This window comes from Phalacrocorax aristotelis, chromosome Z, assembly GCF_949628215.1.
Source record: "Phalacrocorax aristotelis chromosome Z, bGulAri2.1, whole genome shotgun sequence".
Lineage (NCBI taxonomy): Eukaryota > Metazoa > Chordata > Aves > Suliformes > Phalacrocoracidae > Phalacrocorax > Phalacrocorax aristotelis.
The window spans coordinates 78,025,146-78,086,430 of NC_134311.1; the positions used below are offsets into that span (position 1 = coordinate 78,025,146).

The 61,285-nt window shown below is 41.6% G+C and overlaps 1 protein-coding gene across 1 annotated transcript; it reads right to left on the minus strand.

The window, feature by feature from the left end:
* Positions 1–2,885: 2,885 nt before the first annotated feature.
* Positions 2,886–60,541, minus strand: EPG5 (ectopic P-granules 5 autophagy tethering factor). The gene is made up of 44 exons (XM_075078224.1): positions 60,447–60,541; positions 56,069–56,989; positions 54,012–54,255; positions 53,009–53,145; positions 52,320–52,427; positions 51,194–51,267; positions 49,394–49,502; positions 48,175–48,289; positions 46,154–46,304; positions 45,071–45,226; positions 44,555–44,712; positions 40,569–40,723; positions 39,849–39,989; positions 39,472–39,636; positions 38,150–38,272; positions 36,305–36,564; positions 34,499–34,639; positions 33,620–33,764; positions 32,714–32,911; positions 32,073–32,183; positions 31,169–31,288; positions 29,344–29,510; positions 28,911–29,138; positions 27,251–27,374; positions 26,456–26,597; positions 25,260–25,431; positions 24,093–24,255; positions 23,365–23,507; positions 21,589–21,745; positions 20,410–20,604; positions 19,103–19,316; positions 18,163–18,323; positions 17,835–18,042; positions 17,077–17,152; positions 16,073–16,176; positions 14,996–15,171; positions 14,072–14,257; positions 11,533–11,742; positions 11,247–11,391; positions 8,769–9,011; positions 7,728–7,947; positions 6,032–6,247; positions 4,948–5,062; positions 2,886–3,651 (listed from the first exon to the last, which is right to left on the minus strand). Exons 1-44 carry the CDS (start codon positions 60,498–60,500, stop codon positions 3,469–3,471), a joined length of 7,734 nt encoding a protein of 2,577 aa, XP_074934325.1. The 5' UTR covers positions 60,501–60,541; the 3' UTR covers positions 2,886–3,468.
* Positions 60,542–61,285: the final 744 nt, after the last annotated feature.

Sequence of the window (61,285 nt, forward strand, 5' to 3'; positions counted from 1 at the left end):
GGACCTACCATAGTATTATTTCATTCTATTTCACATACAGCGAATGGTATTCCGTTTCACAGTGAGGGGGTGGTGGTCAATGGCCCTATGTCCAGATGGAGATTGGTGACACGTGGTGTCCCTCAGGGGTACGTACAGGCACCAGAGCTGTTTAATATCTTCATCAATGACAGACAGTGGGATCGAGTGCACCCTCAGCAAGTGTGCAGATGACTCCAAGCTGAGGGGTATAGGTGACACACCAGAAGGACGGGATGTCACCCAGAGGGACCTGGACAGGCTGGAGAGGCGGGCCTGTGAGAACCTCGTGACGTTCAACAAGGCCAAGGGCAGGGTCCCACACCTGGGTCAGGGCAGCCCCCGGTATCAGGACAGGCTGGGGGATGGAGGGATGGAGAGCAGCCCTGCAGAGAAGGGCTCCGGGGTGCTGGGGGGTGAAAAGCTGGACACGAGCCGGCAGCGTGCGCTTGCAGCCCAGACACCCAACCGTGCCCTGGGTGGCATCCCTAGCAGTGTGGGCAGCAGGGCGAGGGAGGGGGTCCTGCCCCTCTGCTCTGCGAGACCCCCCTGCAGCGCCGCCTCCAGCTCGGGGCTCCTCAGCACGGGACAGACACGGGGCTGTTGGAGCAGGGCCAGAGGGGGCACAGAAATGCTCCGAGGGCTGGAGCCCCTCTGCTGTGAGGAGAGGCTGGGAGAGCTGGGGTTGTTCAGCCTGGGGAAGGGAAGGCTGCGGGGGGACCTTATGGCGGCCTTTCAGTGCTTAAAGGGTGGCTGTAGGAAGGATGGGGGTGACCTCTTTAGCAAGGCCTGCTGTGACAGGACAAGGGGTGATGGTTTTAAACTAAAGGAGGGTAGATCTAGACTGGATATAAGGAAAACATTACACTGAGGGTGGTGAAACCCTGTCCCAGGTTGCCCCGAGAGGTGGTCGATGCCCCATCCCTGGACACACTCAAGGCCAGGCACGACGGGGCTCTGAGCAACCTGATCTAGTTGAAGATGTCCCTGCTCAGAGCTGGGGGGTTGGACTGGGTGGCCTTGAAGGCTGCTTTCCCACCCAAACCATTCTGTGATTCCATGATTATTCAGAGTACTTCAACCGTGATAAAACCACTCATTTTCATCACAATTATTAGATTGAGAAATGGGAAAAAAGTCAACAGCATCGTTTCTGTTACATTTTAAGCAGCAAGTTATTAAAGAAGCTGTTTCAATGGTTGAGGCACATGGACATGATGATGGTGTCAGTGGTGTTTGCTGACAGCAGTGATCCCAGCCTGGTCTGGCCCTCCCCACCAGCAAAGCCCTCAGTAAGAATGTTGTACCACCAGCACTGGAGGCACAGTTTTCCCCTACTTCCCTGCACACCACCAGCCTTCCTCTCATTTGGGATAAATACCAAATTCCACAGCCTGGGTCAGCTCTGAGTGCTGAAAGACCTGAACCAGTGCATCACCCTATGGTCACATTATCACAGAGGTTTGGGGAATTTTGCCAGGACAGAGAAATGTTATTCCTTCCATGACATACAGACGTTTTCTCCTGGGTTCTGGGCACAAAAACAGGCTGTTGTATCCTACACATGTCAAATCCAGGATGTCAAGGAGAAGAGTCTCCAAATCACCACTGAGAAACTGCATGGCATTCCCCCATCATACTTTCCTTTCCAAGAACAATTATGTATTACTTGATGTGGATTCTTCCAAGTTGAAAATATCACGGTATTTTTCACAAATCAGTTGATTTTTCATTTGCATGCTCTTTGCAGATATAACGTTATAAATACCACATTTGTAAAAACTCAACAGCTGAAACAATACCTCATTTTAAAGTGCATGTCAAACACTTATTTCTGACTTCTTCCATTTTTTATGCAACTGGTCAATAATATTTAATGTAATAAAACCAGTGCTTTTAAGCCTTCACAGGGAAAAAAAGCAGCAGAATGTAGTCTTCCAGACATTAATTTTCTAAAAGACCATTAAAATCATGCTGCATCAATATCTTGTTAATATACAGATGGACATGTGTGTATGTATATACACGCATACATACATATTTATAGGTTCGCAGATAAAGCAAAGAACTCTAAGACCTCAGTAAGATGAAGGGGATCTAACAACTCAGCTGGCATAGTTAATAGAATCTCTCAAGAAGAAAAAGGCCATTTGTTCTCCAGTTAAGAGCAAGATTTGAAGCGTTACTGACCAGACAGCAGGGAGCACACTTCTTTCCCCTAGTGACGACAATGAATGTTTTAACAAGTAACCATGTTCTAAATATAAAGGCACAATTAACAGAGGAAGAGAAGTCATCACTGTTCCTTTATAGAGGTGGACAGATTGGGGCTGCAGGGCCTTGGGCCACCTCAGTGATAAAAGGGTCAACATCAGAGAAGCAACTGGGGAAAACTCGCCGTCTGCCTTCCCTGAACAAAGGTGCATCTTATGATCAGGCAAGGCAAGAAAACCAGTGATCATTCAAGCTGAAACATCAGCCTTACAGGCTCACCGTTCATGCTTTGGCAACAGAATGTTAACATGTTTACTTAGAAACCAAACTTACTGCAAGATAAATACCTTTTCACAGTGCCATCTAAAATCCTGTTATGTCATGCCCAGCTAGGAAGGAAAGAACAAACATAAGTGGTGGGTGTCCTCTTGTTAAACCACTATCTCCTAAACAACTAGACTTTCAGAATTAAGGAATCCTACCTAACGTGAACATAACTCTCTGTTCCTGCCCCAGACAATGGGGATCCAGAAAATCTGTCTCTGGATTTAAATCACCTGACTTAAAAAGAACTTGGCTAGAAATTACTTGCATTTTATCAAGCAATACGGATGTAGATTCACTAACATTTAGAAAAAAAGGAAAAAACAAAGTTCTTTAGTTCAAATCTTAGTTTGTATTTACAGAAGTGGGAGAAGATTGTAGACATGCTTCTCAACTACAGATTTCTGTGGGAGAGCAATAAAAGGTCAAAATTTAAGTGAGTATCTTTCCAAATACAGTGATTTCACAAGTCTCCAAATGCACAAGATTTAGAGGTATCATGGTTAAGAAAGTCAAAACATCTTTTATATACAATCCTCCACTCACTTTCAACTGGCCTGAATGATGACACACTGGACATTAAAAAAGGCACATAGAAAAAGCTGAAGATGCTAAAGGAAAAGCATTGCTATATAACAATTTGTACATTTATCCCCAGGTATCCTCTCGTATGTGCACCACACAAAGGAAGATACTAATGCGTTTTCGGTCAACAAAAAGAAGCAATTCCACAGGCCTACAAATCAAGAGAAAGAAAACAAAGAGAAGAAAACTTGCCAGTGTGCAGTTCCCATTCACACTTCTGACTTAATTAAAGGGAACTCTGAAGGTAAGAATTACTTGTGCAATAACAGCATTACATGTAAACCAGAGTAACTGACATTGCACGATGGTTCTGAGAGCTCCGTGCCACTACCGTATGCTGTCCAAATAATGCACTTCTGGGTACAGGGTGTTAACAAGGAAAGCCAAGAGATTATTGACATCTCGAAGACAATGCTCTGGATGCTTGATGAACTGAGAAGCCTTGGAGAGCTGCTCTTGATAATCCATATATTGTTTGCTTGATGCCATAGATTCAAGAACAGTCAGTGCCTATAGATACAAGGGAAAAATTCTGTTAGGTGTGTGTACTTTGGTCCGTAACAAACCAGTTCATGAGCCACCATATTCAGAACTCCACTAGAAGATCCTTATTTACTTGAGATCCTGGAGTATTTAGAATAAAACATTTGTAAGATACCGTCACTTAATAGTGATTCAAGTCATCTCATACTTTTCAAGCTGTTCCTTCCCAGAGATCAACACAACAACTGCTCTACCAAGGCTTGCTAGGATTCTCTAATGCAAATATTGTCAAGACATTTACTTCGTGAGCTCAAGACATGGTTTCAAGGAAACTACACCAAACTACAAACCGCAACACACTTAACTATTTACTTCAGGTTTTTCTTATGAGCATCTTTGACTTCCAAAGAAGTATTATTTTGCTCCTATTAATAACATTACAAAGACAACATCAAGTTAGAAATTACACATAAAAGAAACTATGGTGGCAGTACCAGCCAGGGAAAATGGTGGAAATATGCCTGAACAAGTTTCAATAATTTCTTAGAGAAGAGAAACAAGTTATAACAACAACTAAGCCACTTTGCTGTTGTTTCTAATCAAGTTCTCCCTCCTCTTCTCGTGCACTTACTGAAACAATAACACTGTCAGTGCATGTGCTAAAGAAGGAACGTTTGTTTGTCATAGGGCTTTTAAGCCCTGATCTCACATCAACAAATGTTAGTGTGGATCTAGGCCTGCTTTATCATTGAAAAGCAGGACAATCACAACAGCATTGGTTTTTCCTGTTTGTTTTAAATTCCTTCTGCCTGCTACGCTCCGAAGTTTCTGAACTCAGGGTTTACAGACCTAAGTTCACCTTCACCTTTCCAGCGCATAAGATTAGAAACTGAAGCCTTCATATGAATACAGAATGCTGTATAAACAGTTTTACCTAGGATCACTTTAAGTTAGGGCTCAGACACACAGAGTTCTGCTGAACACAGAGTTCAGCAAACTCACATCATCACCTGGCCTATGCTGCACCTGGCCTTGTCCCTGGCAAATTCCAAGATGGTGTTTTGGTGTATAGCAAAACAGTGCACAAGTTTGTGAGAAGGTAAATGAGAGCAACAAGCTACTTCTGAAAATCAGAATTTAGAGCCAGGTGTAAAGCAGTAGCAAAATAAGATTGAGGGCATTCAGCACCAAATAAAATGAACAAGTTTAGAGTAGGATTTAGCTTGAAGCAATGCTTGTAGTGACTCGTATGAAGTTCAGCCCACAAACTGAGCAAGCATGCCAAGAGGGCATGTCAAGAAGGCAGCAATTGGCACAGTCTACCTGCTGGGCCTTCTGGGATAGCTTTGGCTCTGATCCTGCTTTCAGGTGGACTTGATTCTCTGTAGGAATCTGCACCAAGAGGAAGGCAGACAAACTGCGGGCCACAACCCGAAACCTGGCATAGGGAAAAGCACAGAGAGAAGGTGGTATCAAACTTGCAGTCCTCAACAGCAGATAAACTAGAAGTTCTATCCCATGAGATCTCTCGCATGAGGAACACAGTAAAGGCTTTACAGGACCTTTTTCAATGCATTTGAAAAAAAGAAGTCACTTTAATATATATGTAATAGTATATCATACATACTTGAGGATAATACCATACAGACAAAACGTTACATCTGTTCTAAGCTGAGCTGCAGCCTTGAGGCCAAGTATGAAATACTCCTCCATTTCACAGCCTCTGAAACATCCACATCAGCCAAATCAAGAGATGAGTTGAAAGAGACTAAGATTTCAGAACAATTTTAACAGGTTCATTCTCAGGTTGGCTTTATAAATGTACAGTTATGTTTAGGTACTGTGTTAAATTGGTGCTCCATAAACATTTATGTATTTCTTTCTGGCATTCTTTCCCCAGTAAACTTCATTTTATTACCTAACAACCAAACCTTGTGTCTCTCTTTAGAAAGTAAAGTGAATTAGCTAGCAAGCACATATTTCTTTGAGCTTCTTGTAACATTTTTAACACCTTGAGGTTAAGATGGAAAAGGCAACCTGCATGTGGTCATACAAAATTCTTGTGAGGTGAACTGGAACAGTCTTCTACAGACCAGGTAAAAGTATTTTCTTCTAACAAACAGTCTTCCTACAAACTTCCCTGGAGATGGACATTAAGTCAGAATCACAACTGCATTTCTCTCCTTTTCCACCACAGACCTTGCAGAAGTTCACATTCACTTCCTAAGCAGATTAAAATACTCGCTAAACTTTTTCTGTGACAGGCCCGAACAAATTTATTGCTCTGGGGACAGCGTCGATTCAGAACATCTTTTGACATTGCACTGTGCAGTCTGGATCCAGGCTGCAGCTTTTAACATGACAACTCATATTAAATCAACTGATTCACTGTACCTTCAACCCTTACCTGGGTGACAAAGGAGACCTCCTGCCTAGCCCAATAGCACCCAGTATTCCAGAATTCAGTCTCTCCTCAGCCAGCTGACTCTGCCTGCCCTGGATTGACAGCAGTGTCCGAATGACAGATTCAGTCAGAATGGGATTATCTTGGTGTATCTGGATCAAGGATAACTGCATGGCTTTATGCCACCAGAGAAACAGCTTTGCCTCCTCCTTTGCTGAGCTTTAGGTAAGGTTTGAAGAATAAAAATGAAACAAAATATAAACGGGGGAAAAAAGTCAGATGCATAGGTTAAGAAGTTTCTATCTCTCCCCATCAGGCCCATGAAGAATTCAGACTGTTAATTAACAACAGCTAATCTTACTCTATGAGCACAGCATAACTCTACCACCCCACCAGTTACTATACTGCTGTAACTACTATTGTTATGGATTTGGCGCAGACATCAGCTAGCAGGTTTTAAGGGCCTGTAAGAGGACACAGAACAATAGTTCCTTTTAAGCTTTACAACTGAGAATAAATGATATTGTAGCCGTAAGTGAATTTAAACTTGTCTAAGATGTGGTATAAAAGGCATGAAGCTGTATCTGTACTCTTTTTTTCCCCTTTACTTACCAATAAAACACTTTAGGAAGCACTAGCTGTTGTTTCCACAACAATTTAGACTTTTAATACGAACGTTGAAGTTTTTTGTTGAGCAAAGCACAAAGTGAAGTTCCCCCTATGATATTTTTAATCTTTCCCCAAACAGTTTGCAGTTTAAGTAAACAAGCTCAGATTTTCCACATAAAGCATCAGCACGAGTTTCCTGCATCAGACTATCCCCACATTTACTCCGCCCACTCACTTCCCATCCCAGGCACACTCAGCCTTGATGTTTAGAGTAAGGTTTAATTTACTGTGCATAGTGGCTTTGCTGTCTCCTTCCCACTTTGGCAATCAAACTACTACGGTACCTACAAAAGTCAAAGTATTCTTTGAATTTCAGGAAACAGTGGGAATGTACATTTTCCCAAAATGTTCTTTCACAGCAAATATGAACATTATCAACATTACTATGGAAAAATATTCACCACATTTGCTATACTTGCTCTAAATACAGCAGTTACATACTTCAAGTACAAAGTAGTATCATTTTAACCCAACGCTACCCCTCCTTTCCCACCAGAACCTCTTTATCTAATAAGTTGTTTTACAGCAATAGAGGCCACTAACTCTGGGCACCCCACCAGATCCACTGGGTTCAGATTTGGTTCAGAGCTGCTGACAGTCCCCACTGAGCAGCGTTGAACACCAGGTCTCTAAGGAATGTCAGTCTGAGTATTTAACACATAACTCACCCCACCTAGTGGACATTCTGGAAAGTGGAACCTACAGTGATTTAGGGTTTGCTTAAAGTAATTTTAACTGAGCACAAACCCAGGCTGCCATTGAAATCAAGCTTCTCCGACTGAAAACGGACCAAACTGCACCAGAAGTGTTCATATAAATAGAACTCATTCTTCTCTTTAACCACAACAACTATTACTGTTGGCACTGGGGTTGGGCAGAGTCAGTAAACAGTGGATATAGAAGGATCGGTCATGTCATCCAGCAGCCTGGTGAGATTAACCTAATCAACCTGGACACCTAATTATACCAGCTATACAACTATAGCCTTATTTAAAAGCCAAGGCATATTCAGAAACCTTGAGATTCGTACCTTGGGCACACTTGCTCCAGCCATTTGCTGATGGTTATCAGGATCTTCATATCATTGCTAACAGTTCGGTCAATGTTTAGACATTGCAGCAGGTAGACATACAGAGTCAAGTAGCTTCCTAAAGACAGGCACTCCTGCAGGAATTCTTCCATGGTTAGCTCAGGAACTTGGAGCGAGGCGAGTACAGGGCCCCAGCCTAAATCCCGGTGGTGAGGACAATCTATAAAGAAAGCAAGAGGGCAGAACAAAGAGTGTGTGAGAGAGCAGTGCTTAGTAAAACCTAAGAACTAGAAGTACCTCACTGTGTTCCTATAAGTTACAGAATTTGGGCTGGTTTAGTTGTTTTCCAGGTAATTGGTTTGTCATTCAACTCTGATGGAGAGGAAAGGAAACCTCTGCTATCATAGGGCACCTCCTTGAGGTAAAGGCGAGATATTTTCCCAGCATTTAATCAGGATTAAGTTTGCAAATTTTATCAATGGAATTCTAAATATTTCCTTCAGGTGTCCTGAAATCTGACCACACAGAATGTGGAAGAAACCAAAATGGAGTTCCACAAGGATTATGTACACAGAAAGAAAAAAAACAAACCCACACCATGGAATTTCAGAGTTGTACCAATCAAGAGGGGTTTTTTTCCTTAGATTAGCCTACAGAACACTAGAGGAAGGGACAAATATCTGTTTTGCTCTCTTGGTATGATTCTGTTTTTTTTTAAAAAAGTCGTCCTCTGTAGCTGGAAAAATGGCAACCATTACACAAAGCAAATTAGTTTTCACAGACAAAGGTACAGTTCTTAAGAAAATACATAATTAGAGCAGCTGAAAAGCCCAAACCACAATGGTCTCACTCTTCTACATCTAGTTACTACGACACACATATTTGTGACAGTTGGGGGCCATCACGTACAAAGAAAGGAGCTCTGATTATGGAAATCAGATTAAAACCCCGTTCCAGTACTGGGCAGCGTGATTCAAGACAATTTGTTTTTAATGGGCATCTAAGACTGATCAAAGTTTTTGAGAAAAACAGTGGTCCTACCGCCACTGAAGTAAGCAGTGATACAGGCTTCTGTTGTCTCTGCCATGTGTCGGACGGAGGCCAGGCTCTGACACGCTGCTGTGAGAAGGGGCATTGCTAGCAACCCATGCATTTTGCTGTCAATCCACTTCTGTAAGCTCCCCTGTAGCAACTCAGCTGCTGTAACACTAGAATTGTTCATCATCATCAGAATTTCTGTAAAGAGACTGCTGAGGGCCATATGACGTGTTTGCAGGTCCATATCTGAAAGTCAGAAATAAGAAAACCATTTCACTAAATAGACACTAGAACCCAAATTTAACTTCACCACCAAACACTTCCCGTAGATACTGGGAAAAGCCTCTCGCTCAGTACAGACCTCAATTCCTTGCCTGCACTCACAAAACTGCAGTAAGACACCCATTCCTCGCAGTCTCTTCCCTTGATGAGATAGTTCATCATTCATTAAACAGAGAGACAGCTTATAAGACTGCACAGCAGGGTACACCGGAGCCCATCTTTCACCTAGGGTCTTTTACCATGACTACAGTGCAAATAAATTGAATGATAAAGTATGTTTATAGTCTCGAAGAAAACTTGGGTATTAAAACACAGTTTGAAGTACAGCTCAGAGTGAAACAACCAAGATTTTAGATGATTCAATTTGAAATATGATCGCGATGAGCCCTGAAATGTTGCAACCCCCTCATGCATTTCCAGGATTCTAGATTTCCTCCTAATCCAAGCATTCAGCCCCAGAATAATTTTTTGAAACGATCTCTTGGCATTGCCTGAGCATGTTATCATGGTCCGCCTCCAACAGTACCCTTGAAGCACCGATGTTTTCTCTGCTTGGCTCTCAGAAGTCTAACTACAGAGTAGACCTTTGCAGTTGATGAAAAAAGCCACCATTGTTATAAAAGAAAATTTTAAGCAAAATCGGGCATTGTAGAAGGTAAAAATTCAACTGGTTATGAAGAAAAGTTGTGCACAAAGAGGGATTAATCACTGGAAAAACGTCACCCAAAGAGACTGAGACCTCCACACTTGCAGGTATTTGGAAGCTTACCTGGTAAGGCCCTGAGCAACCTCATTTAAGTTTGAAGCTAGCCCTGGTTTTGAGGGGGAGGTTGGACTACAGGCCTCCAGAGGTCCCTTTCAAACTAAGCTATTCTGCTTGTATCATCTACCCATGAAGGGAAGGGGTGGAGAGCAAACCCAGAAGTCATCTGTCACAGCACAGCTCTTCAGTAAGGTAAAAATCTTACCAGAGACCAAATGAGAACGACAGTGCCAGGTTAACTGACCCACCTATGGCCACAACTAGTTTTACATTCAAGTCCCACTTAACAGGCTCCAGATCACTCACAAGCACCCACCAGATTCGCTGGGATAAGTCCTGGCACAGTGCAGATGTGAGAAGTCCAGCCTTCTCCTCTCCAGATGTTGTCAATAGAAGGCGCTGCCCTGGAAGCTCTTCCAAAAACCACCAGCCGCCTCCTCCAAACCTCACAGAGAAGCTAAATATCATACACACATCCCCTTACTGCCACTCTGCATCAGTGATCCTCCTGCACTCAGCCTGCTTGAGCAACACGGAGCATTCTCTCTTCCAGCCCTTTAACACATACAAGTGTGCACAGGGGTACATGAAACAGAGCTGCTCCTCTTACTGCGGAGCTCTTGTCTCCTCCAAAATTTCTCAGCTACAAGGAGTGTCAGCAGCAACAGGCAAGCCTTCACTTCTCTTCTAGTCACAAAGTTTTACTGGCTATGGGTCTGTCCTACAGAGGTTCCCCAAATAGCAATACAAGTACAGAGAGACACTTATCACTCTCACAGGTTTTCAGACAATTTCTGTTCACTCTTGCTGGCACACCTGTGTACGTCATGGACAGAAAGAGACACGACTCCTGACAAGTATTTCTGTGTAGTACGGTGAGACAACTGATTCCACCTGAAGTTTTAGTTTGACAGGGGAAGCTCGGGATGATACTAGTACTAAAACTGAGATCAATATAAATGCTATGGACACACCATACCACTAGTGCACATCAGTATAAATCCCCCTACTTCAAAACAGTCAGTTTTCCCAACGGCACAACAGTTTAGAACCCGATCCCTCAGGACCAAGAGGGTATATTTGTGTCATCCTTCCTTTTAAAAAAGATGATAATTACAAATAAAATTTTAAAATATTTTTAAAACCTAGAAACTAGACAAGCTTCTCTATATTGGTCAGTTTTACTCACAAGATAACCCCTGTTTTTTCTGTTGGTTCTGCTAGTCTTGACAGCACTACAGGGTAACATTCTTATTTTTGTTTTGTGCTAATATACCAGCTATATATACATCATCAAAGCAACACGCCCTGCTGCCCACAAGTAAGACACTGTAGTAACGCAAGTAATTACATAGTCACAGATGTTCAACAATCCACGCAGTTGAATAAAAGATCTTAACAGCTTTAAAGTAATTTGCCACTTCTTTAACACAAACCTGGAGGATTAAAGATGATTACATCATCAAGCAACTTGCACATTTCTTGTTCCAAAACTTCAAGAGTAATATTTCCAGTTTGTTCTAAGGTGCTGAGAAATTGAACCACCTGGCGAATATATGCTTGGCACTTCAGTGTTGCGTCCTATTAATCAAAATTAAAATCAATTAGAAAAAAAAAAACAAAACATGCCTGGAACTCTTTCCACACTCCATAATATACAAAAGCAGAACATTGCGAACAACAAGAACAGCTCAGAGACACTGCAAAACCAGTTTGACTTACTAGGTGGATGTGACTATCCGAAGATGCACCAAAGCCTGCTGAGATTTTCAGGAGCTTCACTATCAGCTCCGCTGCAGCATCCTTAGCAAGGACAACAGAGGGAGGGTAGTGACTGTTGCAGTAGCTGATGATGTTCTGATAAGATGAAATGCCCACAAGCTGCCAAGGAAGGGAGCTGGTCTGTCCAATAAGATTCGCGAGTGGCAATTCCTGAAAGTTTAAAAGAAATCAGTCTAAGCTCCACCTGCTTTGCCTTTTCAAATTAATATTCACAGTACTTAATACTGGAAGGAAGCCCAGACTCCAAAATCTGAAGGAGACGGAGCAGAAACCCCACAGAAATAGATGGCCACTGGGAGTCTGGCTGAAAAGCAACTGCTCATTCAGGCAGCAAGCCGACACGTGTACATCATCACATGTACATCATGTACAGCATTCGTGTTACAGTACTCAGCCCACTCCAGCAGCTCTAACCAAGCACAAAAGTCAGTGAGAGACATCACATGTTTACATGTCAAATTTTAAAGACAGACAGAAAGAAATGGAGACCCTACAAAGTAGAGTCAGTAGAGGTTTAAAAAAAGGCATTAAAAATTATTTTTAAAAAATTCATCTAAGTTCACAGTAAAACCAGAGGCAGAGGCTGGGTTCCTCAGTTGTTATGGAATGAACAAATACTGGAATTGCACTGATGGCCAACAGAACCTGAAGACTTTAAGGATCCAGAACTAACCCAAATTAGACTACATCAAAAGAATGTGACACTGGTACACCAAGGACTTCTCAAGTTGCTCATGCACTGGAACATAGGGCTGAGAAAGTTTGAGATTTAGGTCAAGGTGTCACCGGAGCATTCTGGGAGGTAAAAAATGAGTGACAGCCTGTCAGTTTAACACATTGCTGGAGGCTAGGAGGGAGTTCCTGAGGCTGACTCATGCAATGTACAAACAGATATCTTTTGAAGCTTGAGAGGCTCCTGATAAGGAAATGCATTCAGGTCAAACCATGTGAACTCTGGTAATTTTCCTAAACTGGAATATAGCGTTGATCAAAGGCTGCTGGTGACATCCTGACACAGCATCTCACAGTGCCTCAGAGGAAATGGAAAACAGAAGACACTGCAAGTGGGATAAAGCTTGCAGATGTGAAATGAGACTTCTTGAAGATTACCCAGCCCCTCTGGAAGTGTCTGCCAGAAGCAACGGACTGAATCAGACTGTGCTAGGTCTACCTACACAAGGCTCTCAGTAAAAGCAGGGTTTAGAAAGTTCATCCTAACATTCAGTGTTTCCCTTCCTTATTCCTTCAAGATGTCGTTACATCATTGTGACTTGTCATCACATCATATGGAGTTTGGAGGGGAACATTTTATGGTAGGAAATAAATGTTTGCCAAAGCATTTCTGAGTAAGGACTGAACAGCACTTACTTGTAACTCCTGAGAAAACATGTTCAAGCAGACAAATAAGTATTTTCTGTTTAGACAGCTATGAAAAAAATCTACCGTCAGATCAAGTGCTGCTCCTAACCTCACACTAATCCCGTTGCTGAGTTGTGCTTAACACAGCCAACTTGAAGTGTGACCACAACTGAAGATTAAGTTGGAAAACACTACAGACATGCACAGTAAGAGACAGAGCCAGGCATAAGCTTTTCATAAATGAATGATTCTTACCATCCCTCCACACATTCATGTTTGCCACTCAGAAAAAGAAGCAAGACACAGCAGAGATTTACGTGACCAGCCGAGACAGAATAAATGTGACTCAGCGAGCCTCCTGATCCCTCTCACAGCACCACAGGTGCCACAAGCACGAATGCTCAGCCAATGCTGCTCCTGCGCTCGTGGCAGACCGCCTGAATCAAAGGGGGCTCGTGCTAGACATCCTTTTCACTTAGGCTGTCAGAAAAAACTTCACCTTAAGTTATATTATATATTGCATATATACACATAAATATGAGAATGTATATTTATGCATATGTATTATATGTGCATATGTAAATTCTTGATAATACTACTTCTACTTTGCACATGCTTGTAACTAAGGCTCTCCAAAACCAGGGAAGAAAAGGAAAGAGGCATTTTAGTTAAAGGTTGGCCTAAGAGACAAGATAGGTATACTATGCAGCATCCCATACTTAACTATGGAAAAAATGGCACAGTAGTTTTAAGTAACAACTTTTTTTTTTTAAACACTAATAAAACTAACATATATATTTGTTCTTTCTAAAATCCAGAGAGTGATTTTGTAACTCCAGGAAACCATCTGTATTCATTTGCCTACTCTTTACAACGCTTCTGAATGACAGCACCTCCAGAGCTTCTTGAAACGAACAGCAGCTCTTCTTTTCTCACAGAAGTTATACAAAACGCCTCACATATGGACTTTGTCTTGGCCATCTCTGGAATGCTGTTTGGGGTATTTTACCTAGGCACTTCTGAGATAATCATTCTGCAAGTCAGAAAGTCATCACAGCCTGTGTCCTTAGTAGCAAAGGATTTTTCTGCTGCTAACACAGGTATAAACTTCAAAAATTACCTCTGTGCCTGCAAGTTGTTCCTCCTTTGCCAGCATGACCATCATATACAGCAAACAGACAATCATTTTGTGAGTCTGAGGATGAGGGTTGGGGTTCCAGGCATCAGAGAGGACACTAACCCAGTTTACTTCACAAAAAACGTAACCCAAGAACAAGAAACAACTCTTGGGGCTGCCCCTTTCAATCTAGGAAGGAGAAAGTTAAAAAAAAAAGAAAAAGACAGGTACATAAAACAATGTAAGATATAAATACTTCCATACTTTTCAACTCCTTAGCCAACCATAAATCCACAGCAGCATTTTAGGTCAGCAGAGGAGTAGAGACATTGCTTCTCCATCATTTTGCCTCCCACCAGAAGAGTTGCACATATAACTTTCCAAGCCTCTCAACCAACCAGTACAGAATACCAAGCTACTGCAAACCAAAAGAGAAATAACCTATTACGAACTCTTAGCTGCATGATTGGATCCATTTCTCTTCATTGTAAGAGAAGCTAAGGCACTCTGAGCTTGTTTCGAACTGCATGAAGAACACATCCCAAACAGATAAGCAATAAATCTGGAGCATTTCCACACCTATCTGCAGGTTTACTGTGTCTCAGGCAACTTGGAAGTGAGAACAATGTGGCAATAGTAAAATACATTAACTCTAACTAAATATGTTCTAAATATATATGTAATAAACGAGACATTCAGAAAGAGCAATGACAGATTGCAAACACTGCCAGCTTTACAGCTCCCCACAACTTCGTAGAAGACTCAAAAGCACTCCTTCACAAAAATCATCAATCACAGAATGAGCAGCTCTGAATACTACAACAAACTTTAAAAGCTTACTTGCTAAAGAACTGCCTCTAGCTCTCCAGCTATTTTCAAGGGCAACACTGATTATGAACTTAATTCAACAGATGCCAATGTACTCACTTTAAAGAACTCTTCCATAAGCAACTGGTCTGGATGCAGTTCCTTCCATGGAAGCCTTCTGAACTCAGTATGGAAAGTATAGAGAATAAACTCAGGCATTTTGGGGGATGTGCAACATACACTGTAGCACATTAGGTGTAACCAGAGCGCCCCATGGTGGCTTGGCAACAGCTTATCTAGATTCAAAGGATATAGTGGAATTAACAACAGAAAAATAAACCAGGGAAAGCTTGATTACCAAAGTCCAATTCTGACAATGAAAAAACATAAATGCAAGTTACACCAAAATACATGTGTCAAAAAAAAAAAATGCACATTTGCAAGCTTCTAGATTTTTTTCTCCAAATCAAAAAGTGGGGGTTATGATTTCATGCCGTGCCTCAAACTTCTGAAGAGTTGCTGGACAATAATCTGAAGTTATAAAATGCTCCTTTGATGTAGAACTTCACTGTTTTTATGTAGGGTTTTTTTGGTTTGTTTCTGAAAAAGATCTTATGAATCTGGAATATTATAAGACATGCAATGATATGTTATTTATTTATTTCTACAAGATAAGTTTGAACCTGGTTCATCCCTAAAGGTTGTTAAGAGGTACTTGTAAGAATAATTTTCTTCCATTCCTTTGTCTAACTACACATTAGGCACAATAAGCAACGCTAAACAGGAGCCCAAAATGACCGGTCCTGGAGATTAAGTTACCCCCAAGAGCAGCAGTTGAGACACAGGTATTCGTCATTGTGACATGCTGCTGCATATGTTGTACAGCAACTACACACAAACCTGGAATGAAGTCATGCACTTCCCATGACAGCACATTTTGTTTTGCTTCCCTTCACATGAACTTTGTTATACAACAGATACGCATTTATCAATCCCATTATCTACCCTTGCCAAGGAAAAAAAGCTGGTTTTTAAGGATGAAATGAAGAAATGCTCCTGGCAGCACTGCAGAGATCGTCCTGGCTAAAAGTTATAACAAACAAAATCCCCCTACGTCCCCCATCTCAACCAAAATCTTTTTTTGGTCTGATAGAACACCAAGTGCCACTACATTAAAACAGCGTGGACATCACCCACCTTTAAAGCTCTCATGCAAAAGCCTGATGCAATCTGTAAACAAAGAGACGACGGTGGATGCCACAGGAACGTCGCTCTCTAACCAAGGGTAGCAGGGCTGGTTACTTAAAAGAAGCAGAGAAGCAACACAAATTTCAGTGCTGAGTTACCAGACCATAAGCAGATGATAAACACTTAAAATATTTGAATATTTTAAAGCATAGTGAATCATTATAATAGGCAGTACACAGTAAATTCACACAGTAGCTGTCAGCAGTCCTTTCATTCAAATTCTTTAGAACAGCCAGTTTCTTCCTTAAAAGAGGTACATATTTTAATGTCACACCAAAGACCCACAATACCACTGAGTAAGCAGAGATTACTTGTTTGATATTTCATAACTGAATTAAATACCAAAACACAGGGATTTCTGAATGACAGCGCATACCATCTGCAGTTACCCTTCTAATCAAATGTTGGAGATGCGCTCACAGCTCAAAAAGCTTTTGGCTTTGGATGAAAGTCAAATTTAAGTGTATAACGTAACGAATAACTCTCCATGTGAAGACAGGTACACAAGACGGTAGATCGTCAGAGGATTGATTCAGTCCAGGGTTTCTTTAAGTACCACTGGCATTTGCGGTTTTATTTGTTTGACTTCTTTGTTTTAAACTAAGGCAGTATCGGTATTAAAGAAGCTAAAAAAAAAAGGCAATCTAAAATTTAACTTTTAGCGTATTAAGTGTAATTCAGATTTTTCTCACCTCTGCTTCCTGACCAGAGCTTGGATATATTTCTTGTATCTAAAACAATTACTCAATCCAAGTCTTGGAAAATTTGACTTAAGAAACTCATGAACTAGTCCCACAATTGTTAAGGATATGACACAAGTCACAGCTACTTAATGAAAGGTCACAATAAAGTAATGAATTAGAAAAAAATCGGATAACAATGTAAGCCATTTTTACAGGGTTATAGTCCTTACTTGAGAAAAACCTAATTTCATTTTAAAATGCAATTTGTACCTTGCATCTTCCTTATCCAAGACCAGTATCCATGGCTTAAAGAGTCCAGCAATGACCGAATACAAGCACTGCAGCACTAGAAGAAAATAAAACACACGAGTTGCTTTTTTCCCCCTCAAATTAGCAACAGTGACTATATTATACTTTTCCAAACTTGAATACCATGCCCTTTGCTTATTCCATTTAATCAGTTCTTCCTGATCAAAAAAAAAAAATTTAAAATACAATACGTTTATTAGTAAGTCTGGTTAACCATATGATTGTTTTAACAACAATCACAAGCATTTTGCATTGATATTTTATTAATATCACTTTAGTATCACTTTACCCCCATAATCTCAGATGCGTTAATGATGATTCACACTTTAAACCTGCATATACTAAAACAAAAGGTGTTTTGGTAAATTTTCTCCAAATCAAAATCATACCATGATGAAATTCAGCAGTCCCTCATTCCCAAACTTCTGCTCAATGCAAAAGACTGTATTTTTATTTGAAGAAAGTACAATCTTTTCATAAAAAAATTCTAAAGCAAGCTCAAATATAAAGAAGCTTCCTCCAGCAAGCATAAAGATAAAGCATTAAGTCCCACATGGCCATGAAGTAGCATCAAAATTTCCCATATGTATTTTAATGTTCTCATCATTGCACAAATGCAGAGCGAGAAGATTTTACTGTATATTTAAATGGTCTTTAACAGGGGAAATTAGAGAAACTCAGTGCCTGTTCTTAAGTGATTTGCTTTTAAGACACACTACCTGCTTGAACTTTGTTACTGCCACGAGGCTCTTGGGCTACATTGGCAACTTCGGTGTCAATAAGTCTTTTAACAAGATATTCCAGAAATTTATTCACTTCACCCATATATGGGCTCCATTCTGAAAACAGGCCGAAAGTCCTGAAGTCCATCGAAGACAATCGGAGTTTGCAGAAAGATGTGGAAAGCCATTCTATTGTCTCTATAACCTGTAAGAAGAAGGAAACCATTAATGAGCCACAGAAAGCCTGCACAGCAGTGTTCTTTTGTCACCAGTGGGCATCTGTTTCAGCTGAAAAACATAACAAATCAACGGAAGAAGCACCCACCTGTTCTGCAGAGAGGAGACCTTTTCTAGCATTCCTCAATATAGGACTTTCAGGAGAATCGGTTTTCTTGAAGCTTCCCTGTTCAGTCACTGATGAACCACATCCCAAAGCATTAAGTGATGCCCTCCAACAGTCAGGGCTCAGAAGCTGCAATGATGAGCCTTAGCAGAAAGCGGGGAAAGCATTTGTGAAAATCAGAAGGATATTGGTCCCGTTCTCAATACAGGTCAGAAAAGGTTGAAATTAGAGCTCCCTACTACGTAAAAAATTTAGCATGAGTTTGAAAGCTCCAAGTTTAAGGGTTGAAAGGTATCTTTAATTCTCAAATGTAAGTAATTTAACAGTCCCTTTTAGCACATACACACTCTCTTCTTAGGGAGTTCCCCAGGCACTTAGTGCACCTCTGGCTGCAAACACATATTAAGAGGCAGTTGCTGCCTCAGCGCATATGGTTTGACAGAAAGGAAGTACTTTTGTTCTCATTTTAGAGGCACAGCAGATTATAAGTAGCATCTAATGTCAACCAGGACATTTTCAGCAGATTTCAGTATCAGTCCCAGGTCTCCATAATTCCAGTTCTGAGTCTGGTATCGAAGGGTGCTCAAGGACAAGGATGCTGCATTACCGACCGTGGCATAATTACAGGTGCTCCCCTTAATACAAACCTCTCCTCCATCCTTCTCCTGTAATACAGGCTAAAAATCTGTTGTCCCTGATATGTGTACTTTGGTCTGCAGAAGAGTGATGCTTTCTAGTAGAGCTAAAATACGTCTAATAAAAACATATCACATAGCATGCACATGAAAGTGCATACAGAAACTTAAGAAAGATTAAATCATTCTGTATTTGTTGCTATTTAACTCTACTGCATGCAGTTCATACTTTTAAGCCAGAAGAGTTCTGTATAAAAGGCCCTGTGTGCATCGATTCAGATACTCACTTTGCACGAACAATCTTAGGAAATCACTATAGTGATCAGGGAACTGATATTGGAGAAGGTTAGTCCAATGCTTGCAGAAGATATTAAATGGCATCAAAATATCTTCTTCAGGTTCAAGGCCACATGCATTGAAAGCCAAGTGAATACACTCCAGAAGCTTGGTACGTTCAGACAGAGGTGGCTTAGCAACACTTAACCATTGCATAAGGTCAAACTAGAACAGAGGACAGGAAGCATTTGTAAGTAGAAGCTTTAACAGCTGCAATGCCTTTAGGAGAAGGGAGAAATTGTCAGGGGAAAAAAACTCCTGAGGTTTTTATATAATTAAGAAAACCTAACAAATTGGCACCTCATTAGCCCTTACTCAAAACCAAGGTAACAGTCTCCAAAGGTTATTATTTAGCATATTGCATAAGTCCCAGAATTTATGAAGCAACCCTTGGCAGGGGTACCCAGATTCATAAAGACGTGTATGAATATCCATGCTCCAGCACCACTGCCAAACACAAGCATTAGACTGGGCTAATCTCCATAGTCCAAAAATTTTCAGGTGGAGGTGCAAAGCTTTTGTAGCTTCTAGGCCATCTGTTCAGACCTAGGTCGGCAGGGACAATGCTGATCATTGCCACTAAGGACAGCAGAGAGTTGTGTCCAAAACAGACTGCCTGCTATTCACAGCTGTCCAACCCTGTCTCTGCGTAACTAATGAAGAGAATCAGAGCGGTATCAAAGCCTAATTATAACAGTAATTTCTCCACTGACAATACATGCAGACAGGATCATGCAGCCCTGAAACAAGAGATGTGTAAATCACTTGCTCTTACCTAACTCTACGTTTTAAGGTAGGCAGGAAGGACATGGGTGCCAAAAAGAGATGGGAGATTCAGACACTGTTCCAAGTTTTTTTTTTTTTTTTGCTTTTGTTTTTAAGATACCTGGGATTCACTGGCTATTTTCGTGAACGTCTCTCTGCAGAGGTATCAGGCAGAAAAGGCCATCAGGAGCCTACTTTAATTTCAGAAGTAAGAGTGCACTGAAGAGTAAGCCCTAGGAACCACATACTGATACTATCTGGGTTAGGAAACGGTAGTTGAAATTTCGTATTTGCTTTTGCCTCCAGCCCCTCTTGAGCTTAAATATAACACATACCATTCAGGATGAGCAACATAGATCCATAGAACCTGTCAATGTTATTTTGAAGTACCAGATTTGCTCCTCTTTCTTCCTTAGCCTAATGTCAGTCTTTAGGGAAAGAACAACCACAAAAGCAACCCACAAACCAGATGCAGTACTCATGAGTACTTTACCTTTGTCAGCAGCATGAAGACAACATCACTGTTATCCTTTCTCAGAGAGGCCACAACTTTTTTATATAAAGCCACAAATTCACCGGGAGAGGCAACAGGAGTGAAGTAAGGAGAAAGCAGAGTACAGAGCCTTCGATTCTCTATGATCGTCTGGAGCAGACGTTTGCACTCTGACTTGGTCCCACTGATGAACACCTGAGGGAATTGGGAATGGTGAGAAAAATGTCCCAATATTAATCTACTGGATTGGACACCTCTTACAGCTTTTTGTCAAGACAAGCACAATTTTGGTCCTTTTTTAAAAAGGAGAGTTTTCTCAAGAACAAGACACTGTACGAGATCAACATCAACTAAACTCTGCTGTTCCACAAGATATAATGTGAAAAAAAAAAAAACCCCAAACTTGTTTCCCTAGCACACCTAAGAACAGCACTTGTGACCACACATGTTGTCTAAAAATGCCCAGAAATACAATTTTTCTGATGGGATAGCAAAAGAAAACAAATTCAGATTTCAGCAGTCCTGCCCTGACATTAGGAAAAATTTAACTAGAACTACAGCTATTAAGAGCTTTTCAGCACTTCAGCTGTTAGAGGCGCTTAAGGACAGCTGCACATAGAAACAAACTGTACCTAAGAGAAGAAAAGAACTACCTGGACCCAAAGCACAGGCTAATGCTTTTTCTCAGAGCACCCACATAATGTGTCCTCCATGGCAAACATTACCACGTATGTTCTCTACCAGCAAACTTCTGGCTAACTCTCTACACAAAGAGTTCAGCAAAGCTGCAGAAGGAAGGTGTCTAAATACAGAACCTGACAAGAGAAACATTAGCTAGAAAGTGATCGGTAACAGCAAAATATATGCCACACCACTCTTATGCACTGGAATTACCTGAATTTTAGTTACCTGCCCAAAAAATCCAGCCTACCTTAGCATTTAAGTAACACAGTGAGCATTTATTAGCACTAAGCAGGCACCTCAGAGCAACCGTTTTTATTTTGCTTACATACAAGCTTCAACTTTCCTGAAGACTGTGTATATCGTACAATTAGGTGCAAGAAAAATGGGACAGAAACATAAAAGTTTATCTTCAGGCTTCCGAATGTTTTAGACCTCCAGTATCAGCAGGCAATTGGAATAAGCATTAGGCATCCAAAAATCAGACCATTAACTCACTTGGCCTAGAATCTCAATGCAGGATGTGAAGAAATGCCTTGTGGAAGGACTCCGTTGAGTTTCATCACACACATATTCAGCTAATGTAAAAAACAAACTAATTCCAACTTCCTTAATTGCAGGCAGAGCCTGCACCTTGTAGATATTTATTAAGGCCCTGGAAGAAAAAGAAAAAAAAAAAAGGCAGATTAAATTTACATATGCAAAATAACTTGTGACAATAAAGAAAGGTTTCTTGCCAACATACAGCCTTGAGATGGGGGTTCCTGGCTTACATGACAATCAAGCATGAGGTCACAGAATCACAGCATGGTTGAGGTTGGGAGGGACACCTGGACCAACCCCCCTGCTCAAGAAGGGCCACCTACAGCTAGTTGCCCAGGACTATGTCCACATGGCTTTTGAGTATCTCTAAGGATGGAGACTCTCCACAACCTCTCTGGACAGCCTGTGGCACAGCTCATAGTAAAGAAGTGTTTCCTGATGTTCAGAGGGAACCTTCTGTGTCTCAGTTTGTGCCCATTGCCTCTGTTCCTGTCACGGGTCACCCTTGAAAAAAGCCTGGCTCCATCTTCTTTGCACCCTCCCTTCAGGTATTTCTATACGTCTGTGAGAATCCCCCGAGCCTTCTCACATCCAGGCTGAATAGACCCAGATTTGGCGCAAGTAATTTTGCTGCCTGAAATGGGTACCTCCAAACTTTATAAAGGCTCCATAATCAGAGTCAAAGAGTGATCATCCGAAGACTTTTCACAGCATAGTTCCAACAGATTGTTTCTCCCTCAAATCATGTGTTAATCATGTTCTTAGGCCATCTCAACTACATTTGTACTGCAAGAAAATTTACCTCATTTTCCTTAACAGGCTCAGCAATAAAAGAATCAAAACAGAATCAATCTTTCCTTGTGTACTGCCAAGTAAATGTTTTACTGGGCTCAAACCCCCATCTTCACTGAGTCCGAATTAAACATTCTGAAGAACATAGAATTCCACAGATGTAAATCCCAAGAACTAGCTCATCTACAAAATTTTTCCGATTAATGATCAAGAATAAATGTGCCGAAATAGTAACCAAGTATTAGTATTTGTACAGTGAGTACACTCTGTAGAAAACCAAGTACACTAAAAGAATCCCAGCAGAAATTGAGGAGTTTGAGAAGAGTGGTGCTGCAAAACTGGACCTCTGGGATGAACTCTAGAAGGCCTTCAAAAGGAAGGTGGCCTCGGACTAATCCATTTATTCACCACCACCCCAAAAAAAAAGCAATATTATATAGTCCTCTTACACTGCACAATTTTGTTTCACATACTGAAAAGCTACTTCAAATCATAGCTCTCTATTAAAGAACTACGTTCTGCACTATAACAGGGAAAAACCTACCGAAAGATACTAAAAATATGGTTTACCCTATGGCTGAGACAGGTATGCTACAAGTTTGCCATCTCCTCAAGTTTAACCTAGCATCCCTGTCATCAGTCAATGTGCCTTTGCAGGGTTAGAAGGGCTACTCTAATGCAGAAAACAATAAATTGAAGTAGAAAACAATACTGTGCGCCCTGTGGAGGCTGATTAACCAGCATTTAGCTCTTTGGGTAATAGAGTTATTCCTTTAGAGGTCTGTGTCACAAACATACAGGTCTCCCGATTCCAGCTCTGTTGTCAACCCAAGCCAATAAACATTACAAAAAACACACAAACAGATTGCACATTAGCTCTAATACACAGAAATAGAAATTTAAAACATCGCTACCTAAAACAATATCTGAACAACCTACGTTATAAAATTTTCCACATGTACTGCTGCTTCCACAACACCCAGAGCAGGTGGCTTCGTAGCTTCTGCCTGAAGTTGTCTCACTTCTTTATGCAAAGTATGAAGCTGCTGGCTCACTGCTTCATTTTTATGTTTCCCTTCAAACTAAATGACAAAAAGACACATATTCATTTCAGAATAATATCTTTTGCTAAAAAATTCTTCAATGTTGCACCTATTTGTAAAAATGAAGCAGAGCCCGGTAAGGGAACTCTGAACACAGATTGTTTTCCCGAGAGTTTTGATCAGATTTAGTACATCACGCCCAAGCACACATCCTTAGTCATATTGCTATTTAATTATCATACACTAATATAATTCATGTCTTTTATGTAAGACTTTTTATCCACAGAGATTGTAACTTAGAGGGGATCAAGAAATTCATAGACCAAGCAACGTGGGAATACTTCTATTAACGTTTTCATGCTTCTACTCCTATGTGAGCATATTGCGACATTCACACATTGGGAAGCAGTTTAGAATGGATGCTATGAGCAAAACATTTTACGCAACAGCTTAACTCTTCAGCTGTCGATGTGCATCTCCTTTTGAGCATTACGTATTAGGTATTTCAGGTACTATTACGGATCTATTTAGTTAACAGCTACCATTCCTGTAACAATTCAGTCATTTCACTTTCATTATCTGTGTCCAACAGGCCCAAAATAGAAGTGATGCCGTATCTCTAACCTGTATCGTTACAAGAGCTGCTCCCTGGCAGATTTTATTTGAAGTTCCCCGACACTCCAAATGGAGGGTGACCTGTTCTTCCCGATTGATATAGAGCTTAGGTATCATGTCCAGTATTTCACTATTCAGAGCAACATGCTGCGATTCCCAGAAAGCTGCAGTTCTGAAAAGCATTTATTAATAAAAAGTTACCAAAATTATTGAAAACAGTAATGACAAGAATTTATAAGCAAGAGACGAGACTTCAATTTAATGTGCTGGACAAAGACTCATGATGCTTGCCTAGAAAACATAAAAAAGTTATTAAAAAATATTGAGTTAAAGCTTCAAAGTAATAAAGAAATAGGTTCATAAGAACAAAGCTACTCAAGTTTGCATGAGTTCTTTTTAACTATTCTATATGAAAACTTGGAAGTATATTAAATAGATCACACACTCTAGAAAATGTGATTTTCCACCCAACAACAAAAGCTGCACTGTGGAATGATCCAGTCAACAAAAAAAAGCCCACATAAAATTGTTGCTGGAATTGTTTAGACATATCCTGTCTTGAGTTCAGCAAGGTTTTTTTTGTGTGGAGGGGGAATTCTTCGGTATTTGGGGTTTATTTTAATAATAATATTGATATTAAATTACTACATTGGGCAAGAATAGCTACAGTTTCAGCAGCTGTGTTTGAAAGTACTTCAGCTGGATTCTCTCAGTAAGAATATTAAAAACAGAAAGACTCTTCTTTTCAACACACAAAGCTAATACTCCCAGAAATCAGGTTTCTCTCGAGGGTTCCATTGCTTCATGCTGCAGCTACTACATTAGTGCAAAAGGATTAACTAACTTATTGTCAACAAATCTAGGCTAAAGGGAGCTTTATTTTAAGTATGCCAAATGAGAAAAGAAACTGTGGAACTTAGATGTCAGCTGATGTAACCGCGGTCATTAGAAAAAACTTGTGTAGCCTCATCTTAGTTAAAGATGGGGAATAACAACATGATAGCCAAGAACAAAAACGAGAACAAAACAAAAAAACAACGAAACGAACGTGAGACAAGAAGCAGAAGTCAAGTCCTGATGGTCTTGTGCCAACACACAAATGAAGCTGCTGTAAAGGGCACCCGTAGACAGTGCTAGACATGCTAGAAAGGAAGAAGGGAAACAACTATGTCTTACTTGGCATGTTGCTGCAAGACGTTAAGGTCCATGCGCATGAGCTGAATTGCTTCATTCTGACTTACTAGGCTGGCAGAGGAAATAACTGGCACAGGAGCTTTCACCGGCTGGAGTGGAAGAAGGGGCTTGGGAGTATCACATTTCTTCAAATTATTCATTATCCTCTCTTTGGCTAGAAAAGAAAGCAGAAGCAAGTTTTGTCAATAAGAAAAGTTTAGGAGAAACTGAACAAAAACTTTTTTCTTTTGCATGAAACGTTTTTAGCAGCAGACATTTCTCAGGATTCCTCCATTTAAAAAACAAAATCACTTAAGTAATCTTCCTATTTTTGTTGACAAAGTTTATATCACACAGCTAATTTTCCTAACTAATCCAGCTCCACCACACAAACATTAGGACCCAAGGATCCTCAGATCCAAGGCCCCATTACTTTCCTTGTTCCCCAGCCATTCCTACCTTCTACCCTCCCAATTTTCTTCTCATTACCCTGTTTATTCCCCTCGTCTGACAGAGGCTCCCAGACCCAGGCTGCTAAGCCAAATTCATCTTCCTTTCCCTGCAATTCATCCTCGTCTCTAGTCTCGTCAGCTCCAACTCCTCCCCAAAGCACAGCCTCTCTCCAGATCAGCTCTCTCTGCCTGCTGACTCCCATTTAGTTCCTTTGACCAAATAGTGACAATTCACATATGAAACTATTCCAGTTTCCTTCTACTCCCTCCCTAGCCTTTTTTAATCAGCGCCAAAATAACCCCATCTCAATATCCTTAATATAGCTGCCATGACTATTATCCCTTTCTGTGCTAGAGCAACCCATTATTCATGCACAAATTTCAGGGAAACAGCAAGGAAAGGCACTGGGAACAACAAAAACACCACCATCAACACCACCAGAGACAATCTTTCTGTTTCCAGTTAGAGTGGTTTTTATCTTTGCTCACCCATGAAGCTCTAGGGATAATATGACCTGCTGTTCTGTGATGTGGCAAACTTTAAACCAAAAACATCCATGTTAGCCTCTCACATGGGCATCTGAGTGAGAACACCATGAAAACTTCATGCAAGACGTTGCACCCATAGAAAACAAACTTTATTAACATCTTTATTCAGACTTCGTTATGCTCCTAAAGAAACAAGGGCTTCTGCACACTAATAATCATTTCTAGCCCACTTTCATTAACAATTGTATTATCTCTTACCTGACAAAGGATCGGCAGAGTCTCTTTGCCTTACAGAAGCACAAGTTGCATGTGACTCAAGCTGAACTGGCAACCAAAGGTTTAGAGCTTGCTGAAACTCATGGTTTACGAGTTCAACATCGACATACTCCATCCACAAATCCTGAAGCACAGGAGAGAGAAAGGGTACAGATTATGAAAACTCTATTCCTAAAAAAAATCCACAGGGGAAATCAAGATAGTCTAAAATGTCATGGCATGATTAACTAATCAGGCTAAAGCAGGCTGTATTTCTAGTAGTCACATACACTGGAGGAATAAAAACAAAGCAGGCATGAGGAAATGCCCTTCCAAAATCTCCCCTCTCACAGGTTTTTAATTATACTAACTCTTTAGGCTTACTGGACAGATTAATATACACTTCCCACTTACTAACTTATATTTGACTCTGACATTACAGGCTACCACCATAAGCAGAGTTCAGCTTCCAGTCTTTTGCCATTTAAAGTTCCAACGCCAATAATTCTTTAAATTTATCTTAGAATATTAAAAGAATTACAGAACAGAACAGAATAAGGACTGTGTTCTCATTAAGATATGCAAGAAATCTACTCATGAGTCCTCGTTCACACAGAAAGGAAGACAGTTTGGGATAGCACAGGACTTTCAGAAAAAAAAGTTAGAGCTCTAAAGCTAGCGTACATGCTGTATGCATATTAGAGACCAGTGACACCAAGTCTCACTACTTTAGAGGGCCAACTTTAACAAGGGAAGTGAATTTTGGATCCCAGATTGCTAATGTCATTGGTACTTAACCTGTTGATTCTGCATGACTTTAGCAAGTCTATGTGCATCATATTGCTTCGGTAAAGAAGGAATGTATGTGTCTCCTTTCTGGAAACTCTCGTCTTCCAACCATAAAACAAAGACATTACAAAGCCTGAGAAGAAAAACAAAAAAAGGAAAAAAATAAATCAATGTGAAATTTAATTGTATATATAGCCTGTATTACACGGGAGTCTTATTCTGGGGTCTAGAGTTAAGGCAACAAATCATGCTAAGGTGACACCACTCAAAACATACATGTTTCACACGGTTTGTGAGTAGTGTACTAAGTGTCAGTTCAAAGACCAGCTGTGGAAAGAAGCTATTTAGAAAAATACAAAGGGCAATAACCAAGAGTAACAGGACATATTTTGAAAAGAAAAACACTGATGCAATTTAGCAAACATGACCCCAGACTGGAAACGTCTCTTACATCAGGGAAGCATACTGACAACCCCACTCCAAAGACCAACAAACAAACAAAAAAAGGAGTCCGTGTGAGTAAGTTTGGCTTCTCAGCCCATGAATGCTCTAGAGTGCCTGCTCTAAAAGCTCACACCTGAGTTCCATCTTTTAATTTCCTGGCAGTCTTAAATTCATGGCTAGTTTATTCCCATTTCTCCTCTGCTAACACTGTACTTTAACATAAATATGCCTCTTTCCTCCCTCAACTGACATCACTCCACTGAGAGGTACCCTTTTTATAATATTACCCAAGGTTTCCTGACTTAAATAGAAGGGACAACTACAATACCACTAAACCTTTGCACTGTGGTATTAAATATCACTAGAAAACTCCTGTTTTCTGTATCAGTGTCATTGGTGAAAAAAATTGAAGTAGTCTAGTTCTAAGTCAGCCCTTCTGAACTCTACCAGTGTTCTCCCTTCTGTCTAGATGGTCATTAAACTTCCTGAGAGTAAGATCTACTTGGCTGCAGAGCATTCTGGTTTTATGCTGGAGCGGGGAACTCCTTTGACATGAAAGACACACAAAATATTAATCAAGTTCCTCCCAGTGAGCATCTCTGGATTATTTTTCACATATGACCAAGGAGGATTTATGATCTCCCTTGTTTGTTTGTATAGTATCTGTTGATTGCTGGTGGAGAAGCAACCTAAAACGAAGTTCAGATCCTGTATGCCCAAACCCCCTGAACAGGGGACTCCCCTCAAATAATCTTTTCAACTGCAGCTTCCAGGAAAATTCAGATACTGTAATACTGCAAGTATTTAAGGTAGACTTCCCAAACAAAAAGTCTCTGTGTAACAGAACCACAGACTTCCGAAGAGCATAGCTACAATTTCAATGTGCACGAGCGGTGTGCGTATCAGTAGCAGATATGTCTAAACAACAAATATTTTACCAGTATGGGGATACCATTAACTAAAAAGCACAGCTCTCCCCTAAGGACAACTCTATCAACAATGTTTTATTTTCAGTAGTAAAAGCAGACCCTGCCCCCCAGACAAACAAGTTCTATCAACAGAGCAACAGATTTTACCACAACTATGCGTATAACAAATGCCTGTGGTACATATCCATGTCAGCCAAGGGTCACATCCCTTCACATCTCCCGCAGCTAAGACTGTGCTCCAGTAGTTGCTCAGGTGGTTGCACTGAGTAAGACTGACGTGGGTAGTCTTTCTTTACCTGACAAGTTCCTTATGCAGTTCCGGTGAAGTCAGGTAAGTTGACGAGCAGCTCGCCTTCTCTTGTGATCTATCGCTGCCCTCTGCGGGATGCTCCACTCTCAGTGCTTTACTGGCAGCATGGTGGAAGTCCGCTACCTCTGTTAAGCGCTGCTTCATTTCATTCAGTAAGTTACTATGAGCCGCACTCTGGAAAAAACGTCTTCCAATACAGCCATCTACAGGTAATCTATAAATGAACAAAAAAAAAGCACAACAAAGTCTTATTTTGAGTGTCAAATCAGCATCTCTGCAAATAAATTGACTCTTTAGAGAAGTAACTGGTACCCACTGCTTTTAGATGCAGGCTTAGTGTGAGGCACTTACTAATCTCACTTGCACTGCAAACTTCTTAGTGCTTGCTAATCTACTAGAGCCCTTATGATCAGACTCACCCATATTGTGGTCCTGGTCGGTGAAGGTAAAGGAGGAAGAATTTCTGCCAGATTAGTGGCATGAGAGGGTGATCAGCAGGGGTAGCAATGGCCTGGTGAGCCCAGCGGTAGATCATGAGCCTCTGAAGGGAAGGTACAATAGGCAGCTTCAGCTGTGTCTGTGCTTTCTGCAAAAAGAACATTTTCAGACAAGTGTTCTGCTGCAGTTCCCTGTAACAGGCTGTCACAGTTTAACCCATCAGAGTAACACAGTGTGAAAACTCTTACGGAGGAGAAATCTTTGGAAAACATTCACACATCTGTTACAGGTCTTAGTGGAAGAGCTGCCCAGCTCACAGTTATGCTGGACAGCTGTTAAAGAGCAGTGCTACACCTCTGATGCTTAAAAAAAAAAAAAATAGCATGAATGGGAGGGCTACTGTGATACAAGGCCAACATATGGGCCATTGGTGTTAATTAGTGTTGATTACTGTTCTTCCTTACAGAGGTAGATGTTCCTGGTTTAGACTGTCATATAACTGGTGGTGCTAGAGAACAAAGCAGCAGCAGTGAAGCACACAGCACATTCCATCCAGTAAAAATAAGTCTTAAGCCACACAAGGATGCAGAATCCTACAGTGTGCTACCACTTTTATCTTTTTGCAGACTACATTCCATACAGCCCTATTGAAAGTCTCAAATGTAAAGTAAAACTAATGTGAAGAAAGAATACAGAAGAAAAAAAAAAGTAGTTTCTTTTTGCAAAAGCAGGACAAAGGCAATGCCACATATGAGCAGCAGCACCCTGTATTAGCATCATGGAACACTACTCCACAGACCCACTAAATCATTAAAAAAAATCACTAAGCTCCTGTGGACTGTACCCAAAGCAGGGGAATGGGAGGATTTTCTGAGTTCTCATGCCTTGACGTAGACCCTGGCACTACCTCATCCCCCATACTAGATTTTGGGAACCCTCAGCACCCTTTTCCATACACTCCCCACATACTATCTCACTGTTTTCCAGGCCAATCAAGACATATAAGCCAAGGGACAGATGTTATCCAGACTAGTGTCCAAGGATGCAAGACATGTTCCAGTCTGGACACAGCCAGACCTACTTTCATAGAGCTTCACAGAGCACAGAAAAAATAACCTATTTTCTCAGAGCTTCTAGATTACCTTTTTCATTAAAACACACTGAAACTGTTGAGATGAAGGATGTGCGAAAGGCTACACTCAGACTGGACAGCTTTGGTTTCCACTTGCATCACTCCCGAATTTCTAACTGAATTTGAGCAAAGAACCTGGAAAATGCTGCAATGTGGCTTAAAGCACACCTGACGAAATGCCTTGTTAAGGGAGAGACCTGAACAGTCCTGAAAGTCTTGGAAAATAATTCAGCAAATAAGGAGAAAGGTAAAGCCCAGCCTTCTGCAAAATTAAAATCATCTGAGAAATGCTCTTTGAAATACGGACACTTTTTCCTACCTGTAAAATAACAGTATCTGCACTCCTCAGCTCAGTGGTATAGAATAAATCCACTGAAGATCATGAGGCATTCAGATGACCCAGAAAATTATGTAAGAGCACTAATTAGTGACTGAAGTTTTCTATAAGTAATTGCATATTAAAAACCAGACACTTGCATGGTAGCTTTTAAGTGTTCAACTCAAAATGTAAAAGAAAATTTCCCTGAAGTATATTCTCCTGGAAAGCCAGATAAAGCATTAGTTATGCTTTTACCCTGGTAAGAAAACGCGCATAAAATAAAAACTAAACAATGCAAGAGAACACTTTTCTCCAGTAGTTTTGTCTAATAAAAGCAGATGAAAAGTTCTCTCACCTTCAAAGCTTGATCAGGAGTTGAAGCATTAACAACCAACTCCCTCTCCACAACTCTGCGAAGCTGCGAATCTTCTTCAAATATTGACTCCATATTTAACACCATCCATGAAAACCACACCTGTGAAAACAGTAGTAACAGAAACATTGATAAATTGATAACAGAATGGCAGGGGTAGGATCAGGAAGCGTGCTACTTTCTTAGGAGGAATATGTCTTTGCCAGATTCTCATTACAAAGTTGCAAAAGCAGTATCATATCTCAACTAGAAAATTGAAAACCAGCTTCCTCCTTATATACATTCAAACTTCTCCTCCGTATTCTGTATAACCTTGGGACAGAGCAGGGAAACCAGGGACAACTGACAGAATGATCCAGAGAGTTCTGGAGAAAACAACCTACTCGAACCCTGTTAAATAAGGTCCCCTCTCTCCCACCTGCACTACGCGTCTCCAGTTGGGGTACTGCAGGGTTTTTTTTCTCCTTTTTGCTTGAACAAGGAACTCGCTTAAGTAGAGAGAAAGCAACTAGTATTCAAAATATTTATCAGATATAGACGATCTAATAGAAGAGTCATGCTTTATGTATTTTCTCTCATCCAATATATCAAGAACAACTGACGATTAAAAGAATTCATAACTAATAAATGCTATGACATGATTTCTAGGTCACAGATCAGACAAACTTTCTCTGTGCAAAATGTGTGTGTTCCCTTTAGTGTAATAAACCCACAGTATTCTCTTAGGCTAAATTAGAATTTCGTCACAAGAAAACTCACAAACTCACAAGAAAGATGGAACAAGAGAAAAATCTGCAAAAATCTGAAAGCAAAAAAAAAAAACACCCTAAACACCCGTATATTGATTATCCCAGGGTTGTTCATACGACACCGTCGTAACACTTACCTGAGAGGAATTAGCATTGCCCTCAACAAAGGATGGTGTCACATTGCCTGCCATGATCCAGCTAACAAGCGAAGACAGCACACCTTTGTCACAATGATAGCCCAAAGCATTCTACATGGAAAGAGAAAACATTTGGGGTTTTTTTGTCAGCAGCCTAACAGATTATTTACAAGCGACAAGTATGTCGCCGACATCCAGGTTCCTTCCTGCCTCACGTTGCTACCTCCCAACCTTAGTTCAGCTTGCACCACTGAAATGCCTGCTTGCACTTTATTTCTTTTTTGATGAAAAGATTCTGTTTTATAGTGATAGTCTGTGTTTTCTCAGGAGAGGATGCTCTATTTTTGTTCTAAATACACTATTTCAACATATGAAATGCAAAGACGACAAACTAAAATACTATGACAGAACTCATATGAATGAAACCTGTGTTCCAAATAGGTTTCAATTTTTATTATTATTTAAATATCAGATATTTCACTAATTGATCTACTCAAAAACAAATCAGATAACGTAAGCCCATTACTACCAAATCGTGACTGTTAAATTTCAGGAAAATACATTCACATCAAAATTAGAACGAGCAACCCATGAACTGACCATTTACTCAACAGCCACACTGTTACACCACACCCATTTACCTTGTGCTGTTGGTAAAGCAGCTTTTGTATGCAGTCCTCTTGACTGTACTGGAAAGCAGCTTTACATAAGTTATCCAGCACGAAGAGTGTTGCCGGGTCCCTGTGCCACAGCTGCTGGCTGGTGAGGACCTGAGCCCAGAACTCCAGTACTGCAGCTGGCCCCACTCCATATGGCTGGTCACTTAGGAAAATGTGAGTCTGCCAAATTAAAGGGTAAAATTATTCAAGGGATTGCAGCTGCAATTAAAGGATAAGAAATTACTGAAGAACTGTTGAACTTGCACAAGACTGTGGGTCTATCCTTAAAATAAATAATTTTGCACCTATTTCTGAAGCGTAGCCTGCTGTTCCTGCAAAAGGACTCCCTACAGTAGGTATGCTTCCCTTTGGTCCTTACCCCTCCCTAATGTTAGTGGGCCTTGGTTTTTGACGTCTCTGCACTTAGAGAAAAAAAAAAAAAAACCACACACACAAAAAACACACCACTAGTTTCCCAACACAGAAACCTTTTTCCATAGCATAGCCATACATCAATGGACACAAGCAAAGCTTTCAAACATTAATATACCTGCTGCATTCCTCAACTAAAACACGCGAGAAAGTAGTGCTGCATATTACATTCCCTTTTTATGCAGTTTTGACCTGGTGTAAGAAAATGCATTTTCCAAGAAGTCTGGAAGGTGCATATTGCTGTTCTGTCCAGCATCACATATATTGCCCGATTTGGGAAAGTTTAAGTGGAAGTATTTCAGGAAACCGAACCCAACTATTCATACCCCGTGGCTGCACAACTGCCAGATTCAATACCCTTTCTAACTTTAAGCACTAACTCAGTCAAAAAAAGCCTTTTTTTTTTTTTTAAAATTCCCATCTCCCCCACGCACTTTTTTTACATAATCTTCTTACCTGTATCATACTACTGAAAAGCTTAACATTTTCTCCATAACTCACTCCTGTCAAGTGCTGAGTTACTTTATGAGTAACCTGCTGAGTCACACCTTGAGGGACTCCACTATCCAGATGAAGGAACAGTTGGATGTAATACAAAAACCTAGGGATGTCAACACATTAAATTAATTCTAAAATTTCTCCTACAGCGTAAAATACAAAAAAGCTACTTCTAGAAAATTTAAAACCACTTCATCAGCACTGGTGACACCTGTATACAAGGACTTTGATTCACAACCATGCTGCAGATTTAATTGCTCCATTTTAACCACATCATAGGTAGAGTACAAGCAGTTCATGGCAGACTGTAATTCAAGGCAGCTCATCAGGACTGAATACAGTTCTTGATCCATATCAGCACCCAAATCTAGCCCAGAAATTGTCTGGGAGACTGCCAGGTGGACCAAGCCAAAAGCACCCCAGGGACCACGCTACTGATACACCAGGACAGACAGCTAAGGTCCAGTACTTCAGAACGCTCCCAGCTGCTCAATTTACCAGTAGGGACACAGTTAAGTAGTATTGCCTGCTTATTTTTCTTCCCTATCTAAACACAACAGCTGCTTGTCAGCTGTTCAAAGACCACTTCTGTGGCACAGCAGCACCATGAGCGATGACTGTACACGAGAGGTCAGTAGGAGACACTTCTACAACTACTTCCTCAACCACAGCCAATGTCAAGAAGTAACTCAGCAACAAACAAGATGCACTTCCCCATCACCTGCATCACATTCTCACTGGGTGCAAAACCCAGAATGAAGCCTGAAAAATATAACAGTTAAGACTAACTTTCATTGCTCTTTATCAACAAACGTATTAGGAACATATAATGCTTACTGTTCGTTCTTCAGGAGATAATACTGGCAAGAGTAAAACAAGGGCAAAATTTTATCAAGCACATGGACTACTGTTCTCAGGTATCTAGACTGGATGAGCACACCCAAGAGAGGAATCCCTTCAGCACAGAACTTCTCAACGCTGTCAAAACAAAAACAAAATAAGGAAAAACACAATGACTATCAGTAGAAAGGGAGAGAGGGTGTTGATTTTTTTTTTTTTTTCTGTTAACTGGCATGTAAAGTCATCTATAGATTTACACTTTGAATCTTTTGAATCTTTGAAATCCTAAACAGCTAAATCCAGAGAGTTTTTCCTTTAGCTGTAGGAGTGATTCAATTGCTGACAGATCTGACAAGTTCTTCCTACCCTTCTGAGGCTTTGATTCCCATCTTCCAAAAATCACTGGTGATGCGGGTCTTCATCAAGTTTCAATCAATTTAGAGCTCAAGGCTCTTGCCTAACCTAGCTAACTAGCCTCCCTCTCCAGGCAAAGGAAGAACCTACACAGTAGGATTCACATCACCTACCTTTGGCATTTCCTCAGTATGGATGATGCTCTGGACATCTTTCTTCACCACCTAGAGATGGAGGTCTGAGGGTTTCCTTACAGTAGGTACTTTGGTGGTTGCAGTCAGCTGAGCTGAATCCCACTCTCACTGCCCAGAAAACTTACTAGTGGTAACTTATTTGGTACACTGCTGTGCACCGAGTTTTGCTAACTGAGAAGGGTTGCACGTTAGTAAAACGTGTAGAACACTAATCCTATGTCTACTCTGAGGTCACGAAAATGAAATATTAAGTCACTAGCATACAGTTGTTTTTTCTGCTCATTACCATAACTGGCCTTAACCTTTTGCATGTGATAAATACCAGTGTTATTGTTCAGAGAGGAGAAGAATGTCAAAAGGGTCTTCGCAAGGTCAAACAGTGTTAGGGGAGGAAAAAAAAAAACAACCCAAAAATCAAAACATGGAAGTAAAGAGGTTCCTTGTTTTTCATTCCATACTCAAAGTCACATAAAAACTTCCACTGTCAAACCAGAATACCTTCTTCTCAAATCACTCTAGTGCTTTGAAGGGAGCAAATGTGTATGTATGGCATAACCTTTGCATCAAGCTATGGCTTGGGGAAGGAGAAGAAAACAAAGAAAAAGTCTCTTTAAAGAGCAAAGCAATATTACATGCAGAAAACAAGTTAGTTAAAATTCTGAACAGAGTGATAATTAAAGAGATGACAGATTCAATGAAAACAGACCTGGGAGAGATTGATTAACCAATCTGTGGCTCTATACCTTCTTCGACTAGTACACCTGATCATGTCCAAAAGCCTTACTGCACACCAGCTGAAAGCACTGTAAAAAACTGGTTTTTAACACAGACAGGGCTAGGTGGATCAGTATCAAGGTCATAAAGCTCTCTTTGTGTTTTATTCTCCTACTAGTTTCCAAACACTCTGCTGCAGCCCTGCTAAGAAAAAAATTATCTGTAGGACAACCCATTCAGCAAGCACAGTTAGAAATTATTCCTGTCCACAGTCATCATGCTAACGTCTCAGTTTCAGTATTATTTCTAACTACTATTTTGATTCTAACATGCAGAAGGCAAAAATACAGTCTAGAAAAATAAAGAGAATAGTATGATGCTTGGAACTACAGTCCCTGAAAGACCTCTCAATCCCTTGCATCAGATGTCCTTTACACTTTAAACAAGCACGCAGATGTTAATAGCCCTCAGTTCATCATTACGTAGGTTGCTCAGTCACTGGGGCCATCCTTCCAAGGCAAACACAAAAACACATGCTTACCTGTGACCTAGCGTGGTCATTGCCAGTGCCAGGTAACAGCCGATAGGGACACCTGTTTTAACAGCCTTCAGGAGGGGGTGAAACATGACCGACTCTGTCATGTCAAGCACACTGTCAGACACAGGGACTGCAGGCCAGCCGCGCTGCACACCAAGGTTATTTCTGTGAAGCTTTAACCTCAAAATCAAGCCCCATGCCCACTGATTGAAGGAATTCTCTGGTGTTTCTCCATATCGAACAATGCTGGCTAAGTAGGATACCTGGAACAAAGCAGCAGGAAAAGGAATGAGAGGAAGCAGAGCCACACTACAACAAGTATGGCACTACTCTAGGACTTGGGTCAGCTTGGATGAGTTTCCTCTTCTATCACAATACAGGTGACATGAGATCAGAGCAACAGCAGTTATTTTTCAGGCAAACCACAGAGCACCACCAACTAAGTTTATGTGAAATCTGTTTGCATGGCTTTGATTTCCACCTGCCCACACCTTTTTGTGAAGGCTATCAACCAATACTGTTCGGCTAAAGTTTTCCAGATTAGGTACTGGTCTCAGATTAAATTTTGGTTTTACTATTAAAAACAAACTAAACAAGAGAAATCCCAAACAACCACACACAACCTTCAATAATGTTTAAGGCTGCTAGTGAAAGTAAAACTAAAAATATGTATACAAAAAATAACACCCATCAACAAAAAAGTCTAAAACCTGGCAGCCCTCCTTGGAAAGAAGTCTCCAATGCGTAAGGCGGAGTCTCTGTGCCACGTAAATGTGTCTGTTATCATGAAGAACCTATCTAGATTGGAGGGAATTATAAATCTTTGGGAAAAACATTGTACATGATCTGACAGACCAGTGTAAACTGCGGAGCTGGAAGTTAGTGCAGATGTTTCATTCTGAGTGGGGATACAAGAACCTAAGCACTATTTTCTCTCGAGTTCCAGATACAAGTTCATGCAAGTAAGGACAAATTGACCAATACAAGTGGAAACCAAGGCTGAAATAGGCTTAAAAAAAAAAAAAAAAGAGAGCTCATCTAGCTGGCACAAGACAACAAACCAGGATTAAGTAGTGCAGAGATGCAAGTCAGGAAAAAGCAGAGACAATAAGCAACAGTGTGGGAAGAATAGACTGGAGAAAAAAACCACAGGGGAGGAGAAAGCACTGTTCAAGAAACACTGAGAAGACAAAAGCACAACACAATGCTAAAAGCTCTGAAAAAAAAAAAAACACAAAAAAAAACCAGAAGCATCTTGGATTGAATATCCAAAAAAGGGATTTTTAACCTTGATCTTTCTATCCTTCCATTCCCTTCTGTAACTTCGAGCCATACCTTCCTCAGTCACCAGCGTGCTGTAAAATCAATGTAATAAGTGTTTGTAGGGTGTTCAGGTAACACAGCACTGATCACTACTGAAAAGCCCCTAAAATCTTGAGTCTTTAAATAAGGTAAGACTAAGAGCTGGAGACACAGGAAGGATGTCTCTATGTTCACCAGTAACAGTAAGTAGCCTTTCATTAAGTAAATACTGACCAACTCTGCATGAGTAAAGTATGCTTTGCCAGAACAGCTTGCAACTATCCAACTACAGGCTGGATAATAATACAAACCTAACAGGAGGACAAATCTAAAATTTCTATTTCTCATAGATGTTCAACGTAAGTCTAACAGCTATCTTCAAATAGGTTTGTGCGTGCAAAAATGCTGAGAGTTGGTATAGGATGATGTTCCAGTAGCATCAAGTGAGAATAGCTTTTAAAAAGAAGAAAACAAGGTCTTGGCCTGCGGTTTTTCCTGTCTATCACCATTGATACACTATTCCCTGTAATTCTGAAGGAAAAATACCTGTTTTATACTTTCAGAAAGCAGCCCAGCATATGGTTTCTGGGAGAGATATTTCTGATACGCTTCCAGGACCATCAGTGCAACTTCAGAATGGAGAGCTGGATCCAGATGAAGAGCATCCCGCTGAAAAACAGAATCATGTCATGAAACTTTGCCTCATTTAAAAGGTCTCTACAACCGTATCATTCAGTTGCACTACACAGAGAAATAAATCTTAATTTGAACAGCCAGAAAGAGATTAAGCATTGTAATACCTAGGCAAAATCTTGGCCTAAGAAAAATTTCAGACCAACATTGAAGAATAATGAGCTCACACTGGGCAATACAACAGCAGCTAGATTTCCAAAAAAAGTGACCATAATCACTTCTCACTTGTATTTGGTGGATTTATAGCAATTAATCCAAAGATCCATAGGTGACATTTTAAATTACATAGTACAGACACTGAAAATCTTGCCTTGAAAAAAACGAAACAAAACCAAAAAACTCTCCTGCTTTGTATCAACACATAGTAATTTCTCTTATCAGTTGTCACATTAAAGAACTACTCTTCCCCATATCAAAGGATACAGACATGACACTTATTGCACAGCAAAGACCTCACAGTTAGTTTTCCCTACCATTCCCTTGTCTTCACATGTCCTCAAGAAACAGGGAGAAAAAGTAGGGCAATCTTCATGCACAGGTATCAGCACGGCAAAGAGAAGAGTTCAGTACAGTCAAATGCACAGATTACTGTGCTAAAATGGATCACTGAACACAGGCAAAAAGATTTTTCCCCCAACCTATTTCTGTTTCTCTCTGAAAAAATATTCACCCTCTATTGGATCCTGAACTAATGGAGCTCCTGGAGTAACACATTCTATGGAATATTTTCCTGTTGTTTATGTAATGCTTAGGGCTTTGAAACCTCTACTTCAATCATGAGTCTTCCTGCACTGTGAAAAATATACTTGGATACAAGCCTGCAAACTACACTCACCCCAGTCTCATTCACACTTCTTGGAGGCTTCCTCTATTTCTGCAGCCACAGACAACTTAAGTGACTCACAAAAACTGTCCTGTCAGCTATTTCCTCTTGTTTAGAGAGGAAACTTCTGCTTAAATATCTCTTTAAATCTCAGCTGCAGCACTGCAAGAAAGCAACACAAGCAAATCCGCAGGCAGAATGCTGGAAGTTCCCATCCTACACTGCCAAGTGTACAGCCACCTTACAAAAGCATGTAATTAATTGTTTTCAAATTCAGTTATAGTCCCAGGTTGAGTAATACTTTTGCTCTGACAAACTGACCAGGTTCAGGCCTCCTGTTTTGAATACATACATTCTCATTGAATCCCCAATTCAGCCCTTCCAAGATAATACAGGCTAGTTTGTTCTCCACTGTCGTTAGATTGTAATTTAATAACCAGTCACGAATCATCGCCATCTCAGATGATGAAGGCTTCCACAGGTACAATGGCAGCTCTTTGAACAGATATAAAGAAACCTTTGAGGGCAGAAAAGAAAAAGGCTAATCAGTACTCAGCATGGAACAATAATCCACATTATGCCCTTCTATCTTCAAGAGTGATATGATCAAAAAACCATGGACAGGACATTAAGTCGATATGTCCATACCAAGCCATGCCTTCTAACAGTCTGGTATGGCCTCTAGTTTTAACTGGGTGCTTGTTTTAAATGATGGATGTTAGCACTTACCATCCCAACTTTATTGATGGTCTCTCTAACCCGGCCCAGCAGTACAGAAATAATCTGTGTATGAACGCTGGCAACTGCTCCCAAGAGTTCTCGACCAACCTTTGAAAATGTCTCTCTTGTGGAAAGACTAACATAAGACACCTGAGAAGATGAGCAGAGAGAAGTTACTGGTTACGGCTGACCTTCACTAACACTGCAATAAAATATCTTTTGGAAAAATACAGAACCAAAGTGCTCTTGGTGATCCTACACAAGGAGGTTGATAAGTGCCAATATTAAAACTGAAACTGATTGCCCTAGAAAATGAAATTATTGTGTTACAGTGCCAAAAACAAAGTCCAAAACTCATCACAGGAACAGAAACGCCATACACATTAAGAAGAAAACCCAAACCACTACACACCACAACAAAAAAAAAAACCACCACAGAGGCATTTCAGAGCTACAAGTTAGACCTGTGCGAGAAAAATAAAGTGAGAACAAAGTTATTTTTGATCCTTTGCCTCATTCTGGCTTCTGGAAAAGTTGTTCTTTCTCCCAGAAAAACGTGCATTTCAGGGTATTTTAATTCAGTATTAGATTATGAACCTCAGAAGTAGCACTTTCTTAGTTCCATGGTAGAACAAACTACAGAAGCCACGAATGTTCCACACCTTCCACTGTTAGAAAGAAAAAGGGCACATTCATCCTCTTCCTGAAAGGACCAGCAGTATTACTTGCCTCATATATTTCCAGAACAATTATTGTGATAAAATCCTCATCAACATCAGCCCGTTTGGTTTGTGCCATCTGAGCAAATGTGGTGAGCAGACAAATTTCTTCTGAGCAGTTCATTGATCTGAGATACTTTTCAAATTTTTCAAGATGCTCTGGGTCTAGAAAAAAAGTCACATTAAACAAACATGACAAAAGAAGTGTTACAGGTCATACATCATCAATACTTATACATTTATAGGCAGTCCGATCCCAGAGGAGAGATCATTGACAAAGGAATTATCATCACTAGGTTAGTATCCTCTCTGCAGAAGTCACTGCCACCAGCTGCTTTAAAAGAAGATGCAAGAAACACAATATGCAGCGAGCCCATATGATTCAGTAAATATGCTAGTAATTCATAACAAAAGCTAAAACCGCTTCGAGAACGACTAGAATTCACTTTTTAATATTATTTTAATATGCAATATCCTGTCCAACATCCACAGGAAGAATTGCTTGAATCCTTTTGATTTTTAAAAATGTTATCATCATTTTGGCTTCCATTACATGTTGGAGCAATTAATTCCACAGATTAGTCCAAATTATATGAAAGATTCTAGTTTTAATCACCACACAGTCAAGAGAAGCTTAAAACTAAGCCCATCCAAGCACAGCAGAGAGGTTTTGATCAAGTTGAGAGACTTTGTCCATTCCACATACCATGATCTCAAGCAGGGATTAAACAGGGGAGATCATACTATGCTTATTACAAATAAAAATACTTCAACATCTATCCCTGGGCCTAGATTATGTCCAAAGAGTTAGGAAAGGTCTGTTTAAGTTTCTCAAACTCAAGGCGAGAAAATCACTGATCGCACTTGTTTGGTAAATCTCTCTGAAAACAGAGAACTGAAGCTGCACAGGACAGGTAGGCTAAGAGATGCTGTCACTTGAACTCAAGGCAGGCTTCCTCTTTAACCCTGAGTGTCATGAGGCCAAATGCAATAAACATTTCATTCCTTGGGGTGGGGGACAACAGGAAGGGAAATGTACAAAGAAACCAAAACAGGACTTAAAAATAATTTTTATTTCTTCCAAATAACTTTAAATAGAGTCTGTGCAGCAAAACAAGCATTAAAAGCTGCATTTGAGCTGTAAAATGATTTGAAGAGTAGTCTGCTTCTTCTGAAATGTAACACGCCAGTAAATACTGTTTATAATGATCTTATCACAGCAGTTGAATATACTGAAAGAGCACTCACTGTGGCACTCAACTACTTAATCTGCACAGGCATGTGCTCAGCACACTTGTGATTAAAGACTTCCACTTAGGTTACATTCTATTTTAAGGGCTTTCGAGAATTTTGCAACTGTACCTCAGCCTGAGAAGGTCAGGCTTGTACAGCCAAAACATCTCATGAACAGTGCGCTAGAGGACTGTGCAATTTAAGTGAAGAGTTTTTCTATATAGCAAGGTATACTATACTCCTGATAGATACCACAGACATACAGGGAATATCTCATCCATTCATCTCCCTTTCCCAATGTTACCCTTTATCCTTATGGCAGAAGTTAGAGAACAGTGGTTTTTGTTGTTGACTGGGTTTTTTTTTAAGGTAATACAGAAGGACAAATAAAAAAGACTATGCCATTACTATATATAAAACCACGGGCTCCACAATGCTGCCAACCCCAAACCCACACCAAGCCACAGCTTGGGACTGAAGGATGTGAACAAGGGAAAAGGGAAGAAGAGACTCCACCTAAATCCTACCATCTCACAGCAGAGCAACAACACCTTCTGATGACGTTATTGCTTTGCACTAACAGCACACAGTTGCTACTTGGGCCAATTCCCTTCCGCCTCTGCACTTTGATCACACTACAACTCAAGTTCAGAGACACCCTAAAAATCAGTGGCCCCTCAAACCTCGGTAACAGCAGTAAAGAAACTGTAACCAGAAATGTTGTTCAGCAGGTTCTCATTGCCAACTGCAATGGAAGCAGAGACAAAACTGTTAAATCCTGTATTTATAAAACTTACAGAGAACACGTTTGTACTCAGACAGGTATCCAACATCAAGAAGAAACTACTAGGTCATTGCTTGTCAGTGAAAACGTGTGTTCCACAGTAAATTTATTAACCTCAAGCAACCGGAGTTCCTGTATTTCCCCAGGGGGTTATTTTGTACCTGGTAGCCCTCGAAGTCCAGAGGTCATCCTAGTAAGTGCAGCTCCATACTGCACTCCATTTTATCATGTTATTTCTACCTATCCCTTAAAAGCAACTATGCTCCCACCTCTACATGAGCAAGCCTAAAGCTTCCATCAATTACCAAGGCTTGCTACCACCTGTATATTCACCACTTAACATTTCTCAAACTTAGCTTGGGAAGCAAAATCAATAAAAAAATGGTTCTCTCCCAAGAGAATGTTAATGTCATGGTCTGAATTAGGGTATGAATTACAGGAAATTAAGTCAGTATTATATTGGTGTCAGTCAAAACAAGCTGTTTCAGAAGATTAGATGGATTTCACTGAAAATCATAGAATTATTAAGGTTGGAAAAGACCTCTAAGATCATCAAGTCCAACCCCCAACCCAACACCCCCAGGCCTCCTAAACCATGTCCCCAAGGGCCACGTCTACACGTTTTTGAATGCCCCCAGGGATGGTGACTCCCCCACCTCTCTGGGCAGCAATGTTGACTGACATTCCCTGTCTAGACAGTGGTGAAAAATAGTATTGTGCTGACACTACCTATGGAAGAGAATAAAGAGGATAAACTATCCTGCATCAGCATACCACGGACTTTTATGTTTTAAAGTTAGCTAGAAGCAAAACAAAGCCGGAACAAATCAAAAAGAATTTAGTCTTTGTTACTGTCAGAGCTGCAACCCACCACATCTCTTTCAGATGCAGTAAAAGTTTCTTGCAAAAACAAAAACAAAATGGTCCTACTGAAACAGTGTAACTGCTACTGATTAGCACTTGCCCCCCAAAACAGATGAGCACTTCATAAAGCGACACGGCTACAGCCTTGATATCCCACTCTGCGTAAATTCCCTTAAATGTTAGCTAAGCTCGCACAGAGTCAATATGCTCAGTAACCTCCCAAGATGCTGTTTTCTTCTACTTCTCCATCAAAAGACTAGGTTGATGGGGTGACAGCTATCTGGGCTACCAGCTACCTGAAAAGGAAAACTGACAGAGTGAGATTTCCTCTCCCTGAAGACAAAGAGGCTGTGACATAGGGAGTTACTGCTTTGTTTACCTGTCTCCCTATCAATCAAGTCCTGAAGTATTTTTTGTGAAGGCAGCAGCAAAAAGAAAGTAGCATTCCAGCTAACTCTGCTATAGCTGAAGCCACCACAATCACTGTGGAGATCAACACAGGGCAGAAGTCGTGGGGAAAGAGGAAAAAAAAAAAGGTAGCATATAAGACAAGAAAAACATCAAAACAAGGCTTGGATAAAGGAAACATCTCAAGGTGTGGAAAATAACCAGGTCTCCCACAATGTAACTTACTGAAGCCAAAACTAGCAAGTTTAGCGAGGGAAGAAAATAAGGAGGACTGGGGTATTTATACAAATGTCAACAGCTTAACAGTTGACAACAGTCAACAGCTCACAAAAAACCTAAGTGATACAAAATTCTTTATTTCAGGATTTAAATCTCATTCCCCAAATACTATCAAAGGTCAAGAAAGGACCTGGTTCAAGAATACATGAGATGTACCTACTGCATGGAGTTTTTGCAGCTCTCTGAAGCAGCCAGTAGCAGTCACTGTCAGAGAAGAAACTAAAAGGACGGCAGGTACAAACAATTCCTATTAAAACGAGAGTTTGGTCAAATAAGTACTGGAAGCACATGAACTGCCCAAAACATTCCGGACCAGTCATGCTGCTGCTGAGGGTGTATTTAACAGCGAAACCTGCAAAGAATTAAACCTATAGCTGATGCAGCAGTAACGAATCTATGAGAACTGGTTCTGAGTGAAGGAATTCTACCTTTGAGTCTTTGTTTGCAGTCAGCAGGTTGCAGACTGGAACAGAGCTTTTCCAGATCCTCGCTCTCTGCGCAGTGCATGACAAAGAAGAGCCTCCAGAGCATGTTGCTAGATAAGGTTCCGTAAGGCATCTCAGACATGAACAACCAGACTCCCAACCTGTTGGATTGGAAGAGACAAATGGAAACAGTTTCACCCTGATCAATCCCAACATTTGAAAAGGAGACATATGCCCACGTCTCTGCCATATAACAGAATTAGGAACGTGAGGATGATTCTTAGCATCTCAAATTCTGAGTTAAACTCATTCTGAACTGAACAAGTCCTCAGAGCTTCTGCCAGATGCTAGAATTCAAGGTGTAATTACTCCCCATCTTTATGCTATCAGCATGCTGAAAAATCCTGCATATTGCAATCTTGTTTAAACCATTAAGTATTCAAAGCTACAGCAGTTCACAGTTTCAAATATTTCACCCCTCCAAGATGAAGCCAGTGTCAGCCACATTGGACAGCCTACCTTTTTGCCTTCAGAACATGCAAAACAGCTCTAAAAAACAACTCATCGAACTCCAGTTGCAATTTTTCCACAGAGTAAGGAAGCGCTACTGATCCATATTGCTTATTGCCACTAACATATTGGGCCCAGTGGTCACTCACATGACAAAGTGTCATCCTACACAGCAGAACAAACAAGTCGAAGAAGGACCATTAAGTATGTCATCGCCATATAAAAACACAGACAAGTGCAACTAGATAAGCCTAGTCACAAGAGACATGTTCAATTCTTTGTCTTCTGGTTTCCAGGTATTTCCATCTAAATAGCATTTCCCTCCCCTCTTCAGACAGAGTTAGTCTAAAATCCGTATGTTATCCTTCCTTGGTTTTGTGAGCAAACAATGTATAATATTCTGTTATACTAAATTAGTTTGTGTATGAACTTTGGAGCCTTGAAGTAATCCTACGTTGTGAAATGGCAGTACATGCAAAAGGCTCACATAGGAATAATTATACTGAGAAAGTTACTGCTCTAAGGACACAACCCCGTGGGTTTTGTTTCTGGTTTAACTGTATCCCCCTTGAAAACACAATCATAGAAGCCATATAAAGTGACTGCTAGAGATTTAAAAATGAAAAGCAACTTTTAGGTTTCAGTTAGATTTGCTTAGTAAAACAATATGGTCCTTGAAAATCATCAAATTAAAAACTCTAAAACAATTCTGGATAACAACAGAAAGAAAGCAGTAACACTGGTTATAGATAGGGGTGATTCCAGAAACTGTTGGATTTCAGTGACTTTCCAAGACAAGCCTAAGCACATCCCAGACAGAAGTCGTCCTGCTGCCCACAGCACTTAGACTGCAATTCCCCACTTCACTGGCAGCTTTAGAGTGAAGCACCCTGGGATTTCAGATTCCCAGATCAGCTGACCCTGAACTGACCAACTCTCAGAGCAAAAGCTACCCAAGAACTCAGGGGGAAGGACATGTTTTAGGGTTTTTGTTTCATGGTGAGTTATTTGGGGATTTTTTGGCAGCTCTGAACTTTAAACCAAACTGTATGAAAAACATTCAACCATATCACTGAGAAGATATGCCCTTACTTGATCAGCTGACCGATTCGCTTCACAAGCTGTCGGTATCGTGCTCTGTTAAATGTTTCTAACCCCAAAGACAGAAGCTCCACCAGAGAGTTTGCAAAAGCAAAAATCTTCATCATCTCATAAGGAGCTGTTTTTTCAGGAAAATAAACACCTAAGATCAAGACAGAAAAAAAGCAAGTCTCAAAAAAGTTTGTGAATTCTGGATTTTTAAAGTAACAAGCACTTAAAGCAACAGTTCACCATATAGCTGGCAAACAGTTCACTGCTACTTATAGTGAACTGAAATTTATGTTTCGTTTCTGAAATCTACAATAAATACCCATTAAGTACAAATAATATTTGCAGGTTATAAGACATGCAGAAAACAATTACCTTCAAGTACTTTTCCACAGATTTAACAGTATAAAGAGTGATCAAATAATTGTAGAGAAAAAAAATCACAGTAACGTTACAGCGAAGAGGCAAGGGAGGTGGTAAGAGTTAGAACTGTTATGACTAAAACTTATTGCCTTGGGAGAGTCAGAAAGATTTCAAGACAAGAAGTACCTAAACAAATTTACAACAACATCATTTGACCTTAGAAGCAGATGTACAGAACCATAACAATAAGGAGCTGCAGAACAAAACACTAAACCAGAACAGACCATCCCTCAAGGACAGTACCCATGCTATCTCAGAACTGAGTCTGCACAAAAACAAGGGTTAACTAGGGGACACAGTGAGAAAGAGTAAATCCTTCATCCAGAGACCCCTGACGACCACCCACAGACACCAACAGGCATGCGCAAAGGACGTTTGCGTATGGTAATGAGTGCTTGGAAAACTAATGAATATGTACGTAGAGCTTGTATAAGTTAGGCAACTAGCCCTGTGCGGGCACGCACATTAGGAGCGGTGATCCCCTGTGCGTCCAGCGCCGCAATAAAGACTGCCTGCTTAACAGCCATTCAGACTGTTCAGTCCTGATTTCGGCTTTTCACGGCATCGATTTGGCACCCCAGGCGGGACCCGCTCTGCTCGGCTGCGGGACCCGCTGAGAACAGGACTCCCTAGGGTACCCCCAGGACTTCCTGGAGGGACTCCTCGCCTCAGATCACTACGGGAGCAGACAAGGACCATCTAAAGGAGTAACAGTATTCTTTAAATATTTTTCATTTTCTGTTTTGGAATTTGGGACCGGTCATTCAGGGTTCTCATAAGCCATAGGAGATGTCCTTCACAGAGCGCTATATCCAGGCTACTAGTGCCTGAGGGACACGGCTGGTGGTGCACGCTCATCGTGGGTAGTGTACTTTGGTTGTTCTGTTTGGGTACACAACTTCTATAAGCGTTTGTACTTTCGGTTTCGTGCACGCGTGTTGTGAGCGGTGTACTCTGGTATTTAGTGCGCGGGTACGAGGGCGGGTTCGCCTTCGTACTTCTGCAATAACATGCTTTTGGTATTGGTACGCTTATGTAACCCCCGTAACTTTTGTACTCTGGTGGTACGGACTTATTGATACTGAACTCGGGTACTGGCCTGTTGATATTGGATTTGGATATACCCGTCAGGTGCTGCAAAACTGATAACTAAGTATGAGTGAGCTGAGCTAACGCTGGTGTGGCTGCCGAATGACTGAGTGGCTGAGACGCAGCGTAGCTGCAAAGCGAGTGTGGAGTTCTGACCCTCGGTTCCGCCATCCCACGAGGGGTACGACCAGAACAAAGTCATTGTTAGCTTTATGCTTTTCACAGCATCAGGGGAAAATTAGTTGTTAAAGTATATCTGTAAGTATAAATACCAAGCAGATCAAAACTAAGGGAAAGGACTAACGTTTTGCATGCTAGTATTGCTGTAAGTTTTTAAGTTAGCCCATACACATGGCATACACTTCCATCTTAGCTATGTAGTCCATGAGCTGTTGCACATGTTATTACTTCACTCAGATACTCTCATAATGCAGTATCATTCTTGGCAGTTCTAGTCAATAATACAATTAGCATAAGCAAAATGAAGAATAACTCTTTAGCAGCTGACTTACCCCCAGGCTTAATCCCAAGGAGCTGCTGAAAGAGTTCATGAAATGGAAACTGTGACAAGAGGGAAATCAAGTCTTCTTCGAAAAGCAGAATCCAGTTTGTTTCAGGATCCTCATCCTATAGATAAATGCAAACAATCCCTTTTAAGAGCCTTGCAACAAAACACATGGTAGAAGGACTTCACTACTGTACCAATTACAGTCTGCTTGTAGGAGGGAAACAAAGAACGTGCAAACAAACTCTCCTTCCCTGTGTAACCAGTTTGCAGGATTCCTACGCACAAAATTCACCAAACACACAATATTTTAGAAGCACAACAGTATTTATTGCTCTATTATAGCCTCGAATAAGCAGTTACTAGCATATTGCTCTATTACAGCCTTGCATAAGCAGTTACTAGTGTATTGTTTCCCCGTTATGAGAGTCTTACCAACCCGACTACGCCCGAGACACCGCTGAGCAGGAGGGTGACCATTAGCGGGGTCACCACAGAGAAGGGAGGTAGCTGCGGCACCTTCAGGGCGTCCCCTGTGGTTCGTAGAGTCTGTGCCCTCTCTCCTCTCTCCGCTTCGAGCCGCGCTTTTTCATACCCTCAGCAGACGGGGTGGAAAAGTACTGACTAGACGTTGCCGCGCGCGTGGCCGGGGCAAGCAACAAGGCCTGCCCGGTGCGTGCCCTGCCGGCGAACAGCAGCCCCCGGATGGCAACAACATATTGTTCAGTAACAATCCTCCCAGCTCCCTTCTTCAAGGCCGCGTTCTCACGGCTCTGTTCAGCTTGTAATTTTCCATCGTGGCCGTACACAGAGCGTCATCTCAAATCCCTCACACACCCTGCTCCCTCCAAACTCCTAAACTCCTCTTCTGTGTGTGTCTCTATATAACAGGCCTCATCAGCTAGGAATCAGAACTAGAGCCAACGCTACGCTAGCCCAACATAGCTTCTGAAGGGAAACACCTCTTCAAACATATGTCTACTTCCATGCTCCTTTTGCATGCAATAGCTCCAATAAGTTTAATTTTTATCTGTTAATACTCATTTCCAAAAGATCCACTATCTACAGTTATATCAGAGATAAGGAGAATAAATAGACCTAAATTTCAAATGATGCTTTTTAACTAAACAACAGTAAGTTTTTCTTTCTCTGTTTCACAATATCAATAAAACAATCTTGAGCTAAAGCACAAAGAAAGAAAGAAAGAAAGCAGTCATTTGCTGTACCTCTTCTCCACCCTCATCTACCAAGGTCCAGTTCCCGGATTCCTTCCCAGATGAAGAGGAACTTTTTCTTTCAGTTGGTTTCATATGGCACATAAAGTCCTCCCGATTTCTGATTTAAAGTGAAAAAAACAAGTTTACAAAAATCAGAAAATTAAAAGTTCTAAGTTTAATCACCTTTTAGTTAAGATATTAAAAAACATACACAAGAACAAGAAATTAACAAGTACTTAAAATAACCTCATGACCTACAAGACTCGCATCAATCTGTTGTATTCCATAAGCGATCTTCCAAGCAATATTCTCAACAATGTCTATCAGCCCTGTAGAGCAAACACATTAAGTATGCAAGAAATAACACTACTCTTTTCCATTTGTGAGAAAAGTCCTTAAAAAAAAAAAGGGAAGAGTTTTATTTCAGAAGAGGTACTGTACAGCACCCATTTAAGGCTATCGCCTGGTGAGTCAACAATGACCAGGATGAGTGCAGCCCAGTTCCACTACACAGCTTTCACAGCTGCATTAGCTGGACACCATGTCAGCGTTAGTAAGACTGGTCTTAGGTACGCTGAGCTACCACAACTAAAGATCTTCCAGGAAAGAGTCGCCTCAAATCAAGCCAACTCCAGTTCCATGCATTAGACCACCCTAAGTCTGGGATGCTAGTTTTCAGACGCTGTTACGTATAAATCCTTAGTTGTTCAAGCATATACCAACAAGTTAAACAAACACGGAGAAAGGTTGTATACAAAGTTGAAATCACAGCATCCAGCTTCCTTCTAACTAGAAATGTTCCACCAGAACTCTGCACACAGTGCCACAGAACCCCTGCATAGTATCACCCTCCTGGTCTCCTTGAACTTATACTCTGATAATACAAACGTATTCCAAATGAAATACAAGTTTTAAGATACTGATTTCACAAACCAAATTCAAAATTCAAACTTGTTCCTGACATGCAGCAGCTGTAACAAGTCTCAGCTCTTTTACCAGTAAGTACAGCCGTTGTGGAGGCTCTGAGTTCTTGTATCAACACTCAGAGCACCACTCCAGGCATAAGTTAGCCCTTGTTCAAAACACAAACACCAAAAAGCCCTGGCAACACGCATGCCCTCAGGATACGCTGGTTTCCCCAGGCAGCTCTCAACAGGAAATATGAAAACAAAACCATTTAAAATAATAGCCTCCAATAAGCAGAACTGCCACTTCACTCAGGGTCAGGCCATCAAGATCACAGTGACAACCCTGAACACCACCAGTGTGATTCTTTGACATTAAAATTTGGGCAAGGGGGAGGCAACTTAAGTATTTTATCTGAAGCACATAACAGTTTTCACTAATGACTGATTCCATTAACTACCTTCTCCAAGCACCATGTATTCCTTCCAGATTGAAAAAAAAGGTGAAAAATAAAAGCCCAGCATATACACCAAGTTAGCAAACCCTTTACCCAAGGGCTTCTGTTGCAGAGACAGTATATCGAACAGGCTATCATGGAAGGCAAGAACTTATGTATTTCATAAGTCACAGTAACAAAACACACAGGTATGTCAGTCTTCACGAGCAATCTGACAGGTGAAAGCAAGCTGCATCGCACCGGCAAAGTAGGAGAACGTACTGCCAAGGCTGTATTTGAAGACGAATGAGTAAAAAGAGTTTCAATTAAATTGTGAATCTCTTATTTGTGCCTGCTTTTATGACTTAGACTGCAATGAACTTTCATGGTTTTATAAGCAGATCTTGTGTAATGTTTTCTACTCTTAAATAATCAGAACATAACTGTAAAATCATATTCATACTTACTTGACAGGAGACATCAACATGGCAAGAGATTGCATGAAGTGAAAGACACCTGATGGGTTATGCAAGACTTTGATCTGAAATGAAATGCAAAAAATCTAAGTAAATCTAAGTAATTAAAACAAAGGGCATATTAGTTTTATCAGAGAAACTCAAATACTGAGTTTCATATTTTCACTAGCATTTTGCTCAGACTAAAAAGTAGCCATAAAAGACAGCACCCACACCTTGGAGGAAGCATTACCATAGCAAAACACTGGGAGCTGTCCAAAAGACGTACTTACTGGAATTAAACAGAGGAAAAACAAAAAAAACCACCAAAAGCTCCACAAAAAGACAACTTCTCTCTTTGTTTCTCATGTACTTCTGGGCACCAAGGGTAATTGCGATGTTGAGCACAAGGGAAGTTAGGATCCTACCATGTTAGGTTAACAGCTAGACTCAATGATCTTAAGGGTCTTTTCCAACCTAAATGATTCTATTCTATCCTTTTTAATTGTTTGCCTTTCCCTTCTTACTCTAACTGCAATCCTTTTCCTATGGCTAGATTTCCAACATCTTGCCCTCTTGGAGGAAGAAAACTGTGGAACAATGCCCTGGTGCCTTTGGATATCTGTACTCTCTCTGATCTATACAAAGTGAACCCTTTCCCTTGCCCTTGAAATTACCTAACTAACAAACTTTGCATGGAAACCAGGTCCTATTTTAACATGCAGGATATAAAAACCTGTTCTTTCTCATCCCTTATACATCACAGAGCTTCCTCCAGTCTCACTTGTCTCATATACAGCTGCAGGTTCAAGGCTAAATAGTCTTTCCTTTTCTTGGAGAGCACTCCCAAAACCTGCTGCTGCACGAGGCTTTCTGAGGCCCACGGCAAGTCCTTGACTCCCCTTCATGCAGTCTCTCTAGCCAAGAACAAGAAGTGCGTTTCCTTGTTAACCTGCTCATGGTTGGACTGACTTGGGTGAATGTATCCCTTGACAAACACCCCACTGTTACCATGATTACACACACCTGGAGAAACACCACGCTGTTGAGGGGTTGACTAGGCACACGACACTCTTCTCTCCTACCCACTGCATTCCCAACTCCAACTTCCTGGCAATAAAAAATTAAACATTCTCACCTGAATGAATGGAACAGCCCATTTGCTGATCCCAGCTGGACAATGAAGGACGTGGTTGAAGAGGAAGAGGTGGTCACTGGGACAGCCAACTCTTTGCAACACTGACACCTAAAGGGAGGTACACCAGAATCTTGTAAACAAAGCCAAGGTTTCTTCCTTTACAGTCTTGCTAACTAGAGTAATATGGGTTTGTTTTTTTTTTAATTTCTCTTCCCATGCTTCCTAACAAAACCCCATTTTCAGAGCAAGTTGCGGGAGAACAATATTTAAAAGTCTGCTTGCTTGGCTTAAAAGCCCCAAAATGTTTCTTTGGTGTAGAAAAATCAATTACTTTACAATTGCATTAAAAACTAATTTTTTAGAAATCAGCAAGAATTTCTCAAAAATTACAAGTCTGAAATCTTTTACTTTCAAAATCAGTAAAAGCATAATGAATAGAGTATTAAGTCCACTTTGAGCAGTGTTGGCTGCTCAAGTGCCAGTCCTCGTTAATGCTGCTGACCTCCATGGACTTCATCAGACAAGGGATTTCATTCTAAAGATTCACTAACAAATTCTGCTCCTCAAGTAGAACAAACCCCAGAAAAAGTCATTGCATGTGGGACACTGAGAGGAACACTCTCAGCAATTACTCCCGAATTCATCCCATGTGTGGTATCAAACAGCTGTCCCCATGCTCACTCCCTCACCAGTCTCCGCAGCCACAAAAGGAGGTCACTCTGAAACTGAGGATCTTCGATAACTCTGCGAGTGAAACTGAAAAGGACGCTGATACACTCCTTCAGGTGGCTCAAGTCTGAAGAAAGATTTTCTGACTGCTTTAAAACTGTAAATTAAAAACAGAAATAAGGAGCTGTGATGAGCAACTCAGAGTAGCATAAGTAATACTTTTGGGAGTATATAGAAAACTTGCTCTCTGTATCTATAAATACCAAGATATTTCAACACAGCTGCTTGCTACATCTGACAGAGAAGAACAATTTAGTGTAATTTATTTAATCTTATAATTAAGCACTGGACACTAATTACAAGAAGAAAATACTAGAGTTACTCTCATAAAAGGCCTTCCCTCAACATAAACTTTGTAAGAACCACCATTTACTATGCATAGAAACTATTTGGGAGATGGGGGGCAAAGAGAAGAGCGCTAGGAAGGATAGATATACTTCCTAGACGGGGAGGAATACTTCAGCTAAAAGACTATATTGGCACAAACCCAAATAAGTAACACACCTAGGATGAAAACCAAAAAGATTTCTAAGTATTAGCGCTGCAAGATTTCAAATGGCCTTCTAAGAGGAATTAAAGCAGGAATAACATCCTGCTGGTTTTAGAATTGTGCATAATCAATGCAGAAAAGGGACTGTATTATTCCGTGCCTTTCACAAGGGACTGGAGTTCAGGTGTCCCGTCCCACCCGTGTCCCTCTACAGTGATCAGTGGCAGTATACAGCCTAGACAGAAAAAGGCACTCCTGCATTCAACTTCCACTCTCCAGGTGAATTAGGTATGAGAATTGGACTTTTGCCTGTGAGAAAAGAGTTTCACTGATCCCTACATAAGAATAGCAGGTTTTGGTATCAGGAGAAACTCTCCAGTATACAAATTCCACCACAAGACTCCAAAACTGCAGGTGAACAAGATTCTGGGCACCTTAAACAGCACGGGAAGCAGTCTAGACCAGCAACGCACCTTGTTCTTGCTGCTTAAGAGCCACTGATCTCAGCAAGGACGAGCTGCTGAGCAACCTGTAGATGTACGACTCCACTTGCAACCGGGACAACGACGAAGTGTAGGAGTGCAGCACCAGTGTCTGATGCACATGCTCTGCTTTGGCTTCAAACAGCTTTTTCAGTTCCCCCAACACACCTTCCTTCAGCTCTACTGTCTGGTAGCAATGGTGTCCTGTCACTTTGCACTGATCTGCACAGACACCCTGGAAAGAAAGCAATTATTTAAGTGGCTTTGTCATTTTGTTGGGTCAAGTGTGCTTACAGAAATTAACCTTGACATAACCCTCCCCTCCACAGATTTGAAAGCTTTTATGAAAGGGGCCTCTTCACAGGTAAAGACGACAAACATGTCAGAACATCCTACATACTTTTTAGAGCTGCTGATTACTAAAGATGCATAACCCTGACTTCTGAGAAAATTACTATAAACCCTCAATAACTCAGACTTAGAAATGGCTTTGATGTGACTTGTCTGTATCCCTGACAGATGTGAACAAAAGCAGGTCGCTCTACTCCCAGTGAGCGCAAGTACCTCTCAGTTCATAGACTTCCATAAATATTTGGACCACTATTTTAAAGCTGAAGTATCTACTGAAACAAGAGAAGTATATTTCTAAGCTCCCAGAACTAAACTTTTAGAACAATTCCCCATTATACATTTAAAATTTTCAGAAATGAACAGTACTCTAACTTTTTTCCCAATCTGGAATTAAAACCTGAGACTAGTCTTCCTCTGCCCTATCTCTAATTCTTCAGCACAATACATAACATTCCTATTATTCTTCATGCAACATGGAAACATTTTTCAGAATCAGTACTTTAGACGCTTAGCTTGAAAGTATCCCTGTGTGTCCTAAGTTAGCAGAATAAGCATTTTAAATTAGTATAAAGACAACAATTATTCTGGATGTACAATAAATACATCGTGAATTAGGATGCAGTAAAGGAAGCAGCAAGCGTAGCCAACTGTATGATGACCAGTGGGGAGGTAAGAGTGAAGCCAAAACTGCTTTCAGTGTAGAAGGTGATAAACAAAAACCTAAAGGGTCCAGTGAGGTTCAGTGATACATGTTGCTCTTCCCTAGTAAAAAGGAAAAGAGTCAAATCTGTTCACTGGACGTCTCTCAACGTCTCAACTCTGAAGAACTGCACAGGAGAGGCGCTGCGCCCACAGCAACAGCAGTAAAAGCCACCACGTACATAGGTACTGAGCACCCTTGGACAATTTTGATGATGTGCTGGCTATAAGCAGCATCAGAGCACCACAACAATTTCATTCACTCCCACTGTAATGTCCAGCTCCAAAAACAAGTTACACAGAATGAGTTTGGGGGAAAATTTTTCTGGTGCATGCACCAAATTGCTCCCCAGACCCATCCAGTTCACACACAGAAATGCTAGGGTACCATGACCACCCTGGAAGCAGCTAAAACCACAGCACCACTGACTGAGCAACAGTTACTGGACACGGATGGACTTCACGCTCCCTGTGCCTTGAGCCCCGGGGTCACCCACAAGCATGACCCAACCTCCTCTGCAGCTGCCGCCTCTGACAGCGGGACAGTCAGGAAGGACGTCAGTGAAAGCTGTCTCTACAGGCAGCAGGACAGACGGGACATCACTGCTACAGTCATTCTGAAGTCCTACCCCACCATGTATCCCCTGCATCTACCTGAAGTCCTGCAGCACAAACTTCACCCAACACTACGGGCAGAACTGGCTGTACACAGACTTATTCTGACTGACTACAAACATGTGTCTGACTACAAAAGAGATGGCTAGGAGATCCCACTACCCTACACTCATCAGAGTTTAAAATTCGAACAACAAACTGCCCTAAATCTCAACAGGATTGTACTTTGAAGTACTGGAGATCAGTAGAGAGACAGAAAAGAAAGACAATCATCTCCTTTAGAATAAAACAGCTTGAATATGGTAAACTTGACAGCAGGTAAAATTAGTGCCTGGAATCATGTCCAAATAGTTTGGGTTCAAAAGTAGCTTCAGCAACAGCACCTGCACAATTTTCCGTTCTTCTTTAAAAGTCCATAGTCTCCCCTTAATATTTTGACAGTCTGTCTTCATAGTCTGCAATTCTGCCTCAGCCAGCAACAGCTGCTTCCTGCAGCGCATGTAGTTGAGGAGCAGTTCGTAAAATTCATGCCTGTCTTGATGAGCAACACTTGCAAATTCTTCTGCGTAAGAGTCAACATTCTCCAACCATGAACAGGGCTCAAAGATTTTCAGCTGTTCTCTGGTAAATGGCACCAATTCTTGTTCAATTGGGAGCTCTGGATACAGCCTTTCATTGTGTAACAGCGGTTTGACTGCTATTATGGTTGGCTTCTCATAGGACAATTTATCTGGCAAGTCTGGATAAACTGGTTTCAATCCCAAATGCTGAATACATGCTTTGGATTTCTCAGAGACCTGTGAGAATCTAAGAGGAAGCTTCTCTGAACAATGTAAAAGAGGATTTTTAACATCAGGTACATTTTCAGTTCCTTCGTCCCATGTAAGGCTCACCGCTGTCTGAGGGCCAGCGGCACTGGAAGGAAGAGAACTAAATAAATCAGAGTTTCCTGTCCCACTAGCAACTGCCTCCACAGGGCTGTGAGGTTTGTCTGACTTGCTTCTTTCACTCTTCTCTGCATCTTCCCGACATTCCTCATGGGAAGGATCAGCTTTGAACTCTTCTGCATCTGTGGGAGGCTCCAGAGTTGCTGCATTTGCTGAAGATGAATTACTCTGGGGGATGTCACACACATCATTTGTCGTTTTTCCATCCTGTACTTCACTTTTGAGCTGAATTTCTGTAACTTCTTCAGGAAGCCCCACTTGCACTTCACTGGCTTGAGAAAACCCTTCTGCCATGGGAAGGAGGAAGACATCAGACTCTTGTATCTGGGTTACCTCACTACTTTTAATCTTTGTTTCCTAGAAAAAAAAAAAGTTAATTTCTGAGTTAGTCACTACCAAGTGAATCTCTCCCACACACAACCCAAATCCCACCATCAACAAAACTAGTAATTATCGACCTCAACTCCAAAAGACCCTCTTAACACATTAATTTTCATAATATTAAAGGTAAAAACAAATGTACCAAACAGTTCCTTGTTCTTTAGCTGCCCTTTGAAGACTGCCTATCTGTCTATTTTCTTGGTTAGTTCTTGAATGACGCTTCAACATTCCTATACAAAAAGCTACATATATCACAGGACAGAATGCTTCATTAACACATAAAATAATCAAAATAACAGGACCCTGACCTCTAAAAAGAGTCACTAGGTTTCACCATATTACAGAAGAAAAAGTTACTCTGTGATTCATCTTAAGTTTTACAGAAATATTTTAATGAATGGAAAAGTATTTTCAAAAATGTACTTTCAGAACAGAGAAGGTCTAGTCTGCCCCTCCTAATTACGTTCTAGAACCAGCACATCTGTACAATTACTGAGATACCTACTTTCATAGTACTTTCAATACTTATTTTCAATAGGTTATTTCACACTAGAGATGTAGAAAAACTTGTAAGCTGCCCAGTTTTAAATTAAGATCAGTTTGGGGCTAAATAGTTCCCATAAACTCAGTCTAAGGTATAGATTAGACTCTTTTCCAAAGCACAGCATGGGAAATAATGCTGCGCAGGAAATCAACGAAGATTTTATCAATTTTTAAATCGCTTGCCAGTTTGTTAAACAAAAAATTGGCAAAACGTTTTGCGATTTGTAAATTCTTTGCGTATACCCACCAGTTGATTAGAAGCAAAACTGGGAACAGTTGGGTTACAGCACTCCAGTTTTGGATGACTCAGATAATATAACAAAGAACACAGCTGAAATTAGGAAAAGCTCTCAATACTCCTCCGGGATTAAGGAAAAGACGACAGTTTTGGAAACCTGCTGACAGTATCACATATACTTTCACTAAACCTCTGACATGACTTTGCCTTATGAGAGGGCATACATGAAAACTGCTCAAATCAAGGCCCTTGCTAACCTCAATCTCAAGCCTAATTTTAGATCAAGCATATGCTCACAGCTCTTTTACAAAATGGCAAGACACTGGCTTTGTTTTCAGACTATATTTTCCAGTACATTAAAAGCTGTAAACAATTCTGATCACAAAATGCTCCTGACAGACTCCAGGGCTAGCTAAAGCTACAGGTGAGGAGTTAAAAAAAGATCAGCACAATTCTTTAAACTAGGACTTCTAGTTAAAATAAACATCTCCTGCCAATTAATCCAAAGTCAGTAATTTCCAAAGGATACTATATCATTAGATCTTATTTTTGACAGTGTACTGAGCCACATACTTTACAAACACATGCTCGTCCTTGCCCGTCTACAATCTCAACGTTCCCTCTTGCAGTCCTCCTACAGAAGAAACTCCCTTTATCTTTCAGTAGCATCCCGTATTTCTCCCAAATGTTACTGTTAGATAAAATATTTTCTTTCAAAATTTAAGAAGCGCATTTCAGTTCTCACTTTCCAAGGCAAAAAATTCCATAACAAGGATTTCATCAGAGAAAGGATGAAAGAAATCAGGTCCTGAATTAACATGAAAGCAAAACCTGCTGTTCTTTCTTCTGAAAGTTTACTCTTTCAAGTCAAAGACAACACTTGCTCGTTAGCTTTGTCCTGTGCCTAATCATCCTCCTCTCCTGGCATGTCAGTAAACAACACCTCTAGCTCCAAGGACATCTACTGCTTCTCAGAAAACATCTCTGGAGCAACTGAGTGCCTCCCACTGACATACACCCTCGTCTTCACCCGTCCCAGGTTCACTGGTTTTGCCACCTCCCTGCCTTTAGATCAGTCTGGTGTTACTGATGCTGGACACGCTTCCCTTTGGGCTACTATTTTCAGAAAGCCCTGGGCTCCATTTCACTACCTGGCAGCTCCACAGCTGAGCCAGCCTTTCTCCCAGCTCACGAGAATTTCAGCTTATTAAAGGATTATGGCTGTTTCTGAGGCACTGGAATGGCGAAGTCCTTGACATGACTGGGCCCCAAAGTGCATCCTCAAACACCCCTGCGTATTTACAGAGCCAAGCATAATAAGAGAAAAAAAAAAAAAATATCAGGAATGGGCCATGTGTAACACCGAAGGATTCTAGATTCTCGCACATGACATCGCCAGTGAATTGTTTCCAAGTGAATTACACCTGGAAGGGACGGCCAAAGGCAGCAGCCACTGGAGTCACCGTACACACGTCGTTAATGAAGGGCCAGCGTCACCCGTGACTCAGTGCCTTCCTGCAGGGGACTGATTCCCTTAAGCAGCAGTCTTTAGAGCTGACTGCCTTGCTCATGCTGTGGGGCTGAATCAAAACAAACACAGTGACACACTTATTCTTCTGGCACTGCTCTTCCCTCCAACCTTTACTTGCCTTGAGTTCAGGAATCACAGCCCCAGCCGATACCTGGATCTAACCCTTGTTTTACAAAACAGCGTCAGTGAATCCGTTAGTCTATTTTCAGGGGGCTTTGACAGCCACGACTTTGCTCTATGCGGTGCAGTTTACAACGTATAGAGGTTAAGCTAATAAGGGAAACGTTCCTATCTTGACTCAACTCTGAGGTGAGATATTTCAGTTCAGACTATTTCCCCAAACTACCAGAATTCTCCATAGCACATCTGTAAGGGAGGGAAAGCCTTCAGAAAGCTGTCGGTACTAACATCGTGAACGAGGGATGCGCTCACAACAGCATTAAACCCTAGGAAGCGCGGTACCTAAAGACCGCAGCACCAACCGGCGCGGAGCAAACGCTATCGCTTGCTACACACGGCCTCACGCTTCGAGAGCTCCAAAGCCAGGCTTAAACGCGTGAGACGTAGTAAGCCTGTGACCCCGCACGACATCCAAGCACAGCTGAACGCCGACAAGCTCCATCGCGCTGCGCTCCACGGCGGGGGCCAGCCCGGCTGCGCAGGGCGGTTTGAGAAGGCCGTAAGAATAAAAAACCCTGCTGACCCTTTTGCAGCGAAAGGCCCATCGCGCCCTCCAGCCGCCCGCCGACCCGCCGAGCCTCCCCTCACCGCGCTCCGGGGCCGGAGAACCGCCACCCCCCCCCCCCCCCCGCACCCCACCCCGCCGCCCTCAGCCGAGCAAACACGGGCACACACACGGCCCGGGGCGGGCACCTCCGCCGCCGCTCTAACGAATAAAACCCCGCGAGTAGCCCCGCAGAGGAGCCGACCCCCCGCCAAAGCCCCCCGGGGGTGCCCCCGCACCCCGCACACCCCTCCGCCCTGCGGCACCTACGCCACCAGCGGGACCTGCGGGACAGACCCGCCGCCGGGGCGCGGGGCACGGGCCCCCGAACCGGGGCGCGGAGCAGCACCCCGAAGGGCTCCCCGCGCCGCCACCCCCGGCCCCGGTCCAGCCCTACCTTAGCCCGCGTCTTGCCGCGGGCCTTGCGAGGGACGCGGACAGCCTCGGCCATGGCCCCGCACGGCGGAGGGCAGCGCGGACAGGTGGGCGGGGAGGCGGCCGACGGAGGAAGGGGCCGGGACGACCCGCCCACCGGGACGGCGCGGCCAATCAGCAGCGCGACAGCTACGGGAGGGAAGGAGGGACGCGTCTGGTCGCGGTGCTCCGCCTCCGTCGGGGCGCGGCGGGAGCCGGGCTGCGCTGTAGGGGCCTATGGGGCTGTCAGGGTCTTCCGTAGGGGCGTGGGAGGAGGCCAGGCTCCCCTATAGGGGCCTATGGGGCTGTCAGGGTCTTCCGTAGGGGCGTGGGAGGAGGCCAGGCTCCCCTATAGAGACCTATGGGGCTGTCAGGCTCTTGCATAGGGGTGTGGGAGGAGGACGGCCTACACTATAGGGGCCTATGGGGCTGTCAGTGTCTTCCATAGGGGTATGAGATGAGGCCGGCCTCCACTATAGGGGCCTATGGGGCTGTCAGGCTCTTCCGTAGGGGTGTGGGAAAGGCCAGGCTCCCCTATAGAGACCTATGGGGCTGTCAGCGTCTTCCATAGGGGTGTGGGAAAGGCCAGGCTCCACTATAGGAACCTATGGGGCTGTCAGGGTCTTACATAGGGGTGTGGGAAAGGCCAGGCTCCCCTATAGGGACCTGTGGAGCTGTCAGGCTCCTCCATAGTGGTGTGGGAAAGGCCAGGCTCCCCTATAGGGACCTATGGGGCTGTCAGGGTCTTCCATAGGGGTGTGGGGAAGGCCAGGCTCCCCTATAGGGACCTATGGGGCTGTCAGGCTCTTCCATAGGGGTGTG

What these genes read in the sequence shown, in the direction of transcription:
- EPG5 (XM_075078224.1), bottom strand. Translation starts at nt 60,500, where the DNA reads ATGGCCGAGGCTGTCCGCGTCCCTCGCAAGGCCCGCGGCAAGACGCGG. An exon ending in CGAATCGGTCAGCTGATCAA is followed by an intron (nt 45,227 to 46,153) that starts GTAAGGGCATAT and finishes TCTGCTGTGTAG; the next exon opens with GATGACACTTTGTCATGTGA. An exon ending in ATGACCACGCTAGGTCACAG is followed by an intron (nt 34,640 to 36,304) that starts GTAAGCATGTGT and finishes TTGTTTTGACAG; the next exon opens with CGTTGAGAAGTTCTGTGCTG.